This window comes from Mesocricetus auratus, unplaced genomic scaffold (assembly GCF_017639785.1).
Source record: "Mesocricetus auratus isolate SY011 unplaced genomic scaffold, BCM_Maur_2.0 Super-Scaffold_100007, whole genome shotgun sequence".
In the NCBI taxonomy this organism is placed as follows: domain Eukaryota; kingdom Metazoa; phylum Chordata; class Mammalia; order Rodentia; family Cricetidae; genus Mesocricetus; species Mesocricetus auratus.
Window position 1 is genome coordinate 88,431,627 of NW_024429191.1, and position 72,089 is coordinate 88,503,715.

A 72,089-nucleotide genomic window follows, 5' to 3' on the forward strand; every position below is an offset into this window, starting at 1 on the left:
TTGAGTCCTTTGCCCTATAAAGTGAATTGTAGGTAAGGATGGGTAATCATGAATAGTTTGTTACAAATTGCTTCTTTCCTAAGAGGCAGCTAACTGCTGAAGGACTTGGGAGGTCCTGCTGTGCTCACTACCAGGAACAGTCTTAGGTAGAGTGTCTTCCACAGAGGAAATCGCATCATAGACCGCGTACAAAGGAATTCCTGAAATCTAGGCAAACCACTTTGCATAGATCAGGCTGAGGAAGTTCATGAAGATCTAGGATCCCAGTAGGAAGAGCAAGAATACGGAAGTTTGTAATGTTGCCAAATTCCTAAGTGTTTTTAGCTCCTTCGTGGCAGAGGGAAGAGAGTTATGTTCACAAGCATATGGCCAAGGTTGATAAGATCTAATTATAAGTTTGCAGCTGCCTTGAATCTGTAAATATCCTAAAGTTGGTCAACATTATCGACACATGACAAGGGCAGTATAAATAAAGGAAATTGGCTAAAATTTGAAACAACAACATCAACAGGCCCTTTTGAAGGGAGGAAATTAGACTGAGTTTTCTAAAATGAACAGAACAACAGTGTTCTACATACATAAGAGGCTCGCACCTCATTAACAGGGTAGTGGGAATAATTTGTGTGGACTGCAAGAAAACTTGCGAATTTTCTCACCAGTATGGAACCCTTTGCATATGCACAATTCATCAGCATTATTAAAGAAGTAAAGCCATCATGATCATTGAAACAATCTTTAAACACAATTATGGACTGTGACAAACCATTTTGTTTATGAATCCTGCAAGGATCTGAAACAGGTCCTCTGCATATATGTTATAGTTGTTAGCTTGGTGTTTTTGCTGTATTTTTGGGGGGTATGGGGGGCCTCTAACAGTGGAACCAAGTGTGTCTCTGATTCTCTTTGCCTGCTCATGGAACTGTTTTCCTCCTATTGGATTGCCTTGTCCAGCCTCAGTGTGAGGACGTTGCCTTGTCCTGAATTATTTGGTTTTGTTGTGTTTGGTTGTTATCTGTTGGAAGTCTGATCTTCTCTGAAGGGGATGGAAGGGAAAAGGATCTAGGGGAGAGGGAAGTGTGGAGTGCAGGAAAGCTGTGATTGTGATGTACTGCATGAGAAAAAATGATTTTCAGTAAAGAAAGGAAGGAGAAGGAAAGAAAGGAAATATGAGATATAAAAGTGGTAGTTCCAAGCTTGGGATTATCAATTTGTCAAAAACTATCTAATCAGAATAAGAACTCTATGCCTCTTAAACCTTTGCCACTGTCAGAAATAATGGAAATGCCAATAGAATGGAGGCAAAGTATATTTTTTGTTCAAGTTTCAGTGCTTTGGATCCGTGTGATTATCCACACAATCAATGATGGTCAGGAAACAGGGTATTTAATACTTTCGGCTTCCTAGATTTTACTCTTTTTAATCCTCTGTGTCCCCGGCCTTTGGGAAGGGGATATTCACAACCAGAGGGGTCTTCCCTGATCATTAGTCCTCTCTAGAAATGCCCTCGCAGATATATCTATCAAGTCCAAAAGAATGGGAAGACAAATGGCTCACTCTGGTGTCTATTATTATACCAAAGCGCACACTGGCCTCCAGGCTCTCTCTTCTCTCCAGGCACCCACCTCTTCTCACCCTGCCCTCCAACCTAAATTTTTAGGGCTCATGGACGTCCATTCCCCTAGCTTCTCATTCATATATATTCTGTTGGGAGCATAACACGAAGGCCTTTGTGCACAGATCTTCAGAGAAACCAGGAAAGTTAGGCACACAGGATTGTCTTTCCAAATGGAAATATGAGAAAACAAACAAACAAACAAACAAACAAAAAACCTTGTTCTTCCATCCAGAAATCTGTGAATGGGAATTGGTTAATAGCCTGGTGATCTGTATCAAATGAGTGCATATCAGCAAAATTACAGTAGGATTTTGTTGAATAATGTCTTCTTCACAGGCTAGGAATTGTATTTACACCTTTGATCTGAGCTTAAACCTACCTCGAATTATCAGAGGGTGTGGCTGAGGAAGAAACGTTCTCTTTAAAGGCAGCATGACCTTGCAAGGATTATACTTCAGAGAAAACCTTTGCAAAGTCTCCATGTAAGGAGAGTCTGTTCTCATCTATAAAAAGAAGAGGACTGCTTTAAATGTCTAGAAGAGTTTAAGAGAATATGGGGTTCATCACTCACTTTTACAGTCAAATGTCCTCATTGAGGACTTCAGTCCTAGTGTTTTTTTTTCCATTCATATATTTGATGTTAACTCAAATGACTTGGTGAGTCTGTGGCATTAGTCTGCTTACTGTTTTGATCCCCACCATTAAGTCCTAGAGCTGTGTTTATCTATTTATTTATGTTTCTAAAAGCTCAATTTTCCCTAAAGTTGCAATTGTGTTCATAGTGTTGAAGTTTATTAGTCCCACACTTAGTGCAGACTGCATGGCGTGCCACTATTGTGGGCCTTCCGTTTCACATCATGAGTACAAACCCAGTGTTCATGCTAATGGCCAATTGAATAAAAAGCCTTGAAAAGATACAAGCATCCATAATAGTGGTTTTCCTCATCCCTCTAGCAAAATACTTTTCAAAAATAACTCCATGGAAGAGAAGTCCTCTGCCTCACATTTGAGAGGTTACAGTCCACCATGACAGGGAATACTGGGAAATGGAGACAGGAGCTTGCAACACTGTTTGATTTTCTGTTGGACGACCAGGAGGCAAAGTAGCTTGCTTGCAGCCAGAAACTGTTATTCCCTTCATGTTTACTTCTGGGAACCAATTTTCCCTATGCAGGTCCCAGTCTTAAAGGTGCTTTAACATCTCAACACTAGTCAGGGATCAAGTACTCGAGCATACACTCCCGTGGGAAACCCTGCACTGAGACCACAAGAGGGACTTAGGTGCTGTGAATAAAACGACAAAATTGGGGACGATTTAAAGATAGTCCTGGAGCCTAGCTTAAACCTCTGAGTCTATGAATTGACAGGGAGCCTCTAGGTATAATCAGAAGGATGTTTGATGAAAAATCTGAAGGGTCAGAGAAGACTGTCATGGTTATGGATTTACAGATAGAACAAATATAAAGGGCAATTGGAGTTATCTATAATCTGTGTCCATAGAAATTGCATGAATTGGGAGAGCTTCGGTAACTGAAAGTTAACACCATACTAACTAAGTCTGGTGGCTGCAGAAATAAAAAAAAGAGAGAGAGGCAATTCAGTGTAGCATTTGAAAGACCCTTGGTTTTATTACCCAGAATTGGGAGTGGTGGGGCTGGGGGTTGTATTTGTTAGTAAGGAAAGGAAATAAGTAAACCTCAACGTCTCCAAAGACCTTACTTTCTTCAATTTTTGTAACATATATTTTAATTGGTCTTACACACATAGATACACACTTTCCTAAACATATAAATATAACATGTTTAGTCATGTCATGTTACATATAATATATATATACATATATATGTATATATACAAATATACATATATATATGATCATCACAAACACACTCCTAATCATAAAAATATAACTTTCTTCGTCATGTTACTTGTGTGTATATGATTATATGGTTTCAGGGCTGACCATTTATTATTGAGTAACAAATTGGGGTGTTCTCCCTTGGAAAAGACTATTTATCCCACTCTCAACAGTCCTTAGTTGCCTGAAGATGAAGTGAAAACAATGTAAAATTAGAGAAATAGGAAGTTTGTTGTGAGACTGTGCCTTTTAGAAATCTCAGGAAAACAACATCCATGAAATACCAGCAACCCTGCCTAAATATCACCTAAGGAAAGATGACACCAACTGACATGTTTACATGGAAAGGGGAAAGGGCATGGATCTCTCACCTGGACAAAGAACTGTGGGCGTTCTTTTGCAAACTTGGATTTGTTCTGCATGTTCTTTATTCTCCATGAAGTAATAAAGCATAATCTCATACGTTCTAAGCCATAATTACTAACTGTGTCTCTCTTTCACAACTGTAGAAGAAAGACACTATCACATCCCTAATAGTTGCCAGTTATTTGTGTCTAATTTTCTCTTCTTTTTTTTTTTTCTGAGACAGGGTTTCTCTGTATTGTTTTTGGAGGTTGTTCTGGAACCCTCTCTGTAGACCAGGCTGGCAAGTGTATATTCATTTTGTATGTATGTCTGAATTCCAACCACTCAGAACAATGGGGTAATAGAATTAAAAACTTAAAGCCGGCCTGAGCTGCAGAATGAATCAAGGTCACGCTGTCCAAACATTAGAAATAAAATAGACAAGAGGAAGTGCCACAGATATAGAGCACAGACCTGGCATGCACAGGGCCCTAGGTTCATCTTCTAGTCCTGCAAAGAGCAAATAATAAATGAATATTTTTTAAACTCTAGATATTGTACATTAACTTTCACCAAATAAGGAATTCTATCAATTGAACACAGTAAAAAGGCAGGGAAATGTCAATATATTGTATACTACAGATTTGTAATCAGTGTTTTGTGATGAACATGTGCTTCACTCAGAAATTTATCACAGTTTAAAATGTGTTCCCTAAGCTCTTTGGAGTTACAACTTACTTGCAAATAATTCCTGGATCTTTGAGAAAATTAAATCTGTTGTTGCAGACTACTTAATAATTAGCAGCAGTTATATTATTTTGATCTACAGCCAACAATAAAATTTAGTATTAACCTCAGTTGTTAGAACACATGAAAATAAGTCAAAAGAATGCACCTGAAGTGACTAGAAAGAAAATGAGAAATATTGGAGAATGAATTCATAAATATGAAATCAGAAACTGATTGTTGATGTAACATACAAAATGATCAAAAGGAAATACACTTATTTTTAATGTTACTACACTTTTACTATTTAGGCAAAATTATAAAATTTTAGGAATATGAGTGATGATTATGGTTCTGGTAAAATTTGCTTTAAAGCATACAAGGGACTTTATATAATTTCATGATTGTGGAGTATAATTTTATAGAAAAAATATAAATTGCATAGTTGTCTCATTAAAAACAGTCAATGGTGTTAAGCTTGAGAAATGAAAAAGTAATAGACTAAGTCTGTTAAAAAGAAGTCAAGTTCCAGATAAATTTTTTCCTAAGGAAACCAGACCTGTGTTAATTTTAGCTAAGTTGTATGAATACCAAAGAAAATTAATATGCACCCTTTGCCCCATTGTATATGACTTAAAGTTCCTAGTCTCACCTCTCAAAGACATGCTTTCTCAAATGTTTAAGCTTACATACTTGAAATGTCCCCCTTCAGCTAATTGCATTTCTCTTCCACTATTTTCTTTTCTTCTTAAGCACCATGCAAGGGGTAGAAGGTGCCATGGAGACAATTAAATAAAAACGGGAACCTATTTAGGAAAGGAAACAACTTGTATCCTTGAGCCTCAGAGGCCTCATCTTTTCTTGACTATTGATTCAACATGTATTCAATAACTATTTAATTACCCTTAATGAGCACATAATGTTCTCAAGAATGAAGGTAATCCCCAAAGAAAACAGCCTTACAGAGCGCAAAAGTTCCACACACTACCAAGAATCTACTATCAGTTTCTTCAATTAAGCATCGGTAGAATACTTTGTTGTTATTGTTTTTTTTAAAGATTTATTTCAGTGTAGACGCTGAAGGATAATGATAGAGACTATGCTCTTGTTAGTAGACGCCATATGAATCACAGAGTTGGTGGAGAGAAATGGCTCAGAAAGATCGAGTTAAAAAGATTTTAGAAAAAAATGGGGGGATGCTCCAGAGGTTTCAGAAAAATGTGTTAAGGGATAACACAACATTCTGCTGCAATTAGCATTTGCAGACACAGCCAAGCAGTCATCAGCAGAGGCAGGAACCATGGTGACACTAACAATGAGGAACAATGCAGTCTTCTCCAAAGGTATGAGGCCAAACTACAAAACCCACCTGTGCTGACCAAAGGAAAAGAGTACCTGGAACTCAGTTGTCCAGCACTGTCAGGTCCTAATGATTCCCCTCTCCTACAAAGATGAAGTTCTATGAGAAGGCAGAGGGTAAAACACCACCCATTGAAACAATCTGTAGGTCTGCTGTCCCTTGAAGAAGGTTGGAGAAATGACAGGGTAAATGGTGTCTCTTAACTAGAATCCTGGAAATTTGAGATTTTATTTTCTTTGGAAATTCTGCATTTTCCTGTGTTTTCAAATGTATTTGAAGACCTTTTTGTAATCTGGCATGCATTAAGTTGGCAGAAACTTCAGAACATACTATTTCATGATTCTGTGGAAGAATGAACCTGCCCTACCATTGCTTGGCCATGCAATGCAGTTATAGAAAGTTTGTACATTTCTAAGAATTTATCCTTAACCATGTTCTTTAAATCTTCAGTACCAGACTCATTTATAGTGCCTGGAGCAAGAGATGAATTAGAGGTCCACATACCGTTTGTCAAACAAACATTACATATCATGCTAACACACTGTTAAAATAAAACCTGTTCTGTCATCTATTCGTGACAGAGATATTTTCATAATTACAAAATTGAAAGATATGCTCTATGATTTGGCTTTTAACTGACTGAAAACTGGCAAGAAACCAACACCAGTGAATCACTTGTTACTGAGCTTAGAGTTCTGTTCACTGTTGTAAGTCTGAATGAATAATGAAGTAGACTATATGTAATTTATAAACAATTGCTTATGTTGCTAATATTTATTCTTATTATTTATGTTAAAAACCAATTTGTATATATTTATAAACTTACACAAATAATATACTATATAGACATGAGTTAAAGCCTCAAAGTTGAAGAAGCTAAAGTATACAAAACTATCTTTAAATTTTAATCTACTTACTAGTTAAAATTTTAATAATGAATCATTAACTTTTTATTAGCCTAATACAAAATATATTTGAATAAAAATGATGTTTTGTAATGCTTAGTCTTCCTGCCCATCACCTGGCTCTTGTTGCTGCTTTCAGCCCCCAAATAACACATAAGACACTATACTAATTATGAAGCTGTTGACCATTTCCTAGGGTTTCTAATCGACTAGCTCTGACTTAAGGTTTCATCTTACTGAGAACGAAGACTTGTGTCCTCTTCCCAGGAATATTACATGGCAGTGACTCTCTTCAATGCATTTCCCAAAATCTTCCTAGACTCCTAGTCCCACCTATCTTGCTTCCTTATTGGCCAGCAGTGCTTTATTTACATATACACAGAAGGAGTTTCCTCAACATCTCCTCTTTTCTATCTAAACAAAACGAAAGGTTTTAACTTTAACACAGTTAAATTATATATAACAGGACAGTTATCAAGCAAGAACTATAGTTACAATATTTTGTCCATTAACATTTAGTAAGATTTTAAAAAAGTATTTTATTATTTATTCTAGCTGTGTGAGTCTTTGAAAAGTTTGAAGAATATCTATCTATCTCAAATATATGTCTGTATATCTAGACAACCTAAGTAACCTAACTGCAAGTTTTGACTATTATAGGTAACTATAATCTGAATTTAATTATACATCACATTTTTAGAAGATCAGCATAAACACAATACTTAAACAAGAGAAATATACGTATCAAAAATTGACCTTAAATTTGTATTAATAAATAAAAATCCATAACCATAGAAAGTATTTATTCTCATAGCATAATCCCCTATTACCTTTAAAAAGAGATTGGTTGTTATCATTAACCAATTATAAGCAACCCTATTTAAGTGAAAACAAAAATTTGGAAACAATATTTGGGAAATTGGGCGTTGTTCATTCCAAACTGCTTCCTGCTGATAGGGGGTGCTGTCCATACCATGTGAATCATGACAAAACTCAGAAGCCTGGCCAGGTCCTTGTTTTTGTAGTCTATAACGCTGTATCATCTCAGCAGTTTTAGATGCTTGATCACTTGGGCCACTGCTTCCAGGGGTCTTGGTTCATCAAACCACAGAAGCCTGGAAGGAATCCATAGACTTTCATTTTCTGTGGAAATACAAATAAAATCTTTTTTTCCCAAGTAACCTGTCCTTATGTTTAAATTTAGAAGTCAAAGCATTTTAAAAATACATAAATGGGATTAATTTAGCAGCATTTATAATATATATTTCAGCAGTTTTTTAGCAATTGAACAATTGAAAGACACAATAGCATACAGTATCCAGACAATCTGTGTATTTTTCATCTTGACATGGCTTTTTTACTACTTTACTTATTTTACTCCTGTTTATTCATTTATTTTCTCTGAAACAGGGTTTCTCTGTGGAAATCTGTCTGTCTCTGCCTCTAGAGGGTGGGGATTAAAGGCATGTGTGCCACCACTGCCCAGCCATTCTCTCTCTCTATTTTTTTAACCAGTTTATCTTGTTTCTTTTTCTCTCACAAGCTTACATATATTTTTAAAAACATTGTAAACCTTTAGAGGATTGTCTTTATCTGAATCTGACTTTACTGTAAACCTTTATGTTTTTCTGTCCACATGTGTGTTATCTGCTAAACAACATTGCTAATCAAAACTGCAGTTGTTTTAACTGCTGTTTTTGCAAGATGGTGGGTGTAATAACTGCTGGTTTTGCAAGATGGTGGGTGTAAGTTTACTGCCAGCACTAGCCCTGTAAGTCTCTGCTTTTCTCTAACAAAACAGAGTCCACCTGAGAAAAATGCTGTTACCAAGAAGCCGTGCATCTCTCTGTTCTTTTGTTTCTAAAATCCCTTTTACACTTTTGCCATTTTACATGGAAATTCATATTCCACTTCTGAACCATTATGTAATTTTTAGTCTTCCTGCCTGCTGTCTGGTTCCTGTTGCTACTTTCAGCCCCCAAATAATACACAAGACACTATATTAATTATTAAGTTGCTGGCCGTTTGCTATGGTTTATAGCCCATAATTACCAATATTTATTTTCATAAGGCCTTATCTTACCGAGAATGCAGGCTTGCATCCTCTTCCTGGGAAGATCACATGGTGATGCCTCTCTTCACTACATTTCCCAAAATCCTCCTGGAATCCTAGTCCCACCTATTTTGCTTCCGTATTGGTCAATAGTGCTTTATTTACATATACACAGAAGGACTTTCTCCATTAATGTTTGTTTTCTACTTTTAAGTTTAAAATTTTTCTTCTAAAATATTCAGTGATTATTTTTAGGACAGCTTCTTAGATTTTAGCTCAGGAGCTCACCACATGCCCAAGCTATACAAGAAGTCTTGGTGCTATTCCTTTTACACCCTTCAAAGTGCTGAGATTACAGTCAAAAGTCACCTTTCCCAGCTGCAAAGGTACTAGTGGTGGTTTGAAAGAAAATGGCACCCAAAGGGAGTAGCATTATTAGGAGGTGTGGCCTTGTGGGAGGAAGTGTGTCACCATGAGGGCAGGCTTTGAGGTCTCCTTTGCTCATTTGCCTCAATGTGACAGTCAGTCTACTTCCTGCTACCTTCTCTTCAAGATATAGCCAGTACCACTTCTGCAGGCACACTACAATGTTTCCCAGCATGAACCTTTGAAACTGTAAACCATCTCTTCAATTAAACGTTTTTCCTTGTAAGAGTTACCATGGTCATGGTGTCTCTTCTCAGAAACAAAGACACAAACTAAGACAGTAGTTATTCAAATTCAAAGGTAAAATTCAAGAGCTGGCGAGCTGGTTCGGATGGTAAAGTATGTGCCTTATAAACACAAAGACCTGAGTTTGAACCCCAGAGCCTACACAAAGCAGCCAGTGTGGTGTATGCTGATAATCACAACATTGGAGAGGCAAGATGTAGAGCACAAGAAGTCGTTGTGCTCACAGATAAGTGCTGGGGAAACCAGGAATGTTAAACATGCAGTGTTGTCTCTTCAAAAGCAGGGATATATATAACCTGTTTTCCACCCAGAGGGCACGGAAGGAATGTGACTTATACCCTGGTGATCTCTGCGCTCTCTGTATGGCCTGACCACATTTAGCTCCCCTAGACTATTACCATTTAGGATCTGAGATGGATGAGAGCCTGGTGACCTTGGAATTGTGGGACCAATCCTCCAGATCCTCCCCTATACACCTAAGATATCACAGTCTACACAAGCCATCTTTATGGAAAAGGTCACATGTACTTTATAAAGAGTTTTAATGTAGTCATGCCTTAAGCTTTAATGTGCACGCAGGGTTGAGTTAATTATCACAAGGACACTTTTCCAAATTGCACTATACTTAAATATTCCTAAAATTAACTGCCTGGTGTCAGACTCTTGATGTTTGATCCAGCACCAGCTACTCAGTCATGCTGGGCCAGACCTCCTTCTTGCCTCATGCGCTTTAACACTCTGATGGCTTTGGTGGTCTCGGAGATCCTGCCATACCCAGACACGCTGATGAGGGATCCTGTCTTGTGAATAAGATAGACAGTGTTCCTGTGTAATGACACCTATGAATGCCTTCTATCTCCTCATGCATGTACACACACACACACACACACACACACATACAAGAATGCACATGCATGCACACACGCCACACACACATGGATACACAGTAACACACACCCACTGACACACACACACATTAACACACAGCTATACACACACAAAAGATGAATTTAAAATAATAAACAGTAGTATAATAACAAAGGTGAAATTTTAGCATGTATTTAAAATTTAAATTTTATGAAATTTATTTTATAAAATGATTGGAAAGTAATTTATTTCATCAACTATTAGGAACTTAGAATCCAATGTCTATTATTTGAAAGTGTAAGCATGAAAATCTAAGGGTTAGGGTTGTAGTTTGGTGACAATATTTTTCTGACATATACAAGGTACTGGGCTTAGTCTCCAGCACTGAAAATAAAATGAAAAAAAATACCTTTCTGCTTTTTAAAAAAAATCTATATTTAGATATTTATAAATTCAAACTATCAGTAGCTTTCAAAATTACAAAACTGTTAGAAATATGTACAAAGTCATGAACTGAGAAATCACAATTAATGTAAACTTGGCACGACTGCTAAGAGGCAATTTTTTTTGCCAATAGCCCATTGCTCTAAGTTGTCTCTAAAGGGAGCTTGATGAGGTAACTAACACATCTGATCCTCTTAGGAAGCATCTCTGCTAAATACTTGAAATCTCCTCCTTTCTCTGAAACGTCATTGTGTCTCTGAAATATTGGATGTGGCCCAAGTCGAAAGTTCAGTGTGTGCAATTTGCTAGAGCTTTGAAGCAGTACGGAATTCAGGAGACACAGAGTTGTATCTCAGGGAAGGACCTGGAGTGTATTCTTCACTGGTAGAAGTGGTGAAGTCTCTGGAGAGCGCTGTGCCTGGAGAATGCCAGCATGTGGCTGAGGCTCCCACTCGTTCTCCACTGCATTCATTGTGCACTTGGAATCTGCTGAGTTCCCCCATGTACAAGGCTCAAGTGTGGAGTCACTTAGAGTCATTTCTCAAAAGATGAAAAGATAAGCACTCAAACACAGGTCTTTATACACATCCATCTTCATTCATATCCCCACCATGCCTCTGTGGAAGTGTCCACACCCCTTTTAGGATGTGAATGAAGATTTATCTGACAGAGCTGCCTAAAGCTTGCTGTGAATCCCGTCAGATACGTACACTATTTAAAAGATGGCAGTTATGCAATGACTTTCCATCTCCTGCCGGCTTCAAATCCAATTCAAAGAATAATGTCAAGATTCAGGGGGTCTGGGAGAGGAGAGGAGCAGATGGCTCAGCAGTTAAGAGTAATTCTTGCTCTTGCAGAAAACCTATGTTCAACGGGCAGTCCCCACATGATTGATGGCTTACAACATCTACAACTACAATCCCAGGAGGTCTAATGCCCTTTTCTGAACTCTTTGGAACTCAGGAACACACAGGCTACACATACGTACATGCAGGCCAAACATTCACACACATAATATTAAATAAGTAAATATGTTTAAAAAACGATGCAGAAGATGAATAAATAGCAGTTTGTACAGGGAACTACCCTGTAGCCTTGTGCTCCTATCTTCTAAACAAAGTTGCCAACTAAATTAATTGAGAAGACTGCATTGAAAGGCAGGGAAATGGTTAATCTATTCAAAACATCTTGTGGCTGTTACTAAAATTGCCTTCTTCAGACATGTTTAGAAGTACAAATAAAATCCTGTATCTGACAGTGTTTACCTAAGTTTCCTCTAAGGCAGTAAGTTTCCCTTTTCTCTTCTTTTTTTCCTCTCCTTTCCTTTCCTTTATTTTTCTTGCCTTTCCTTTTCCTTACTTAGTTTTTAATTGAAAAAAGAAAATAAAGCTACAAAAGTTTTATGGTCTCCATATTCGTCTCAGATAGGAGTCTTTCATATCAAAAATAAACAATTTATGTGCATGGTTTTCTTTCAAAATTATAATTGCGAGTGTTTTAGTTTTAGCTGCTCTTTTAATGTTAAGATAGGTTACACAATTTATAGTTGAACAAAAGCTCTCTATCTTTCTCATATAACTACAGAAAATATCTAGGCGAATAGCTTTGAAAAGAAAAACATAGAAAATAGATGACTTTACCATAATTTCACATACAAATAAGATAAACATGTCCTAATGTATGCAAAGATTAAAGTGAAATTGAATCGAAGTCCCACAGATATAAACTTCAAAATCACACTTGGTTTTAGAGTTTCAGTTAGGGATTTGGAGTTGACTCAAATTTTCTAATAAAATTCTACTCTTTCTCTTTTTTTCTTTTTATGAAAAAATGAAGGAAAATAAAATGAATATGATGTAAATTGCAACCTATAAATCACAAAATCTTTCTGGTGATGGCAACTCCAGTCATAAATTACAGTCATGAATGAACTTGGAACAAAAGTTCAGGGTTGTTTCATTACACAGAGTTCATGGTCAGTAGCTGTGTAAAGTTCCTCTGTTACATAATTGAACTAGAGCAGAGAAAAGAAAAGATGAGAACAAGTTTAAGGAAGTGTTTTTCTTCAGACAAATCTATCATCCTAGAAAACTGAGCATGTGCAGTAGGCGAAAATCCTTCTTGCTGATGATGTGCAGGGCTCTTTGGGAATTAACAGCTTTATACCTGTTCAATACACACCATCTGGTATATGGGAAGTAAAAGCTCTCTAGCAATAGCCAAGTAACTATGCAAATCCAAGATACTACCATTTAGAATAACTTAAATTTGATTTTTAATCTGATAACTACCACTAACTTTATGGTGCTTGTTGTATAATTTTCCTTCTATTTAACATTTCAAGTGTCCCATTTACAGTAGGTTTCAAAACTAAAAACCCACTTGTCAAATTTGCTAAACATTTCTGATTTAATCTGCTCAAATCTTTTGGAGTACATTAGGTATTTTTGCAGATCTCTAAATTTGCTACTGGAAATTTCTAATAATTATCTTTGTAATTTGTTTCCCTCTGTTCTATGCTATAAAATTCTATTACCTATCGACCAATCTATTGATTGATTTAACACCTATTTTCTATCTGTGATGGTTAGTTTTATTTCAACTTGACACAAGCTAGAGTCCTTTGGGTAGAGAGGCTCTTAGTTGAGAAATGCCTCTCCTTAAGACTGGCATGTGGGCAAGTCTGAGGTACATTTTTGGTTAGTGATTAATGTGTGAGTGCCCAGAACATTAATGGTAGATGGTTTTGGGCTGTATAAGAAGGCAGGTTGAGTAAATCGTGGTGGGGAAAGCCAGTAAGAAGTGTACCTACACGGTATCTTCTTCAGTTCCTATCTCTAGGTGTCTACCTTGAATTCTTGTCCTGATTTCCCTAAGTGATAGAATGCCAGTGTAAGTTGAAATAAATCCCATTCCTCCTCCAGTTGAGTTTGGTTGTGGTGTTTTATGACAGAAGTAGAAACCCTGACTAAGACACCATCTATTTTTTCACCTAACCACCATCTACCAATCACATATCTATCCATCTAACTCTTATCTATCTACTTTGATTTTCTCCTAGGTCTTAAATGATTGTATTCATTTTTTCCACTTTAAATAGGATCTCATATAACCCAGACTGCTCACTATGTGCTAGTCACTACCTATGGAGTTGAGAGTGACCTTCAGCTTCTAGTCCTTCTGCTGCTACCTCACAGGTGCAAATACCACCACTCTTGTCTTCCATGTGGTATTGGAAACTGAACTGAGTGCTTTGCTTACTAGGCAAGTGATCTAAAACATTTTGTAATACCCCCAGCACCTTGCCTATATATAAATACTTGGATTTTCTTCTTTGCTCTTTGAATATGACTGCTAGAGAGGCTATATAGATGAGCTGGTGATTAAGAGCACTTGTTGTTTATTCAGAGGCCTGGGATTTGCTTTCCGGTACCCACATCAGTTAGCTCACAACTATCTGCAACCCCAGGTCCAGTTCACAAACAATTTCTTCTAGCCTATGTAGGTACCTGCCCACACACACAGAGAGACACATGCAGAAACATGCCTAACTATCAATAAAAATAAAATGAATCTAATAAGAAAAGTGTCTTCTTGAGAATAGACTACAATCTTTAATTTCAGTGGTTTTATTCCTTATTTCCTTCTGCTAAATTTTATTAACATCTGCTATTATATCATAGATTTCTTTGGCAAATATGTGTGGTTATTATCTTACCTTAAGTCTTCCCTGAATGAATGCTCACTTATCCTCAACACAAATTTATGGTGGGAGGTAAGTTGTCTCATTATCATGGGTATATCATAGACAATGCAGATAATCAGTACAAACCATCACAGAACAGTGAGGTAAGAACTTTCCAATTACCCTCTTAGTAATGCTCCAGGTTCTATTCTATGAACCTTGCATGTAGCACTTGCAAACACAATTCAGAATTTAAGTTCACTACATACCATTGACCAGATGTCCCCCTTATTAATTTTTCTGTGTTCATTTGTTCAGATTTAAGGAAAAAAATGACTAACCGCAATTTTGACTCAAGTACTTGCTCAATGATAAATTTACAAGGATTGTCCAGTGACAGTGTACATATGCAGACATTTGTCAGTGTTTGTTTTTGAAACAATTCTAACTTAGCCATTAGTCCAAAGAGTCTGATGTCATTCTGGGTTAACTTCCTATGATTAGGACATCCAAATGTCATGAACAGGATGGTTGTAAGTACAGAAGTTTCTACTTCCCAGTTCCACTTTGGAGACTAGAGTCTGAAATCAATGTTTCAGGATCCCCTTTTTTGTCTCCTTGACCAGATAACCATATTCATGACCCTTCCATATTGGCTCCCTCCTATGCAGGTTTCTGTGCCCATGTTTTCTCCTTTTATAGGACACCAGTTACTTTGTACTAGTGTTCACCTCAGTGACTGCATGTTAACTTGACTATCTCTAAACAGTACATTCTGAGCTACAGTATGTTAGGATTTAAATGTGAATTTTGCTGGTGACAAAATCCAAATCACAGCACATTCTTACCCAGGATCCCTTTAAGGTGCCAAATTAACTTAACATGTATATTTTTTAAACTGACATTAAAATTTCATATTTGAATGATGTGGATTTTCTGTGAGCTCGTGTATATCATTGTTTTCCATTGACCTCTGTCAAGTCAAATGCCAATGTGTTTTTCATTCTATTTTTGAGTGAGTGGATTTGTTTGTAGACCATCTGTTGGGACCATTAGATAATCATTCTGCCCGAGTCAACAATGTATCCTTGACACAATAAAGGGAAATAATCAATAAGATAAATGTGCCACCAACTTTTTAGGAACTATTATGTTAGAGGATATTAGTCTGATCATCTTTTTGAGAAATTTGATGCCTATATACACTTGTTAGTTTAATTAGAAATAGTTATATATAAACAACCTTTACATTTTTAGCATGATGAATTCACATTCCAAAAATGTCTTTAACTAATTTCATAGACAGGACAATTTACTCCCTATTCTCTTACTTTTTCTTTAAAATCTTCCAAGAAAGAAAGTATATTCTTGGAAAAATTTGGTAAAATACTTATTTCTATAAAATTCAATCTACAGACATAAATTTTATTGTGTTTATAAAGACAAATGTTGTTTGAGATAGGGCCTCATGTAGTTACATCTTGGGATGTAGCTCAGTGTGACACTGGACATCTATCCCTCCTGATTCTATCTCATGAGTGTTGGGATTATTGGTAGGCAGTATCTTATCTGCTTTTATGTGCTGGGAACAGAACCCAGGGCTCTCTGCAGGCTAGACAATCCCTCTACCCACTGACATAGCTTGCCAGTCTTTGGAGGCACAACTTCATTAGGAAGAGTAAGTCTTGTTGGGTTATTCCTACTGTGTATGTGTAAAGAAAGCACTGTTGACCAATAGGGAAGCAAGATAGGTGAGACTAGGAGTCAAGGAGGTTTCTGGGTAATGTAGTCAAGAGTGGAGGCTTGCCATGTGATTCCTGGGAGGAAAGGGCACAAGTCTGTTGTCCTCGGAAAGATAAGTCCTTATAAAAATATATATTAGTAATTATGGGTTAATAATTAAGTCAGAGCTAACCGTTAGGAAAACATAACAAATGTCCAACAGCTTCATAATTATTATTGAGTCTCTGTGTGTTATTTGTGGTTGATGCAACTCTGTGACCAGGCTGGTGGGAAGAACGCTCGTTACAGAAAGTCTAATCTATTTGTATGCATTAATACATACACAGTCCTCAAACAGTGGATGATACCTCTCTTACTTTGTCTGCTTCCCTACTCTTTAAGCCATCACTACATGATAAATTCTCTCTCTGGTAGTTTCTCACCTAAGCAGTGTCCTTTAAAAGGATTTTTGTATAGTCATATAACATGGATCCCACAATTTTTACACAATAAATAAGAAATAATAATTAGAGTAATATAGGGAATAATTGTGCACATGGTTTTTGTGATAGAAGAACACATATTCCAGAAGTTTGCAATTTCCAAAAGCACTAAATATTATTAGAGGAAGAGGGCATTCACATGACCATGACCCTGGCCTTCCTGATCTGCTTGATGTTTATGAAAGTTCCAGACACTTGCTGCTTCATTTTCTTCAGATTCACAAACTTAAAGGACTAGAAAGTTGATTAGTAACAAAACTATAATCAAAACGTTGGCCTGATGCATCATTTTACTGACAATAGGATGAGTCCATTTAATGTTGTATCTCTCCAGGCACCCTGAGAAGTGATCCAATCCTAAAAGGTCAGCTGTAACAAAACCACATGTGGCCGGGCGGTGGTGACGCACGCCTTTAATCCCAGCACTGGGGAGGCAGAGGCAGGCGGATCTCTGTGAATTCGAGGCCAGGCTGGACAGACAGCCTCCAAAACAAAACAGAGAAACCCTGTCTCGTAAAATCCAAAAAAAAAACCACATGTGCAAAGAACCCAGACTGGATGAATTTAATGGCTCTCTCACTCTTTGTGTCTCCTTTCTTCCTTTCTCTGCAGCTCTCCTTTTCTCCTTCTCTCTCTCACACACACTTGCACACACACACACACACACACACACACACACACACACACACACAGTGTCTGAACTTGAGCTGAGATGTGAGCCAGTAAACAGCATGTCTTCATGGTGTCTTCTTCAGTTCTGTCTCCAGGTTCCTACCTCAAAACTCTAATAAATCTTTTTCCTCCTCAAGTTGGTTAGGGTCAGTGTTTTATCACAGAGATAGAAAGCAAAATATAGTAAAGTGGTAATTTACTGAACTAAAACGTAATGAAACCTACCCAATACAGAAAAGCTAAGAAACATCAGTATGCCAGTTCACTGGGTGCAACCACCACCACAAAGACTAAAGGGAAACAAGAAGACCTGCTGTTGAAATGCAGGGTAAAACTCTTTTAGGGATGCTGAGTGGAAACGTGAGTTTAAAGAGCAAAGACTTGCCTTTTACCTTGGGGTATTGAAAAGCTGACTCATGGGTTCTGGAGAGGTGATGCAGCAACTAAGATTGTTTGCTTTACAATTAGTACTGGTGTATGGGTCTCCGTACCCACACATCAAGCTGTATACATGATACCAAGTTCAGTCCTAAGTGCTGCAGAGCAATAAAAGTTGCAAGCTTACTTTTAAAACTAAGAAAAGTAAGTTCATATAATACTTCTATTATGGTGTCTATAAAATCATTTTGAAATTTATATTACACATACAACAAACATACGCAGATATAATAAAAAGAAGACCTGGCCATGGATCCCAAGCCATTCTCTAACTGGAGCCTCTCCCTGCACACACCTTCCAATGTCTGGAATTACAAATGTGTATCACTCTGGCAGACTTAAACTCTACAGATACATATGAAATGTGGAGGTTAGGATGCCCCTAATATTTCAAATATAAGTATTTTCAGCACACTAGAATTTCTGTTCTCTTTCACCAGGATGACCTGTTAAATATCAACATACCAATTTCAATATATGAGCGTAGATTCACAGTTATTTAAAATTATTTTAAAAGGCAATTAAGTAATTAGTTTTAGTAGTTTCTAGAAGCATCCAAAAGCTGTAGCTAGGCAGAGCTTGTGAGCACCCTGTCAACTTTGAAATATTAGTCTCCTTCCTTATCATGCCCTTAATTCAACTGTAACCCATCAAGCTGCTAGTTTGAACCATGTGGGCAGATGCCCATGAACACCGGAAGAGGCTCCGTTGGTATTTTATTGGCAATAACTCAAAGCTTATTAAAATCCAGATGGAGAGGGACCTGCAGCTGATTGAAGTTCATAGGCCCAAATGGGCACCATGCTATTTAATCACTTGCATTTCAGTTGTAATTCACTTCTCTTGTCTTAGTCTGTCGTTTCTCCAAAGCCTCAAATAAACTTTCAGTGAATGTGCCCCCATATCATCTTTAAACCTAAATGCTCGTTGACAAAACACTTAGGTTGATTTCTTAGGTTGATATTTTACTATTTTTTTTGTATTGGTGTTAAATGAACATTGCACCATGAAGAGGCAATTGGGTGAGTCATTTCTGAGTCTTTCTAATGTAGCTATTAAATTAAAAATGTCTGGTTTCTAATTCAATAATATGTTCCTAAACACATTAAGCTTATTATATACACATGGCATTGCCATCTCTGCAGTTTGCATCATTTATAAAAGACTCCTGCCATTACAAACCTTGGATTCATTAGCTGATACCTAGAACATATCTCCTATTAGTTAGTTAAGCCTGTGGTACTATTTGTGGTTTTAATAATATGAAATCAAGCGAATTGTAAATAAAAACAAGCCATTTGCCCCAATTGCCAGGAACTGAGACCTCATAATTCTATACATAGCTATTGGCTTGATTACCCTCAGCTGTAGTTTACTCAACTCAAAATAAAGTCTTGCTTCCTGTCTTAAGTCTTTATAATAAGACAGGGGTCTCCTTTTCTACCAATTGCTATGACATTTAAAAGGTTTAAACATTCTCTGCACTCTGAATTTTGTACTGTTCCAAATTGTCATTTGTAGTTTTCCAGCTTTGTCATGTCTTCCCAAGTTATGAAATTAAAAGGTCTTGAAGATCAAAGGCTATGAATGACCTGCACTTTGGCAGCCATATGGGGACTTGTGTTCCACATATTACAACTGTCACATATGGTTTGTTCTACTGTGATAACTCAGACTATACTGTGCTATGTTTTTTCCTGGCTCTACTACTCTCATATGGTGCCTTATCCTTAGAGCTCTCACTTGCCACCTATGTGTGTGTGTGTGTGTGTGTGTGTGTGTGTGTGTGCGCGTGCACACGCATGCATGCACATGTGCCTGCACATTTGCAAATTTGTTTTGTATAACTATACATGGTGTATTTGTGTAACCCAGAAGTATGAATATGTAGGATACATATCTCTCAGGCTTTGACAGCAATGAGGCCTTGGTAGTTTTCCTATAATGCTTCTGACACATTGGTGAACCTCCTTTTCTCTACGATGAGGACATGAGTAAATATTTTAGAAAGATAGAAATACAAGTTATCTACATTTGATCATTACATATTGTATGCATATATCAAAGTATCTTATTATACTCTATAGCTATGCATTGTGTATCTACTATCTTTTCTCAATGCTGAGTCTACAGAAAGTGAAACTTACAGTTGAATTTAAATCTAATACTCTCCATTCATTACTAAAATTATATTGACTAAGGATAATTTCTTATGTCTTTGATGACTTAAAAGAATATGGGACTTATAAAATTGCCATTTGAATGTACTTAGATGATTCACTGACTTAAATTTCTCCAGAAAAATCTACTGAGATGCCACAAGAGCAGAATGGATTTACACCAGACAAATGACACTAAGTCCTTATTGTTAAAAATGGTGCATTTTCAGATGTGGGGTTGGTGAATATCTTTTCCCATTCTCATATCCACAAACCCCACATCTGACAGAGGGCTGATTTCCAAAATATATAAAGAACTCAAGAAGCTAGTCACCAAAACACCAAATAATCCAATTAAAAAGTGGAGTCCAGAACTAAATAGAGAATTCTCAATAGAGGAATCTAAAATGGCTGAAAGACACATAAGAAAGTATTCAACACTCTTAGCCATTAGGGAAATGCAAATCAAAACAACTCTGAAATACCTTATTTTTTGTTTAGATATTTTTTATTTTTAAATTTAAATTAGAAACAAGGTTGCTTCACATGTCAATTCCAGGTCCCTCTCCGTTTCTCTCCCTCCTCCCGTGCCCTCCCCCCCAGTATCCCCTCATTTCCCCAGGGAGGGTGAGGCCCTCCATGGGGGTGTCCATAGTCTGTTATTTCATCCAGGACAGGGTCTGGACCCTCCCCCAAGAGTTCAGGGTGAGAGTGCATCCCTCATTGTTGGATGGGAGTCCAAAGTCTATTTGTACACCCGGGATAAATACTGATCTACTACCCAAGACTCAATAGATTACTTAGGCCTCCTCACTGACACCCACATTCAGGGTGTCTTGATTGGTCCCATGCTGGATTCCCAGGCATCAGTCTGGGATTCAAAAACCCTTGTCAGGTCAGCTCTTTCTGGGGGTTAAACCAGCCCAGTCTTAATCCCTTTGGTCATCAGTCCTCCCTCTCTGTCACTGGATTTCTTGAGTTTAGCTCAGTGCTCAGCTGTGGGAGTCTGCGTCGTCTTCCATCAGCCAATGAATGAAAGTTCTGTTTCCCAGATTCTCTGGCCATGGGATTATAGGCTGGCACTCCAAAGATCTATGTCTAAAATCCATATATGAGAGAGTACATGCCATGTTTCTCTTTTTGTGACTGGGTTACCTTGCTCAGGATGGTTTCTTCTAGTGCCATCATTTGCCTGAAAATTTCAGGATTCCATTGTCTGAAATACCTTCTTGACCCTGTCAGAATGGCAAAAATCAAAAACAACAACGACAGTTTATGCTGGAGATGACGTGTATAAAGGGGAACACTCCTCCACTGCTGGTGAAAGCTCAAACTTGTACAGTCACTTTGGAAATCAGTATGGCAGTTCCTCAGGAAAATGGGAATCAGTCTAACACAAGATCCAGCATTTCCACTCATGCATATACCCAAAATATGCACATCCATACAACAAGGACATCTGTTCAACCATGTTCATAGCAGAATTATCTCTACTAACCAGTACCTGGAAGCAACCTAGATGCCCCTCAACTGAAGAATGGATGGAGAAAATGTGGCACATTTACATAATGGAGTACTACTCAGCGGAAAAAAACCAATGGATTCTTGAAATTTGAAGGCAAATGGATGGAACTAGACCATCCTGAGTGAGGTAACACAGCCACAAAAAGACAAACATGGTATGTACTCACTCATATATGGATTTTAGACTTAGAGCAAAGGATTACTAGCCTATAATTCATACCTCCAGATAAGATAGGAAACAAGGAGAACTCTAAGAGAGACAAACATGGTCCCCTGGAGAAGGGGAAAGGGACAAGATCTCTTGAGCAAATTAGGAGCATTGGGGGAGAGGAGAGGGAGTTAGGAGAAAGATAAGGGAGAAGAGGAGGGGAGAGGATGATATGATAAAGCAGGAAGATTGAGTCAGGGGAAGAATAGAGGAGAGCAAGAAAAGAGATACCATAATAGAGGGAGCCATTATATTATAGGTTTAAAGAGAAAACTGGCACTAGGGAAGTGTCCAGAAATATACAAGAATGACCCCAACTAAGATTCTAAGCAATAGTGAAGAGGCTGTCTGAAATGCCCTTTCCCTATAATGTGATTGATGTGCCATCCTAGAGCCCTCATTTAGCAGCCGATGGAAGCAGAAGCAGGCACCCACAGCTAAGCACTGAGCCGAATTCCTGGAATCCAGTTGTAGAGAGAGGGAGGAAAAACTTTGCGTCAAGACCAGGCTGAGGCAACCCACAGAAAGAGCTGACCTGAACAAGGACCCTAGACTAATAGCTGGGAAATGAGCATACAACTATACCAGACCCTTGAACATGGATGTCAGTTTTGAGGTTTGATTAATCTATAGGGCCTCTAGTAATTGATTCGAATGAACTTGGGGAGCTCACTCCACATAGAGGGATAATCTCTCAGCCTAGACATGCAGGGGAGGGCCTAGGCCCTGCTCTAAGGGAAAGGACAGACTTTGAAGATCCCATATGGAAAGCCTCACCCTTCCCAGGGAGCAGAAAGAAGATGGGATAGGGCTTTGGTTGGGGGCAGGGGAGGAGGAGAGGGAACTTGGATTGACATGTAAAACAACCTTGTTTCTAATTTAAATAAAAAATAAAAATAAATGGTGCATATTAAGTGCTCTGAAAAATAAATGAAAGCACATAAGAAAAACAAGGGATACTATGAGATAGACATGCAAGCTTTATCTATGTATAGTTTTCCCATAAGGAATCATAGAAAGTGAGAGAGGATGACTTGGGATCATGGACTGACATATGCCCCATTTTGTCTTGAGCTATGAACCAAGGACATTTAATTATGATTCAGGTACATTCTTTCCCCTGCTTTGATCTGAACCTTGACTTTCTAGAACCTACTATGTTAAGTTGCAATTATGATTCCATCTGCCTTGTCCCTTTGTGGAAACTAGTTTTGTGTCACCTAAGAGAGACACTGTGAGAAATAATACTGATTTCAATGCAGAACAGAACACTGATAACATAGATAACCATGAAAAACAATTATGTGGCTTTATGAATTAGTAAAAGATAAGCATTCTTTCCCACAATGTTTTATTTATATTTATTTACTAGAGAAACCAGAACTTTGAGCTGCATGTTTTTCCATAGTCCTGATTTTGTTGAATGTGTTTCCATGGTGAAGGTGAATATGTTTACCTATATTTCCTGAATACAATGGGCTGGTTTCAGTCAATAGTTTGAAATTATGGTTGGCTAACTTGGGGAAGACTAGTTCATCAAAGGTATGATTATCCAACAGAGCAGGAGGCTCACATCCTCATCCAGCTTCGTAAAATATCTCAGCAGAAGCTCTCTGAAGATTATAAAGTTAAAAGCATTTTCTGGGATCCTTTGAATGTTTAGCCATCCTGTCATGAATTAAATGTAAAACACCCCTATAGGCACATGAGTTTGAGCATTTGGTCCCCAGTTAATGGCATCCCTTTTGTTGTTTTGCAGCTTTTAGTAAGTAAGGATGTGCCAGAGGAAGTGGACCATTAGGGGTAGGGTATGAGGGCTGTGGATGAGTCCTACTTGTCACCCAACTTCTCTGCTTCCTGACCTGCAAGCCCCCACCACCTTAGGTAAAAACTTAGATTCCATTTGTTTTCTATCACAATGGTCAGTGTCCCCCAAAACTGTGGGCACTCCATCTCTTAAATTGTTTTTGTCAGATACTCTGTTAGAGGGATAAGAAATGTAATATATTTAGTCACAGACAAAATCATTATTTTTTCTGTATTTTCTTTTTTTTTGAGGTCACTGATGCAATTATTATTACAGGCATTTACTGGAGAACATGTGCTTACTTTTTTATTGTTACTCACCCAGGGGTGACATTGTTGAATCATGAGAACCCCTTAAGTTTAGCATTCCTAAATACTACCTAGCAGTCAATCTGATCATACTATTTATTGTCCCAAAGCTAGTGTATGAAGATCAGGAGTTATTCTATACCTTGCCAATAAATTTTGTTATTGTTATTGTTTTGTTGTTGTTGTTTCATTAGATAACATGCATGGTTAGTTTCTCATTTGTGATACTTAATTTTCATATCCATTATGCGAAATGAAGTTAAACTCTTCTTACATGGGCTTAATAGTTAATGTCTTCTTTTGTCAATCATTGTTCTGGAGTGCTACCTATATTTGTTTTGAATTTTCTCTTTTTTAATTGCTTTTTAGAAAATTTTAAAATATTTATTTGCTTGCATTTGATTTATTTTTATTTATGTGTGTGTTATTGATCTTCGTTTATATATGTATATCAGTTTATGCTTATGCCACATGCACGCCAGTGCCTGCAGAGGCCAGAAAAGAATGTCTGATATGTGTAAGCTAGAGTTCAAGAGGTTGTGAGCCTACTAAGTCTGGATCCTCAGCAACAGCAGTTAGTAAGTACTCTTACTACTGAGTCATTGTTCCAGGCCCAACTTTAAAGAATTTTTATGAACATAAATCACATCTTAATTGGTTTACTATCACAAATTATACCCTACATATACTTCCTAGAGCTCAGGAGAAATGACATCCATTTAAACATAATACAAAATCCAGATCTCAGTAGTCAATACTCAACATTATATAAAGTCCATACCTCACCAGCTAATTTCCCTATAAAATTAAATTGGATATCATTTTATTATAAAAATGATTACTATTAAGACTAGCCTTAGCCAAAGGTTTGACTTCTACAGATGGTAACTGCCTTCCACAGGGTGTGTGAGTGGCAGTTGCAGCATGGGATCTGTTTGCAGAGAAGGGTTGCAGATCTGGCTGGTGTCAGACACTGACTGCAGCCTTGATGAGTTAATGAGCTCCATTTCGTAGCACTAATTGCAACCACACCAGATGTAGTGAACACACAGCACATAGTACAATGCAGCATATTCATGAAGAATCCCGTAGCTGAGCACCACAGGAGACTTCCATTAGAAATACTGGTGTGGGGGAAGGAGTTTTGTTTTGTTTCTCAACGTAGGCAAAGACACAGCCAGACTATTGCAACTGTGTCATTTTCATGAGTTGAAATTTAAAATTAACCTCCACTGCAAGAAGTCTTCCATGCTTCTGTAAATTGCACACTATATAGGACAAGTGTGGGGGATGGGGTGGCGGTAATTAGAGTCTTCATATTGTGTCCTTGGTTAACAGAACAGTTACACAAAATAATACCGCTAGATGTTAGCAGCTGTTAAACACCTGTGTGTAGAGTACTCATGAACTTATCAACTTTATTTATGATTATACATGTTGAATTATAGATTCACTAAGACACTCATCCATGCCTTCAGAGATGGATGGCAGTTTTGGCTGCCCTGAGTGGTGGGTTTTAACCCGAAGTTCCCCTTTTCCTTCGCCCTTAAAGCTATCTTTCTGAGTTCGGTTGCTATACCTAGTGATGTCTCTCTAGCGACACAACCTTCCTTCCTCCCGTGCACAGGCAGATTTAGTTCTCAGCCACAAGGCCTGATATGCCACATTTTCCCTTGTGTGCTAAATCTCTGAAAAATTTACCTCATAGCAAAGACTCCCTCATCCCTGCAGTCAGTATGATTGAGAAAAATAACTCCCATGGATCCCTGAAGGCAGGCAGCTGGGATGTTTCTGCAGCTTTCATCTCTAGAGTCTTTGGAACTCAATATTTCCTGCAGCAACATTATACAACACTGGCTGTCCTCACCTTTTGAATATTCTAAGCCTTGAAAGTGTTTCTTCTCACTATATCTTTTTTTCTGCGGAGTTGGATTATGTCTTTGAATCCATTTGGTCCTGTGCCTAGCATACTAACTCCCTTCTCCTGAAACTGTTTATTTTCTTTAGAGGAGCTCTTGGTAAGAAGCAGAGAGTAGTCATACCATTAACCATTAAATAGATATTATCATGTAATATATATATATATATATATATGCACAGAAAATATGAGGAAGGGAGAGAGAGCAGGAGGGAGAAGAGAGGAAAGAGATTCAGAGTGCCAAATGAAAGAAAAAAGGAAACTATCAAAGTTTTGTCTTTTTATAGGGATACTGTAATTCATAGAAGCAGAAGGGTGCACTAGCTCATTAATATAGAGAGAGTACTTGGTTGAAAGGGGAAAACTGAACAATTAATGGCAATGGAAGTGCAAGAAGTGAACAACTTAACGTGTATAAGAGATATAAGTAAAAGGAGAAGCACATGGATGGAGCACTAAGGGATTCCACGTGCAGATGAGGGCCACTTGGATAAGAGGTTTTCATGTGACCAGTTGTGAAGCAGAATCTGAGGTCATCCATCACCATGACCCAAAGAGGAAAGATTGAGAGACACAGTTGGCTAATTTGAGAGGCCATTTCAATTTAGAGGATGAGCTAAGCAGAGAAACCCAAGTAGAATTTATAATGAATTGCAACAGAAAATTATAGGCTGCATGCCGAGCATGTGGATATTATGGAAGTTGTGACTAATGTTTGATTGAGTTTTAATTAATTTTATTATGCTGATAGATTTTAATATCTTGTCTACAAACCTGTCATCTTTCAAGGCTGACTTACATCTATTTGGTGCTAAGAGATCTATTAGGAGATATCTTAAATGTCAGATGCCATGCCAATAGAACTAATTATCTTTGGGAGAAAGTAACCAAACTCAGTGATGTAAGTCAGTAGCTGTACAAATTGTCTAAAGGAATAATGAAGGAGACTTTTCTCTGGCTTAAAATCTTCCTGGCTCTTTCTTTCTCACCTAAATTTAATTTCAGATGGAGACGATCTGCTCTTTACAGCAGGGATCTGATTCATGGTTTTGTTCTAACCTGAGTCTTTATTTCTTTTGCTGTGGTGTTGAAATGGTGATTATCAGTCAGATCCTGAGCAACCTACCATCATGCTCTGAAAAATGATTTCGCAAAAGCAATAGAGAGAAACATCCAGGAGGAACTGAGAATGACTTTCCTGCTGCTTTTCTCATCTTCCCTAGAAGTGGTCTCTGTGAATAAAGAGTTGGAAACAAACAACACTTTCCATATTGAAAGGCAGTGTTTCCTCATGAACCTACAACATACAAAGCTGTGTGAGCTCTGGATTGCCACTATGAGCAATGCTTCCTCAGAGGTCAAGAAGGAGAAGTTGGGGGAAGGAACAGAATTATGTCTTGTTCATCAACAGGTGAAGCCTAAAAATTTCACTGGAAAAAGTCATGGAAGAAGTAACAGCTGCAGGGCTGCTTGGGGAAAGCAGCAGAGCAGTGTTCCATCTGGTGTCTGTTTCAGCAGCAGTTTTCTTCCCCCTTTGTAAATAGGGTTTGAGCTGAAAGCCAACTTTATTTAGAAAATGTTATGTCCCAAGCTACTAAAGACTTTGCAAGCTGCCCACAGACTCTCTTCTTTTCCTTACTCATAAGCCTCTACCTGCTCCTCATCTGACACTCAGTAGTAAAATAGAACATCCATAGTCATCAAATTCAGTCCAGTGCAAGGTGAGAGCACCAGACAACATGTGGGCTCTCTTGGCTTAATTAATAAGCACAGTCAGAGATTAGTGGACTTGAAGGAAAACGTACATCTACATCTGAGGTCAGCGTATTGAGAAGAACATCTAATTCTGAGGTAATATATTGTGCCATGATCATAGATATTCGATGAACTATATGGTTTGTGAGACAAAGGCATTTAACTAGTTACTACTTTTTCAAAAGAAGCAACAAAGAACAAGTGTATAAGAGTAGTAGGACAGAGCCAAGAGTTAGAGTAACATTCCTGAAAAACATTTTAGAACTTAATCTAATATGAATTTTATAGTGTTGAGTATTACATGATCCTTTCAAGGAAGATGTCCTGCATAAGAAGAAGTTGGTTCTGTCATGGGATGTATAGAAATCAGATGTAAGCTTGCTGGAGTGGAGGGGATACCATGTAACAAACTCACCAAGAATTAAACATGAACCTAGTTAAAGAATCTGGACCTACCTTAATACCGATACTGTCCTATAGTTCTCAGAACCAATGAGAGGTAAAACTAAAGAAAATCAAATCAAACTCATTTTCTCAGATCAGTCAGTAGAAGTAGAATTTGCTTTTTGATTTCTTCTTCACCACAATTTTCCACACAAAGTAAGGGAAGAATTTATTTTAGTTCCTGGTTTCAGGGAGTCCAGTCCATAATTGGATAGTTTCATTTCTTTGGGCCTGTGGTCATAGAGTAATAGGGATGTGCAATCATGCAGTGAGCTCTGGTTACCTCATGGAAGACAGGAAAGGACTCAAAACTTGGTACAACCTTGTTCTGTCATCCAACATTATCTGCCTCCTGCAGCTACTTTCAATTTCGTCACCTTTGTACCACCTTCCAAAGTAGTGCAACAAGCTGAGCACCAAGTGTTCCTGTGTGAAGCCATGGGAAACTATTCATATTCAAGTCATAACACCACACTCAAAGACCTTCAACTGCCCAAATCTATCTCACAATAAAACAACAATTTCCATAATATCTAAGGATCTCCAAAATCTTAGTGGTGCTGACACTGTTAAAAACTTCAAAATAACGTCTGCCTCTGATACTCAAGGCAAACTCTTAGATACAAGCCAGGATATGAAACACTTCTCATTCCCATGCATAATGAAACATTAATATTTCCATCATATAAGGATGCGGCAAAGGTGACAGCTGGGATGAAATCAAGATGGGCATCTTTCAGGGAAGATACTAAATCCTGTAACTCCACATCTGGCATGCAGGATACACAGTACTATGATGTAAGTTTCAACAGCCTTGGAGAGCCCTGTTCTGATAACCTTGAATTTTACAGCTTACAAAGGGCCTCATATAGGTAGCTTCTTAGTTCCCAAACATTTTTCTCCACCAATATTTTACATTGTTAGCATGATCAGCCCTTTCTATCAAAGGCTCTCTATTGCAGCTTAGGCTTCAACTTTACAGTTTTAAGCATCAAAGTTCTGAGGCGTCCTGCGGGGATCCTGGCCCTCTCACATGTCAGCTGGCCTCTCAGTATTCCTTTTGCAGTATGACTGGAAGACTCCCAGAAGCCACACTGTTGCACCTGAGAAATGTGCAAAGCAAGCATGATGTGAATGATGTCACAGCATATTGTCAGCTTGATCAGCAGTCAGGTCCCTTTGGATCGTGGCTGTGGTAGCCTCCAAGATCCTGGAATTCTGGGTACAAAAAAGCATTTCTTAAGTCATGTAGCCCTATGTAAGCAAGATCCCCTTGTAGTCCTCTCTTCTCCCGAGAAATTCTTTAATATAACATTTGTAATTTCACATCCTTGAAGTTGTGCTGGGTGGAGTCTCACCATTTCCCAGGAGGTCTGCTAGGCCTTTTCCTATTACACAATACAAATGCAGCTGATTTTCACACACAAAAAGAATGACATTAAAAATCCCTATGTTATGTGAGGTAAGTCACACTCAGAAAGCTCTGTGTGAAATTGTTTTAGAATAAAAAAATGAAAGGAATTTAAAAAGCTGTGCCTTCCTTTTAGCACACTGCCACCTCAAGAAGCCTTATTTCCTTAATCCCTACTGTACACAGGCTTTTCTGACCAAAAAGATGAATCTGCAAACCATTCCAGTCGCCGCTGGCTCCACGTCTCGCTGAAAACCTTGCTGAAAATAGGTAGCAGAAACTGTGTTAAGGCCTCCACAGGACTTCCTCAAGACAGAGGAAGTCCCAGAATTAACATGGGAAGTGGACACATGCCCACATTCCTATCCAAGAAGCTGTGTCCAAATGACAACCACTCACCAAGGAAAAGTTAGTTTTCTCTGATGGAGTCTCATTGGGTATGCAAACCACATAAGGCCACACCCCATAGCCAGCAGTTGATGACCAATGCAAAACAAACACAGCAGTATTTCTGTCTCATAATGCTTTGTTTGGTCAATTGTGGTACTTTTTTGGTCTTTTGCATATGGCCTTATATTATGAAGAAGGTGTAAGGGAGGGAAAACCATGGTAAGAATATATTGTATGAAAAAATGTTTTCAATTTATGAAAAAGGAAGAAATCATCGTTGCCAGGTTAATTAGTTCATTATTTTTACAATAAGCCTGCCACACAGGATGACGATCTGAAAAGTGGGTGGACAAAAATCTTTGCTAGAATGTAACCCAAATGGTTTCTACTATGTTCCAACTGGTTCTTTCTCAGACTGAATATCTGGACAACAGGGCTGTGTGGAGGAGGAAGCTGATCATGCTATGATGGATGGGAAGCAGAAAGAAAGGAAGAGAGCAGGCAGTAAGTATATCCTTCAAAAGCAGGAAACCCTCCCCGCCCGCAGTGAGACACTGTCTCCCAGAGGCCTCACCTCTTTAAGTTTTCATTCCCTCCCAAATGACAACACTTATCTAGGGAGTAGCTCAAATTCCTTTTGTTTTCAGAAGTGAGGAATTTATTCTGCTTAGCTGCAGGTTCGTTTTCTTTCTTTGGTATTTTCAAAAGCAGGATATCAAAATTCTGGTTGAATTATTGGCTGCACACATGTTGAATTACTATTGGCCACAAAATACAAATGAAGATGCAATAGGCTGTGATGTAGAACAAAGATTAGTAAGAGATAAAATTCTGCACAAAGATAGGACTGTGAAATGTATTCATTTGTCCAGAAAGTAACTTCAATAAAATCAATAGTGTGTTTTAAAAGGGAAGGTTGATTTGCCGTCACTCTGAAGAGGATTATCCCACCCAAAGGAGACTAGAAAGGGACTTCCCACTTTCACTATGAACCACTGACAAATTTGTGCATTCAGCAGGTCAACTTTCAAGTCACCTCAGTTGAGATGGTCAAGCTAAGCTGTCACACACATTGAGTCACTGGTAACAAAATAAATTTATTATTCTTGACTGCTTCTCAATCTAAGGATTACCTTTCTCCCTTGCCTGTGATGGTAATGCTGAGTTAGTCAAAGAGTGGACTAGAATAGAGAAGATTAAAAAGTGAAAGGCTATGTGTTTTAAAAAATTGATGGCATTTGCTCTTTGATAATTTCATACATGTACTTTGGTATTTTGTTTAGTATCAATACCCACCATTTTTTACATCTCTCATTTTCTGTCATCCCTCCACCTCTCTACAAGCCCCTTTCACACACTCATGCCTTTTTGTTTCATGTCTCACTGACTTTAGCAGGATGGTCTGTGTGAACATGGATTAGTAACTGGTCCATCGAAGCCTTATGGTCTCCTCCACTAGATACATAACTGAAGACAGTGACTGACCCTCCCACAAGAACCCATCAATAGCCAATAGTTTAACATGGAAAGGCAAGATCTCCTTAGCCCCATCTCCATTCATGAGTGAGTACTGGCAGTCTCAGTCTTGTTCAGGCCAACTGCAAGCAAAGCAGCTGCTGTGATATCATGTTTGCAGTGGCTGTGTCATGCCCCGAAGATAGCATTTTCCATCTCTTCTCCCTGTGTCCTGCCTCTGACATTCTTTCCACTCCCTCTTCTACAATGTTCCTTGAGTGTTAATGGGGGTGGGTGGGTGGTGCAAATGTCCTGTTTAGGGCTCAGCACTCAACCTTCACTTATTGTGAACAATGTTCAATACTTAGGAATACTCCAGAAAGTTATTTAGTGAAGGTAGGTGCCATATAATCATTCATTTTAGAGGATTCCATTTTTGGAAGAATAGCATGGTTACATTTCTTTTCTCAGAAAAATTTGATGAGTTTGTCATGCTTATTATGACAACTGCTATTCTCTGTTAAAATAAAAAACGCTGAAATAATTAGAGACTAGCAGTGCTTCCTAAGATTTCTGGACATGCCTTTGGAGTGGAGTGTACATTGTCTAAGTATCACTCATAGATTTGTTAAGACGAGTGTTCTTTGCTCACATGTGGTGCTGGTGGGTCTGAGATTTTGTTTCTCAGGAGCTCCCAGGGGATACTGGTGATGCTTCTCCAAGGATCACATTAAAGACCCTCTCCAGAGAAAGCATAAATCATCACACTTTCTTCTCCACTGTTTGGAGTAGACATAGAAACAAGGAAGTCATTCAGTTTAATGAAGGAATTTTGTGCATAGTAGGTAAGAAAGGTATTGGAGAGTTTTGTAGAACACCCAGAGAAGAGCTACTAAGGAAGCTCAAGTATAGTTTGGGTTAATAACGATGTCTAAGCTTTTCTTTGGAATGTACAAAGGAAATACCCATTGCTCACATACTGTGTTCAGGTAACTGTCCACACACACACACACACACACACACACACACACACACAAACCTTTTACAGTCTCCAGTTTGGGATCTGGCTATGACCAGAAGAAGCCAAAGACACACATGTACCAGAGTAAGAAGTCAAAGGATGTATGAAATGCAAACTCAGATATAATTTCTGACCCATACTGAGATTTCCCCTGTGTCAGTCACTCAAAGTGATGTGCAAACCTCAACATTATCATTGCCATTGAATTTGCAAACAAGCAAAGAAAAACCCTTCAGTCATTGAGAGATGGTGATAATCAGCTGGGACTCCAGCCTCCTGGTTCTGGACCACAAAGTCTAGAGACCATATTCAATCACACGGGAGCAGGGACATCTATTTCCTTTTTAACCTTGGATAAAGAAAAACATCAATTTTCTTCCCTCCACTTTCCTTAGAACTTCTTCAGAAATTGGGTTGGACAGGAGTCATTAGAGCCCCTAAGAGCTACCTTCTATTCCACATCCTCTCACCTTGTGTAAATTTTTTTTTTGTTTTCCTTCTCTATGTTTGTAGTCACACCTCCAAAATGTATTAACACACCTGCTTTCTGTTAGGAAACCTATTGCTGCTAATGAATCACAGCTTCCTGAGGTGACACAAAGAAAAGAGATCACAGAAGGATTAGAGGTCCTGTTATAAGGAGATTCCTCGTTAAAATATTCTACTTACCACCCAACTTAATAGATTAAGTCTTAGATGTTTGAATGGTAGCTGGCACCATAAACTTTGCCTTCATTAGAGCCCTATTCTGATTGATAACTTCTAAATAAATGCATATGTTTACTAATAAGTGTTTTTATTTTTTGAAATATATGGAAATGGCATTTTAAGCATTTCCTATTATAACTTTACTGTCACCCCCCCAATCGACATTGTGCTTATGAGATTTATATGCTCATGTAGCTGGGTTTGCTCATCTTCTTATCACAGAATAATGAGACATTAGGTTGACCATAAATAAATTCATTGTGTCGTCTGTTTTTTGTTAGTTGATATGGGGTTTGGTCCCAAGTTGCTTTGCTATTGTTATCACAGAAGCCATGACTCCCTTAATCTATTTCCTTTCTCCTGGCCATGTCATATCCTCTTTCTCATCACTTTAATCCAATAGTTCCCATCCGTGGTGACATATTAGAATCACCTGGGGGAATTTTGCACTCCTCGATGCCCTTATTGTATTCTAAACCCAATATATCAGAATTTCTGCAGACCAGATTCAGTTATTAGTATTATGCAACTCTTCCCAGATGCTGCCCTTGGAGACAGAAGTTTTATAACATTGCTTTATTTCTACCTCATTTAAAAGGAAAAATGCTCTCTGGGCTCAAACTACATTTATATAATTTCTCAGAACAATGTCCTCAAAAATGACAAGCTAAAAATGTTCCACCACATACCTGGAAATCTATCCTCATTAGCTGATTTTAGTTTCAGCTACATGAATTGCATGTCGATCTATCTACTCATGTTTAATGTGCCCCATGGTGACATCATTGTTTAATAAGCCTGTGAGCATCAGCTTCCTGAGGAAGAAGTGTTATTGATTCATGGGACTCTGTGTAACTTTGCGAATCATATATCTGGTTTGCATGGAGCCCAGAGGTTAAAGCCTCAAGTTAAAACACATCTTTCATCAATTCAAATCAGAAGGCACAAATATGTGTAGTAATTCGCTTTCAAGTTATTAATTATTCAATTTAGTGTCGTATGTTTTACTCAGAGTATTTGAAACCACAGACATAGCACCATTTTGAGAAGCTATGTTCTTTTGGCCAGTCGCCATCTCTTAAAAGAAAGCTCCTGGGAGAGGACCAGTCAAAAGGGTGCATGGTGACTCAGCTCCAAGGAAAACAGAACAAACTGATTTAATGTCAGTAGTTTGTTATGTAAACCACAGCCCAATATCCAAGATGACAATTATCCAATGTGATCTATGATGTGGAGCTATGCTTCTCACTCTCCCAGTGGGAAAGCATTAGATAAAGGACTATTATTCATTCTTTATGGAGCTCAATAACAAGGCAGGTAATTTGGGCAGTTAAGCACCCAATACTTTGCAAGAACAGTGTACAACAGCATATGTTTGCTAGCTACACAACTTCCCTGTAGAAAACGGCTTCAAAATATTTATTTTCTTTGTCAGCCACACTAAGTATATTTGCAAATGAATGCTAGCCTAGGAACTAGTAATTATTTTTCAAGAATGTCTTTCATCTCTGTCTATTCCATAGTTTTCTTTTGACTAACAATCCACTTTTTAAAAATCAATTTGTATACTTTCTGTTTTCATTAATGAAAGTTGGAGAGGAATAACTTGCTTCTAAGAATAATTGAGACTTAAATCAAATGTATTCACTTGACTTATGAGAGTTCACAGAACTTTTAGGACATAATACTCATTCTAAGAGCTAGTTTGGGCAAAGCATTGCACGAAATTCATATATTTTGTTGTTTGAAGAAAATCATAATCTGACTTCTCTTCTTGGACAAGTGACTGATTTTGAGCCTCACTTCTCTCAGCTATGGGACTTCCCAGGGACCACATAAATGATGCATATTAACCTATTGAAAATTCGCAACCATAATGGTGTGTCCCACTTGCCATTTTCCTCTACAGGGACATTTGTGCTGCCAGAAATTTAGATAAGCCTACTTTAAAGATACATTTTATCAACATAAAAACACCTGCTTTCATATGGGTGAATATAGAACTAACTGTAAACCATTATAGCCTAGTTAATTTTAATGTAAGAATAACACAGGTCAGGTAAGCTGAGTTCTTTTTCTTGATTGCTGGTTTTCTCAAGATGAAATCAAATAACAATTTGATTGTGAACAGCCTGCCAGTGATATTATTGGATACTCTAGATTTTCTTCAAATATGTCTAAATGGACCAGAAGACTCAGCCTATATATTCTCTTTACTGTAGTTAAAAAGAAAGAAAAATAATTGACTGTGAGGTCATTCCTTGTGAGGCAAAGGCAGGTTAGATGTCAGCCTGTTCCATGCAGTGATAATCTGTGTCACAGAGACAAACATACAGGTAACTGGAACAATATCTGCTTAGTATGTCAAAAGCCTTGGTTGCATTATATCTGTAGATCAAGTTTCTGTCCCATCTAGTCCCCACAGCTAATTAGCCCCAAATAAATACACAGAGACTTATAGCAATTATAAACTGTTTGACTGATGGCTCAGGCTTCTTACTGACTAGTTCTCTCTTAATTATTAACCCATAACTATAAATCTATGTATTTCTACATGACCTTATCTTTCAGAGAATGCCTGGCACATCCTATCTTCCTTCTAGTTGCAAGGTATCTCTCTGGCCACTTCTCTCTGTCTCCTCTCTCCAGATGTCTCCTTGTCTCCTAGCCTTGCCTATGCCTCCTGCCTGGCTACTAGGCAATCAGTGTTTTATTCATCAATCACTGAGAGAAACACATATACAGAAGGACGTCTCCCATCATATATCTATTTGTCTGTCTGCCTATCATTTGTTTATCTATAATCTATCTATGTATCTATGTATCATCTATATATGTAACATCTGTCTATCCATCTATCAATTGTTTATTGATCATCTGTATATCTATCATCTATCAATTATCTCTTATCCATATATCTATCTGTCTATCTGTCTCTGTATATACCTTTTTCTGTCTATCATCTATCTACCAATCTATGTATCTATCATCTTCTCTGTATAATCTATCTGTCTTTCTGTCTGTCTATCTATCTATACATCTATCAATAATATGTTTATCCATCTAGTTATTATCTATCTTCCATCTGTCTATCTCTCTATTTTCTATCTATCAATTATATATTGCATCTAGATGTATTTCTATATATGAGTTTATATTGGATATTATGCACTAGGTAAACTGTTTACATATTTTAATTATGCATGAGATAGCTATTTAAATGTATCACATTTAAAATTGTTTGTAGTTTTTTAATGTATATACAAGATTCCAAGATTAAAAATATAGCAAAAGGAGGTAAAATAAAAGCATTTCAGTAAAGAAGAAAGAGGACAATCCCTTTTATCTATTTATTTTTTCTGCATTGGAGAATGTAGATGGTTAGAATCATTGGTAAAGAAGCATGAAGAATATTCTAGTATCTTGAACAATCATTGATTGATAAACAATAAGATGAAAGGAGATGATAAGCATATTTTTATTTGTATGGTCTGCAATCAAAAATTCTAATACTGAATAAAAAATCTCCCTGCAACATAAAAACAAGACTGCAAATCATGTGTGCCTTAGGGAATCTTCTATGAACACAAAGCATCCAACATTAAGGAATACCTTATGTCAACTTAGTAGTATTTTACTTACCACATCTATTCCATGTGACCTGAATTCTAATGGGAACACAATTAAAGAGTGAAATGTATTGTTAGGCTTTGCTTCGTATTTTTGAGGTTAGCCATTATTAAATTGTTCTCACTGATGGACTTTAATGGTAGAAAATATACAATAAATGAAGTAACTCAAATTACTGTTTTATTGCCTGTGGCCATCTGGCTCAATTGGAAAGGAAAATACACAAAAGTCTGTAAGGTTGCAGGATTAAAAAGGATACAGGCAACAATTTTGTTCTATTCCTGTAAGTTCCCCTTCCTAGGCAGATCTCCTCCAGTGAGATCTGTTTCAAGAGCAACTGTACTGTCGGATCAACAACTCCACATCCACACACCCTAAATTAGATTTCTCCTCTGATATTTCACCACTATTGTAACCTGTTTATGTATGAAATCATTAGTAGAGTGTTATGTACTGTTTCTCAGATTGAATGAACTCACTCCATAAAGTAGGAAAGCCAGCAGGCTCTTTTAATTTGCTCCCTTGATAAGCCTAACACACCTAAGGAAGCACAGAATTATTTCACAAAATAAAATGGGAAACGGAGACCAAATATGTACACTTTGATCCTGGCACCTGTACATGTGGGTCTTCTCCCAGCGCGCTAAACCCATGATTCACAGAAAGGCTATTTTCTCTTCCCTTTCCCTTGCCCTGTTATTTCTTCTTTACCTTTTCTATTTATTGGTGACTGCTAATGATTAAAATAATTTTAACAATAAAAATCACATGATATGTTTCAGACTCCACTCTGAGGTTACTAAGTTAGATGATCCTGGTATAGACATTATGAAGTAGGTGATGCTATTATCATTTTTGACAGAAGAGGAAGGTGAGCTTCAGAAACTATCTGAGAAGCTTAGTATTAAGCTGGCAGCTGATATCAGAGTTAAGATTTGTACAAAAACAACTTAATTAGTTCCAGGATGTATGCTCCTAATTTTTTTATCTAGAGATAAATAGATTGAACTATAAGCAGAAAATGTGCTTCTTTATTTTATATGGGATATTTTTGTCATTTTTAAAAACATGAGTCCATTACTAACTCTAGAGTGTACAGATATAAAAATCTATGCAATATAATTGTAACTATCATTTACTAGGCTTGGTTTAGGTAGATTAACTTAAATGCTACCTTCACTACTGGCATGAATGACACCACTGCTAACAAAACTTGAAAATATAGCCTTTCTTCAGAGAAGAGGTTAATCAGCTTCACTCCATGTTTGCCCTAAAGTCTATTGAAAATGTTCACGCTTATTACAAATGTAAAACTAAGCTTTTCTGGATTTTCAGAATTTCTTAGGCAGTGGATCCAATTAGATGAAAATTAATGTAATTCTTCTAATTATGGGTTGTAGGAATTTATGTTTGGAAAATCACTTCCAAAATCCAGAGTGCCCAGTAAATATCAGAAGGTGCAAACAAACAGTGATCTTGAATGATTAACTAGAGTATTTTCATATGTAAGTGGCTTATTATTTTTGTCATACAGTGATATTTTTCAAATGTGAGGTCAGCAGTATACGATGCATGTGGTTAGGGAAAAGGAGTTAGAATTCTAACCTTATCTATGCAATGGGGTCAAGATGGCTATTTCAGACAGCATCCTTCTTTTTCACCAGAATTAATAGTGCCATGTCAATTCAACATTGATTTCTGTACCAATGATTGTGGACTTAGAGTCAGTGACAAACAACATACTATCAAGAAGACACTCCTTCAGAGCCCACATAATCATTCAGGACATTCAGTTTACACACCCTTAGCTTCTGCCAGCCGTGAAAATTACTATGATCCTAACTTTAATGGTGAGAATAAAAAGGTACCTTGTAGAATATTTTTTCAGTTCATGCTTAGATGATTCAGGGCAATTGTTAACCTTCCATCTTGGTAATCCAATGTCCCCTGAAATATTATATGCCACAGTAATTATCCTTAGGAGTAGAAAATTTTATACAAAAGCAAACCCACAGCAGATCATGTTCTTTCAATTATGACTGGGATGCTACACTGTAATAGCACTCAGTGGTTTGTGTATTATTCACGATGAAGCAGGTGCTCCATGCTAGACAGTCCCTCCCTATTATTCCTAACACATGTAACTGAAATCAACCCCACAGTGTCTATTCTTTGATGGAGATCCACTTTTTTTCCATAACGCTTTGGAAGAGAATAAAAATAGGCGTATCATGTAACAGAACATCGGACTCTTTTAGCACAGCCTTGAATTGTCTCTGCACCTTTGTATATTCCAGATGTATTCCCTGGGCAGTATTTCCTCTTGAGTCTAATTAGATCCCGTTACAAACAGGAAGCAGCAAGGCTGTGACCTCAGAATATTCCACCAAAGGCCTCCTCAATTAGTGGAAGGTGTTAGTGTTATTTGGGAATGAACACTGGGTCCCTATGAGTCCTCTCCAGAACAAAGATAAGGGATATATTTTCCTCCATCTTAAAGATGACAGTCATTATACTGTTTTCATATAACTACTTAAAGGGTTTTTTTGTAGTTTGTTTTGTTTTGAGTAATAAATGCATTCCACTGGCCTTTGAGGAAATTGATGGGAAACACACGCGCACGTACACACACACACACACACACACACACACACACACACACGTGCGCGCATGCACACACATATATATCTTGAATGACAAACTCATAGGTAACAATTGGCATGGAAACAATTCCAATGATACCATGTCGGATGTAGACAAAGAGTGTCAGAAAGTGTGAGCATCCTTGGCATATTCAAGGAGGATTTCTCAATTCTAAACTGAAGATATCTTCATGCAATTTGAAACATACTTATGCATATAAACAAATGAGAAGCAATTAGAGACTCCAAGATTATCCCAAATAAAAAAACTCCTTTTTAGAATCCTGTTTAATACTATAGCTTCAAGTCTACACAATGAAAATGTTTTATTGAAATAAACCTGATTTAATCAGAATGAGTGTTATTCATTTTTTTATTTTTTAATTTCTTCTATGTTTAGCATTTATTTTCTATGTGTCTTTCCATCCACCATGTGGACCTCAGGAATCAAACTCAGATGACCAGGTTTGCTGACACAAGTACCTTTTCCATCTGACCCATTTTGTCAGACATAGTGATGTTTTGTTAAAACATTTTTTAAAGTTACAGGTAATGAATTTACATGCGGGATACACGCATGCTACACCCAAGGAAGGACAACATGTGTGAATTGTCTATTTCTTTATATCATGTATGTTTTGAGGATTGAATTTAGTACAAATGCTGGTACATGCTGATTCATCTCACTATCCCTGTTATCAATTCTCATATTTTCTTGGATGTGAGGACATATTTTGATACAACTATGGAAATATTTTTGCATTATTGAGCATATAAGTTATATAAACTTCAAGAAATTGAGCCCTAAATAATATTCATTATGTGAACTTAAATCAAAAGAGTCATCTAGATATTAATAAAATATATTTTAATATATTCAAAATTTAATTTTTAACAAAGGACTAATGGCCTTAGAACAAGGTATATCTTTTCTTCTCCCCTTGAAGGGACATGCCCTTTCCAACTCATTATAATATAATGATCCAAATATGAATCTAACTGGAGTTGGTTACTGTAGGTTCTGATGAATTTGAGGTATGGCTCACCAATATTGCTGAAAATTAACAAACATAGCAAACCCTTTAAATGTCAGCCTGTTCTTTATGTACTGAAATGTCATGGTTCTTGGAAAGACGATGATAGGAATCTTCTGTTGGAGAATCAGTTTAATATCCATACCCTTGCTCAGTCATTTCTCCTCTGATTTAATGACTTATTGTTCTAGTTTGACTTATGTTGCTGTAGAAACATCATCACCCAAAGAGGATTTATTATATTTTATTAACATTTTATTAATTAGACTTTTTCATTTATTTTACATACCAACCATTCCTTCCCCTCCTCTCCTCCTGTCACATGCTCCATGCCTCCTCTCTTTCCCCTTAACATCGTCCCTCCACTGCTAGGAACCCCATAAACAGACCAACCTATAAATCTGTCACACACACACACATGGCATAAGTTGGTCCTATGCAGGCTACCTAGAAGATGTGCTCAGGTCAGCTGTCTCTGTGAGTTCCTGTGTCATGATCCCCACATCCTCCCTCTCTCCAGCAGGACTCCCAGAGTAGAACCAGTACTTAGCTGTGGGTCTCTGTTTCTGCTTCCATCAGTTACTGGATGAAGGGTCTCTGATGACAATTAGGATAGTCACTAATATTATTATAGAAGAATGCCAGTTCAGGCACCCTCTATATTATTGCTAAGTATCTTAACTGGGTTCATCCTTGTGGATTCCTGAGAGTTTCCCTGGCACCAGGTTTCTCCCTAGCCTTGAAAATGCCTCTCCCATAGAGATATCTCTTTCCTTATTCTCCTGCTCAGTCCTGCTCACAACCCACCCAACCCAATCCCTCAGGTTCCCATTCCTCCCAATAGCAGATGAAGTTGTAAAGACAGTCCAGGGACAATGTTGAATTGAAGAGGCTGGTGTAGAAAACTGGAAATCATAGGGATGATGTAGGTGCTTTGGAAGTTCCCCAGAGCTTCAGATACCCAGTGACCCACATGAAGATGAGACAAGTAGTCACTGATGGAGAAGTCAGATAGGAAGGAGTGAATGAGGAAAAGGCAGAGAAATTAGAGGGAGGAGCCTTTTTCTGTAGTCACAGCAACAGAAAAGGAGTGTGAAAAGCATAGACCAGTATGCATATTCTTACAAACATCTTTTCCTCATTGTTTTCCTAAGTCAGAGAAAGATAGAAGACAGATTCTTACCACCTGACCTTTCCATCATCAGAACTGTTTTTCAGACTTCTCAGTAGTCCTGACCCAAAGAATATAAAGGTTGAGGGTTAATCATCAGAGCTATATGTCTACAGTCATCACTGTTAAGATTCAGTCTACTTTGGAGGACTTATTTTAAACTCTGGAAGTGTAAAATGAGTTAGTTGGGTTCAGAATCTATGAAACAAAACTTTCTCATTTTGAAAACATAGAGTAAGCCATGTTCATCTTATGTGGGTAAGAGTAGTTACAAACAAGAACTAATAATGTTACAGAATTCATATGAATGACTCATGAAAATTACTTACTGATAACTTATTAAATACATTTTGTGTTAGATTTAAACTCTGAAAATCAATGCTATATTTAAAACATGGATATTCACTTAACACACACGATTTGATTGGATTCCTTAATATAGTTTTGAAACAAAAGCAATGTGTTACTTTTTACTGATAAGACTGACCTTGAACTTACAGCAGCTCTTCTGTTTCAATCTCTGAAATGGTAGGATTACAGGTATGAGTCACCACTTCCAGCTCATTTTCTGAAATGTATTATATAAACTCTCCATTCTCAGTCATCTGCAAAGCCCATCTTTTGAAGAATATGATGACACCCTATTTTGAGCAAGGTAGTTATTTTGCAACAGCTACAGAAGGATCTACAATCAACAACATGGGGGTAAAATAAGGACAGATGCTTGGTTCTGAGCAGTCTTGTTCTTTGTGGCTGCAGTAGTCTGGCAATGACTATTTACAAGAGGACAAAACAAGAGGGAACCATAGTCCCTCAACTCTCAGTAATGAACGTCAACACAGCTATAGCAAACACCTTTCAACATTGTAATCACTAAATAGCAAAAGTGAGTTAGATTTCCAAACCACTAGAACATTACAGTAACTCATTCATTTAGAGCACTATCTAACTAAAATTTGGGAGGCCAGCATGATCCTTGAAAGTCTAGAAAAGTTTCTTTTTCCATCTAATTTGTCATGCTAGCCTGAGGTAATAGGAGAGGCTACAGTAAGGAGAAAGAGAGAGCATCAGATGTTAAGAATTCTTATGGATGTCTAGAGGGTGGGGAAGTTGAAGAAAATAACATAACTCACAAACTAACCTGGGGAAAAATCACATGGGTTTTCTTTCTTGGTATAAAACATGTACAAAGTCAGTAGCTGAAGGAAGTTATAGGCAATGTTTTAAAGAGGAAACCAGAAAAAAATGGTCAGAGGAAAGGAAACTTGACTTGTTAAAGGATTTATGAACATTTGATGTTGAGATAACATTAGGAAACCCTAGCCTTACTGGCTCCTCTAGTCTTCCCCTCTGGTTAGGAATAATAAAAAAATGTTTCATAATATCTAACCCCAAGGGTTCGCGGTGAGATTGATAGGAATTACAAAAAAATACAAATAAAAACAAAATGCTTTTCCCAGGCTTGTTTCCAGGGAATTGAAGTAATTGGTTGGTTAAAGAGAAAGCAAAACAATTAAGAGAAAGTTGTGTGTATGTGCATTTCCATTTCAAAATTCCTGAGGAAACTTCAGTATCACATAAATATCATTTGCAATGGACACTGCTTTGTGAGACTCAAGAACTAGACTTCCTTCTTTCATCCTTTACCTTTAAACAAAAATAGGCTAAATAAAAATGTTTCTCTGGTTCAAGAGATGACTTAGTACAAAGAGGCACATGTCACACTTGTTATGTAGCCTGACAACCTGAGCTAGATTCCTGGCAACCATACAGGATAAAATTCCTAATTACCACAGGTTGCCTGTCCTTTGACCTCCAATCTCTCTCTCTCTCTCTCTCTCTCTCTCTCTCTCTCTCTCTCTCTCTCTCTCTCTCTCTCTCTCTCTCTCTCTCTCTGCCTGCTGCTATCAAATAGAGATGCAACACTCTCACCTACTGCTGTAACAAAATGCTAGCCAGTTTCTGGCCATGACAACCATGGACTAAACCTCTAAAACTGTGATCAAGGCCCCCAAAGTGTTCTCTTGGCCATAGTGTCTTTTACAGCACTAGAGCTATAGCTAAAACAGAAGGTAAGGAAAGGCAAGAAGAAACAAATGACACCAGGCTTCTTTCAGACTGTCTCATGGAATGCATCTTTCAGAAAGTGATGCTGTAGCCAAGATCTAATCAAGAGCTTCATGGAAGAAGCACTACACATGTTAATTAAATACAAGTAAATTAACCAATTAGTGTTTTTTTATCTATTGCACCAAAAATGATAGTCATATACTTTTCTCATCTATGGGTGTGACTAGAAGCCAGTTAAGAGAGAAGGGGTCTATTTTTGTGCTTGGTTTGTGGCTGTATGTGCTCACAGGATGGAAGGTGTGGAAGCAGGAGGAGCTGCTAATTGTGCTTGTATGAGAATGAGCTGCTTACTGGGGTCTCAACAGAACTGAAAGCAGAGAAAGCAGTATGCCAGGACTTAGCCAGCTCCCCTTCTTTCCCAGTTATACTCTGTGCCGCCCACATTCAGAGCAGGTCTTTTCCTCTTATTTAATCCTCTCTGGAAATATCCTCAGACAGGAATCAGTAGGAGTGCCTCACTGGTGCCCTAGGCATTTCTTGATCCATCAAGCTGGCAATCAAAACTAACCATAACCCTTAGCAAAAAAAAAGTTTTTGTGAAGAATGAGGATCCAGAATTTTGAGGAAAGTGTTTCTACAGTCAAGTGCTCTATCCCTGAGCTATAGCCCCAAGGAGAGACTATTTATAGACATCAATTAATGACTTAAACTGTCAGTCTTCTGTAAGATAAACTCACATCTCTAGAATATTGCCAGAAAACTTGGGAGAATAGACGCTCAAATATATACATGCAATTTTATGACATTCATTTAGCATTGGTATTTTTGTTTTTCCTTTCAATTTTTGATATTATTAACGTATTTAAAATACTTACATTAGTATTGAAACAACCAAATATTAAGTGATCAAGAGGACTTTAGGTAAATAGTGATGTATACTCATGGTTTATCTGACACAGATGTACCTATTCAAAATATTATTTCTGTAATATTTATTCAGTTTTGATACATATACGCATTGCATGCATGCTTTGTGCTCACTGGACATTTTATTGACGTATGAGAGGCCATATATACATTTGTGAGCTTGAGTAGATAGTACATCTCATTTCAGTGCTTGCTCCTGAGAAACCGTGATCTTCATAAGACCACTAGAAACTCAAATTAAAGAGATGGAGACAGGCTAGATTGATTTTTGTCTCTGCAAAAGTCAAACATCAGCCTACACAGAAGGCAAAGGTGACTGGAGACCTGATTTATTGCGAAACAGTGGTTTGTGTACTTCAAATCACATTCTTCTGCCCTCTGAACTCCTTATTGTCTGAGTTCTCCAGGGAAGTGTAATCTTTCTTGCATGTATATTATAGCCCCGAACCCAAATTCCCCATCCACCATGATCCTCTTCTGTTTTCTGATAGTTGGTTTAAGTGCCATAATTGATTGCCCATAATTCTGCAATCCTAACATTAAATAAAATGCTTGCAGACAAGTGGACTCCAGCTGCTAGAGAAGACAGGCTTAGTGCATCCGATATCTGAGCTGTAGTCATGAGCTTTAAACACATCTCATACTGAAAATGGACCAGAGTGATTTTAGTTTTACACTATTAAAGAACATAGTCTTTCTATTCTAGGTTAATTTCTGAAAACACATTTTATAGGCTTCCTTTAAAGACAGAAAACAGTGATATGGTTGTCAGATGCCAGTTTGGGGTTTTGTTTTATTTTCTTCTTTATAAATAATCTACGAAGTTATGGAAAATGTCATTTCAGGGGATTATCTCACCATGAAGTGAGTGTTGGGTTGTTGCCGTTTTGTGAGGTTCTGCTCAGTAGCCTACATTTGTGAAGTACTATCTTAGCTTTTGATGGATTTCAAGTGGAATGTGTACCACAGGGCAAACTCAGGAAGCAAAGAAACATTTTTAGAAGGAGAAATTAACTAAAACCGCAGTATTTGCTCAATCAAGCAAAACTTAATTTTTTGATGTCCACAATGGATTTGGAGAAATGGGATGTTGACCTAGATCTTCTAGACTCAAGTACTAGACTGTTCTCTGAACTTGGAGTAGAGAAAAGATTTCTAAGAGGGACCTGTCTTACGACTTCTATCTTTCTATTACTTTCCTTTTTTTCTTTTTTCTTTTGGAAAGACCCAGTCCCTGTGGTTGATTTTAGTAAAAACCAATCATGTATCCAGTTCTGAGCAGAGCACGGTTGTCACAAACGCACAGTTTGAAGCTTTTCAAATTCCCTACTGTTTCAGCACTCAGAGGTATAGCATCTTTTTGTTTGTTTTTCATTCCTTTACATTTTTTATTGAAAATCTATTTTCTCTCATACAATACATCCTATCCAGTTTCCCCTCATTCTACTCCTCTTAGCCACCCCCATATGCCCTCTCCCCTATATCCACTCCCTCTCCATTTCTCCAGGGGATCATTAAAACATGTTGATGGAGGTAGACTTTGCCATATTTTAATATATTGCAAATACTTTATAACATCTTATGAAAAAACCCTCTCCTTATAGTTCTTATAAAAATTATATGCTTCACCTCATTCTGTAGTTAGAAATACCTTTTATCTCCAGGTGCTACAGAGAAGAGGATGAAGAGCTAGAACTAACCTATCACACAGAACTTCCATTTTGGATGCAGTTATGCTAGGAAATTCTGCCATTCGTAGATCCAAAAATCTCCAGTTTTCCCACCACTTCCTCTTTCCTCTTTCCACCCCCGTGACTCACTTTCTGACCCTTTTTAAAAATCTTGTTAGGTCCTTTCTTTATCAACTCTCCCAGTTTTACTTTGTCCCACATACAGCCCATTCGTCCAAGTGTGTCCTGTAAGCCGCATTCAGGACAATAGCTTCTCATGCCACTTTCAAAGTGTTGCCAGTAAATACCTTTGACAGCTGAACTTTCTGCTATCATCACACAAGAGAGCGAACAGAGTTCAGAGGTGTGGGTGGTAGGGTGGTAGGGGAGAACACTGTTTGCGACTGCTGAAAATATCCAGTAAGTATTGTTTGCAAGACCATTGACACACTGCTGAAATGACTAAATGGAAAAATGTGTCCTGGAAACTACTAGAGAAAGCATGTAGGTATTATAGTAAAATGTTTTCCAGTCTCTGATAGAGCACACGTTGCTAAACACATCTGCTACTGGACTTGCTCATTTATTTGTCCCTTTCCTCTAAAGTCTACCCAATGCGCACACACTTTAACATTCTCTATTTTGCATCCTTCTGTTCTCCATTGACAAAAACCTCTAGGGTCCTCCTTAAGGTTAATGGTGAGGGGCCACACCACTTGCCACCTTGATTCTCAGAGACACATGTCCCAGTGAGAGTGTTGTTTTTATGAAATATTTGTAGAAATAATAAACTTTGTCTTAAGGCTAAAACACCTCCCTGACCCTTTGGTTTTAGTTTTACTTGTTTGTTGGTTTGATTTTTCATCTAACCATTCTACTTAGCTACAGTATTGAGAGGCATTTCCTACTTTGATCCCCAGTGCCAACTTATCTACAAGACACAGTAGGTATAGTACCCAGGACCACAATGTGAATGGGCTTTGGATAAGATTTATTCTCAATATATTTTAAAACTAGAAGATAAATGGAAAAAAGTAATTGAGATCTGAGAATGAATGCAGTTTAGGATATCCATATGGTTGCGCCAACAAAAATGTTAAATATAATCATAAATCCTAGTAGTTTCCCAGCAAAGGATGAGGAGACTAAGGCTCAGTGAATGAACTCTCTGTGTCTGTCTGGTGAAGTACTGAATTGCTCGTGGGGCTTTGTATACAAGTGGGTCATGTATCCGGGACCAGAAATAAACACACAGGCAAAAATTCGCAGGTGTTTATAGTAAATAGCCTTTGATGAATAAGGGTGAATTTTGAAACTCTATGAAGGAGCCAACAATATTTATGACAGGAAGTAACAGCTATTTTTTTCACAGACTTTCTTTTATATATTTGGCAATAATTTTCATTCAATTCCAACAAACCCTAAATTAGGCCCTTGGGAACCTGAGAAAAGGGAAATCTACGTAAAACAAAAAGAACAATGTGTGTGGAACAAGGCAGATTCTCTACTGTGAGAAAACCAGGATCGTTCAAAACAAGGCACATGGGTGGCTAGCAAAGGAGCTTTACATTTACACAAAATTTAAAACCAAAAGTGACTCCTTCATGAATGAAAATCATGTTGTATTGATGAATGAGATGCATGCTATATCGATGGGACTGTTGAAAAATTAAACAAAATTTCTAGAGAAAGAATGTTAAGCTGGGAAGACAAAATTTCTCTTTCACAGGTATGGTCAAATGCTAATTAAAACAGAAAGGAGGGCCTGGACCCTCCCCCCAGATGATATGGTGGACTTTGATAATCCCCTGTGGAGGATCTCATTATCCCTGGGGAGTGGGTGGTGGGTGGGTTGGGACATTGGTGGGAAGCATGTGAGGGTGGGAGGGCAAGGGAATGGGGGGATGGATATGTAAAAAAGAGTGTTTCTAAAAATAAAAAAATATCTGTGAAAACAAAAGTAAAAGATGTGTCCCTGGAATTCAGTAGTAGTGCACTTGCCTAGCATATGTAAGGCTCTGGTTTAGAATCCCATCATTGAAGAACCAAAATATAAAACATAAAATATGTTCCATGATGTTCTACTGGGTAGTTTTTTTTTGGGGGGGGTTAACTTGACACAGGCTAGAGTCATCAGAGGAATGAAGCTGAGTTGAGGAAATGTCTCCTTGAGATCCAGCTATAAAGCATTTGTTTTTCATTTAGTGATCAATGGGGGAGGAGGGCCCAGCCCATGGTTGGTAGTTCTGTCCCTGGGCTGCCAGTCCTGGTTTCTCTAAGAAGGTGAGTTGAGCAAGCCAGGGGAAACAAGACAGTAAGCAGCTCCCATTCATGGACTCTGCATCAGATCCTGCCTCCAGGTTCCTGCCCTGTTTTTGAGTTTCTGTCCTGACTTCCTTCAGTAATGAACAGGAGTGCTGAGGTGTAAGCCTAACAAATACCTTCCTTGACAATTTGCTCTATGGTCATGGCAATTTATTGCAGCAGTAGAAACCCTAACTAAGATAGTTATGTATTTGGATTTTTAAATTTTTAGCCATGCACTAAGAATGGGAAATTACACTCAATAAGCATAGTCAGGTGGATCTCTATGAATAGGCCAGCATTGTCTACATAGTGAGTTCCAGGCCAGCCAGGACTATGTAGAAACACACTGTCTCAAACAAACAAACAAACAAACAAACAAGAATGGGCAATTAGATTTCTTTAAGTAGAATCCCAGTATAACAAATGCTTAATGATGAAGATCCTAATAAAATAGTAACAGATTTTAAACATTCATTGTTAACAAAATTAATACAAGAAAATGTAAAAAAATAAATGCAGACATAAAATGTAATGAAGTGCTTGCCAAACTCTAGTACCAGTGCATATTATCATCTCTAAAAATCAATATATATTATTTAAGATATTTATCTATTTTATGTTTAGTAGTATCTGTATGTATGGCTTTGTACCATGTGGTTGCCTGATATACATGGAAGACAGAAAAGCACATCAGATCCCCTGAAACTGGAGTTACAGACAGTTGTGAGCAACTATGGAAGTGCATGGAGTCAAACTTTGGTTCTCTGCAAGAGTAGCCAGTGCTCTTAGCCACTGAGTCATCTCTCTTGTCTCATAGATAAGAATTCTATTCCTAGAACGTTTGTGGGTGCTGGGGTGTGAATTTTGTGTATGTCAGAATGGTGCTCACAATACAGTCAGATGCCAATGGATGTGTTTAACTCAGAGTAAATCGTAGAAACAATTCCCTGTCATTGATACTTACACAAACTCGGGAAGTAAAGAGAGGAAACAAATAAGCAAGAGACACTGAGGAATTTCTTCTGCACACATGAAATTTCCATTCCAGATCAGATTTCTTTATGTTAGGCTATCTTCCTATCCAAGTTCTTGTGGTATTCAGTTAATATCAAGTTTACAGCTGGTTCTCATTTTTTGTTTGTTTGTTTGTTTTTTAACTGGCACCTTACATTATAAATCCATAAAAAGCTTCAACTGCAAAGCATAGATGTATCCAGAAAGCTGTTATTTAGCTTCAGGCTTAACGATGCTCTTTGAGGACATTTGAACATAACATTGGCAAAACAAATCTTTGAAAATGTTAGTTAAATAGTATGCTGTCCGGTTGGTGCTGTGCTTTGCTTTCCTGAAAAAAAAAAAGGCAAAAGTTAAATTTGACCCATCCCTTAGCTTTTTACCTAAAGGCCAAGAAAATAGCTTATATTATGCTTAAAATAAAAATTAGACATCAGTAGAAAGATGTTTTTTAAACTCAAAGAAAATACTTTCGAATAGCAAAATCACCACCTGTTACATGAAACAGCAACTCTGAATAAACTATCAGAATTTTAAAAACAGTAGTTTTAAAAAGAAAAACATAACGGTGCCATGCTCTTCCATCATAGTGTGGCTTTGTATAATTTCAGCATTTTCAAAATTTAGACAGCATTTCTTATGAGTCTCGGGCTAATATTCCAAACTTCCCACTTTTCAGGTAGCAAACACAAGAAGGTATATATCTGTATGTTGGATTCACATTATTGTCTTTCTATGTCTACCATGTTTTCTGATGGTCATTATCTCTAACTTCAATGGTATTGGTTGAACTTGAATTATCCACATGCTTAGAAACTGCACTTATCAACTTAATAATATTTTGCTTGCTTGCTATACCACAGCCTCTATTATTTCCATAATGATTTCTCGCTCACATCAATTTCCCGGTAATGCGTCATCTCTAATCAACATCCAGCTAAGGAAAGCACAACTGCTATGACCCCAAGCGTCTTCTTCAGAAAGAGGAACAATAATATTAAACACATTACATAAAGTAGGAAATGAAGCAATAAACATTTTTGGGTGGGTGGGGGTGGAGAAAGAATAAAAGAAGAGCATTGGCATAGATAATGTTCCCTTAGTATGCACAATCTTAGCCCTAAGGAGGTAGAGGCAGGAGGACTAAAAGTTCAAAGCCAGTCAGGGCTGGAAGACCCTATCTCAAAAACATGTGTGTGTGTGTGTGTGTGTGTGTGTGTTTGTGTGTGTGTGTGTGAGTGTGTGTGTGTATGTGTGTGTGAGAGAGAAAAGAGATGAACAATGGTAATAAATAAAATAGATTATAACAATATTCTGATGTTATATCAGTTGCTCAGTTGCCTTTCAAGTCATAGGCTGCCAAACCTCAAAGTTTCTTTCAAAGGATGCTTAAAAGGGGAATTGGTAAGGGACTACATTATCCAATTTAATTAAAAAAATCAGGGCCCTCAAGCTGATTTTAGATACTGTTGTTACTTCTCAAGCTAAAAAGCTATATTTTACTTTGCTCAGATTTTGGCAATGCCTTCTTCAGAAACACTGAATATTATAATTCTTTTATTTGAACCATAATTAATATTCATTATTTATGCATATCTAATGTGACACCCATAAGATTTTAATTGTCTCTGATGTGACATGCTTTAGTCCTTACAACATAACAAGTATGCAAATTCAACATTTTTCCTAGCTATTCCTCACTGTGAAATTAGAATTATCCTGCAGAATTCATTTGAAAACAAATTTAAGCCTCTGGAGCACTGAAATAAATTACATAAACTCAATAAAGTCAGAAGTCTAAACAGAAAATAGGTAAAACAATTTAAAAGCAGGATATCTCTGAGACCATATCCTACGGTTCATGGAAACTCTCTAAGGTACAAAAATAAAGCAAGCCAATAGTATTATAGAAAATGTGATATCCAAATAGAATTGTTTATAAATAGAATGGTTTTCAAAGTTTCCATGAGGCATCAGCTGTTCTTTAACCCCTTGAATGCTGAGACTTTCCACCTCACTAGTTAAATTAAGCATAGGAAAACATTACCTCTGCATTATCTTTTGAGGTGGCTGATGATCTCATTTTACATTGTGTATTATATCTTCAGTTTAAACAGCCTCAGACACATGCATAAAAACAACGCACTGAGACAAACCACCACCAAAGTGAATAAGAAATGGTTCTTTGAATTGTAGGCTGTCAAAATAATTGCATTCAAATAAGAGAGGGCAGCACATTTGATTTTCAGGGCATTTCCTTGATAAACTTGTACTGCCTTAGTTCACCAGAGCAGTTCAGTGATTACACTAAAATGTGTTCCAGTAAATGATCAGTTCGGCCATCACCCATGAGTGACACAACTCATTTGTGAGTTATTCCAACAGTCGGGGATGCTTTACCTGATGGCTTGAATTTATTACTCATCTAGCACAGAGAATACTGTTTCATTAAAAGCAAATTTCAAAAATATTGAAATTATAAAGTCTACTTTGAGCAGAATATTAAAAGCAATAAAAATATGGTAAGATACAAAATTCATTGTTCTTCTAAAACTACTATGATTATTGTATAAACAAATTTCGTATTTTCCCTGTATAAGAGTTATCCAAACACTGAGAAACATCTGAAGGTCGACTGAGACACCTTTGCAGCTATGGTTACCTAAGGTATCCATAGACTAGAGCCAGGCTTTAGCACCTTGAAGGCCAGGAAAGGATTGCCCTGAGTTCAAGATCTGCCAGGATTGAAGAATGAAACCTTGTCTCACAAAACAAACAGAATAAAATGCTTTATCAAAATGTATAAATGCTGTGTTTTTTTCTTCATCCAATTTTTAGTAATCTGTAAGATTAAATTAATTTGAAGTACCCTATAAACTTGTAGACCATATTATATTCACTTGTTCCTTGTAAACAATTTGTTGACTGATGGGTGCTGGGGAAGGGAGAGTTAGATTTCCTCATGAATATTTTCTTAGAGCGGCTCATATTTTCCATTGGATGATACTATACCCATGTCATAAAAGCAGCACTAAATGGACTCAGAGGAGGAAGAAGAAGATGAGGAGGAGCAAAAGGAGAAGGAAGAGGAGGAGGAGGATGAGCAGCAGCAGCTCTTGGAATTGGGAAGGCAAGGTAGTAGGCAGTTGAAGAGGACCTGGGGTGAGTGGGAGAGTGAATTAAAAACTCCCAAACAAAAAAGAATATATAAAATGACAACCAGAGATGTTCAAAATCTCTGTGTTTTCTGCCAATTCAAAAAGGTTTTTTTTTATTTTAAAAGTACCCTTAAAATAAGGATTTTATAAAATGCATGTTACACATCAAAAACCCAGACTTGGGTTTAGTAAGTTGTGAGTTCATATCACCCAACTCCAAACTTCAGCTATAGCTGCTTGAAATCACTATGAATGACTTTCCCCATCATTTGTAAAATGGTTTCAATGGCTGTCCATATAAGACGCTACCAATGTTATAGTAACAGTCAACTCCATAAATGGGGAATGTTCTTTGAGACTAGATCCTCTCCCTATTCTGCTGCAACAAGATTACAAACTTCACAAAGTTTGCAGAAAGTGGAGTAAGAGATAGAGAGATGGCTCAGAGGTATACGACTCTTACTGCTCTTGAAGAAGACCCAGTTTCAGATCCCAGCAATCATATAAATACATAGGACTACCTGTAACTCTAGTTCAGGTGATATGGTGACCTCTTCTGGCATTCATGCATCTATGGACACCATGCATGCACACAGTGTACATACATATATAAATTTGACAAAGCACATACTAGCCAGGAACTCTCTGTATCCAGTTTTCTCTGTACTATGCTAGGCTTTAATGAGGGTTCCGGAGATTTGAACCCAGGTCCTCATGCTTGCAAAGGGAGCTCTTCTATGAGCTCATCCATCTTCCCAGCCCCAATTCTCACTTATCTTCTGATAATCGCTGCAACCCTTTAAAAATTGTCCCTGCTTGCTTCCACCTACATACTAGGTAAACTGATAATCTCTTAAAAGTATTTGGATTTTCTCAGACATCTGTTTTTCCTATAATCATTATAATTATCTTTGCTGAGCATATTTGGATATGACCTTGACTTTGGGAAAGCAGACTTCAACATGTTCATAGAGAAAAAATAAATATTATCCCATGGCAGAGAGATTCTTTGAAAAAAATAGACATGATTTTGATATTTGAATCACAAGCAGTCTGATGAGAATGAATTAGCAACAGAAGGATTAGCCATCATGTTTTCTAGATAAGTCCAAAAGAATTTTTAGAAAATATGCAGACACACAGTGATCCCATACATGAAAAAAGGGAAGAATTTGAAAGGTGAGAGGTAGGATCTAGTTAGATAAAAGTTCTGAAAGAATAAAAAAATCATTTTAAGGGAGTAATGATACTTTCAAGGCAGCAGTGCATGTGGATTTATTTTCTAACTTAAAAAAATGTATGTGTGTGTGGTGAGGCCAGAGGAGGTTGTTTGGTGTCTTGCTTCACCATGTCTCAGTGAAGAACAGTAAGTAGAACAGAAGGCTCAAAGATTTTGACATCATGTGATGGGAGGAGTCAGTAATTGCTGGTCAGTTCCACAAGTTAGGGGTGTCATATGATATTTATTTAGGGAGAAGCCACATACATGAGACGCCGAAAACCCAAGGTCAGTGCTTCACTGCTCTCTGAGACCCAACCAGAACCCAAAAAGAGAACTTCTCCTTCGCAAGCCTTCAGTCCCAGCACTTAGGAGACAGAGTCAAGCAGATCTCTCTGATTTCAAGGCCAGCCTGGTGTACAGAGGGAGATCAAAGGTAGCCAAAGTACACAGAGAAACCCTGTATCAAAAAGGTAAAAAGTAAAATTAAAAATATAGACTAATAAAAAAGCCATGTAAAGATGGAAAATACACAGAGAGTCTGGATACTATATGTTATTGTGTTGTCTTTCAGTTGTTCAATTGCTAAGGAAGGAGCAATAACGGCTAAAATACACTTGATCATACATGCTGCTGAATGAATGCAACATATATTTTAAAGATGCTTTGACTTCTAAATTTAAATATAAGGACAGGTTACTTGGGAAAAGAGTTTTTGCTTGTGTTTCCACAGAAAATGAAAAGCTATAGATTCCTACCATACTTATATGGTTTGATGAAGTAAGACCCCCTGAAGCAGTGGCCCAGGTGATCCAACATCCCAAAACAGCTGAGATTATGGAGTTACAGACCACTACAGCTAGGATTTCTGGATCTTCTTAGTATCCCCAAGACAGTGCCTATAACAGCAGGAGGTGTTTAGAAAGAACAATGCGCACATTCTGAAATATTGTTTATAAATGTTTGTTTTCATTTATACAGGGTTGGTTATAAATAGTAATGATCCCAGTCAATCTCTCTCTAAAGGGAAAAAAGGAAATATGATAGAGAAATGAATACTTTGTATTGGTATAGATTTTCATTTATTAATACAAATTTAAGATCAACTTTGTGATACATATTGTGTTTAGATATTGTGTTTATACAGTTCTTTTAAAAATGTAATGTATAATTAAGTACAGATTATAGATAGTTAACTATAATAGTCAGAACTTATAGTTAGGTTAATTAGGTTTTCTGGATGTGCAGAGATGTATTTGAGATAGATAAATATTCTTCAAACCTTTCAAAGAAATACGGAATATATGGCATTTTAATGGTTTAAGGGTTTTTCATGATAGTGAGACACAGCTCTTCCTGGTACACCAATTATGTCTGAGAGAAAAATGGGCATCGAAGAAACTCGTTGTGGAATTTGCTTTCAATATGGCAAGCCTAGCCATTTGAGCAAGAAACTGTACTTGTCTTGATTGACTGCATGATGTATGAACTGGACATGCAGAATCTACAGGAAAGTGAGTGCTGAAACAAGATGGGACATTGCTACAGGGTTCTAGCTTCATGGAAGAGTCTGCCAGACATTCTGCAGGACACAGAGAAAGGTGACTGACAAACTGCAAATGAAGGTAGGCAGTTTAAATTTCCTGCTTTACTGAGAAGTCTGCCAGAAACACTGTGGCCTATGATCTGAAGATGGATGCTCAAATTTACAGAAGAACTTCGTATGACTATCCAAGCAGTGATATATCTCTGTCAATTCTAGTGTTTATATATTATCCCTCTGAGGTCTTTGATGGAGTCAATGACAGATATTTATAGTTATGGTTTTCCTTAGTTATGATAAAAGATAAGTTACATATAAGACTTTAGACTCAACAAAGATAAGATAGATGACAGAATATTTTCTTTAGACCTGACTAAATGTTAATGGACTAAATATTGTAATTATAGTTCTTAATTTATAACTGTTTTGTTATAAATCATTTTACTATGTTAAAGTTAAAACTTTTCTTTTTATTTATACTGTAAAGAGGAGATGATGTGGATGTCATCTGTACATATGTTTCTCTTATTGGTTGATGAATAAAGCACTGTGGCCAATGAGGCAGGATGATAAGTGGGATTCGGAGACAAGGAGGATTCTGGGAAGTGTAGGCAGAGGGGAGTCGTCATGTGATTCCTGGGTGCAGAGGACTCTACTCAGACATTCTCAGTGGTAAAAAAAATGGAATCTTGAAATTTGCAGGCAAATGGATGGAATTAGAAGAAACCATCCTGAGTGAGGTAACCCAGTCACAGAAAGAAAAACATGGTGTGTACTCACTCATATATGGATATTAGACATAGAGAAAAGGATTACCTGCCCTACAATCCACATCTCCAGAGAAACTAAGAAACAAGGAGGACACTAAGAGAGACATACATGGTCCCCCGGAGAAGGGGAAAGGGACAAGATCTCCTGAGAAATTGGGAGCATGCGGAGAGGTGAGAAGGAGTTAAGAGAAAGAGAAGGGGAGAAAAGGAGGGGGAGGAAGTCATGAGGGACCAGGAAGATTGAATTGGGGAAGAATAGAGGAGAGCAAGAAAAGAGATACCTTAACAGAGGGAGCCATTATAGGTTTAAAGAGAATTCTGGCCCTAGGGAAATGTCCACAGATATACTAGGATGACCCCAACTAAGAATCTAAGCAATAGTGGAGAGGCTATCTTAAATGCCCTTCCCCTATAATGAGACTGATGACTACCTCATATGCCACCTTAGACCCTTCATCCAGCAGCTGATGGAAACAGAAGCAGAGACCCACAGATAAGCAATGAGTCGAGCTCCTGTAATTCAGTTGTAGAGAGGGGAGAATGATGAGCAATGGGGTCATGAACATGCTGGGGAAACACACAGAAACAACTGACCTGAACAAGGGAGAGCTCATGGGCTCCAGACTGACAACTGGGAGACCAGCGTAGAATAGGACCAGGTCCCTGCATGTGGGTGTCAGTTAGGAGGCCTGGGCAGTCTATGGGGCCCTTGGTAAAGGAACAGCATTTATACCTAGTGTAAGAATGGACACTGGGAGCCCATTCCCCATAGAGGGATACTCTTTCAGCCTAGACACATGGGGGAGGGCCTAGGCTTTGCCCCAATTGATGATCCCCCATGGAAGGCCTCACCCTTTCTATGGAGCATGAGGGATGGGATGAGGGTCACTGGGGAGCATGAGAGAATGGGAGGGAGAGGGAACTGGGATTGATATATATATAATAAGATTGTTTCTAATTTAAATAAAAAAGGAAAAATTTTAATTGATATAAAATAAGTCATTTTAAAGTGAATAATTCAACGGCATTTGGTAACTTACAATATTGTGCAAGTACTACTTTTTTGTTATCATAGGAGAAAACCAGTCACCTATCAAGCAGTTAGCTACCATTTTCCTTTTTTCCATTCTTGGAAATAAACAAATTTCTTTTATCTATGTGAATTTATCTATCCTGAATATTTCATGAAAATAAAATCATAATAGATGTGAAAAAAGACCATGTAGAAATATATAGATTAGTAGTTATGGTTTAATAATTGAGACAGACCTAGACAATAAGATTCTCTAGTCAACTGCCAAAATTTCATAATTAATATAGTGTCCAAGTGTTTATTTGGGGGATCTGAGGATGCTGTGGAACTGGGTAGGAAGCTCTGTAATAACCCACAGATTTGTTCTTGTAGGGAGAGTGAAAGACAGATGCAAGTTATATATGAAGAAAAAAGAAAACACAGACATTGGGTTTAGTAAGTTGTGACTTCAGGTCACCCAGCTCCAGACTTCAGCCATATCTGCTTGAAAGCACGGTGAATGGCTTTCCTCATCATTTGTAAAATGGTGTAAAATAGTGTGATGTGGAAACAACAGCCTGGTGTGATGATGCATACCAGTAAGCTCAGCATTTGGGAATCCTAGCCCAATGTAGGGTCAGGGGTTCCAGGTCATCCCTGACTACATTTAGGAGCCTACATGAGAACCAAAGAACCATGCATGAGAACTTTCCTCAAAAATTTCTTTTTAGAAATGTACAAAATAGCACAAAAGGTAGAAAACACTACAGGTGAGCAGACTTGGAAAGGATTAAATGATCACTATCATGGGCTTTAGGAAATTAAGCTTCAGTTTTCAACATTTAAATATATATTTTAAAAATTAACCTCATAGTGGCTCATTGGTATAGGGGTGTGATTCTTTCATTGGGTGCAAGAAGTCCCAGGTTGAAATCCCAGATGAGCACAGCTTTTTTTTTCTCTTTTAGTAAATTTAATAAAAAGAAACAACATCATGCAGTGGCTAAAAGAATTGAATGTGTCAATTAAATGTAGAAGTGCCTAGGATGATAAAATTAAATATTATACAACTGTTACCATTTCAAAAATAATGAAAAGCAACACAAGAAAAAATAGCAAGGGAAAACATCCAAATCTGACAGCTACTTATTTTAAAAATAACAGTTTTTTATTGTCCTTATTTCAAGAAACATGGTGTAGTTTATTGACTAAATATTTTGTAGTCAGAATGTAATTCTTGTGCTGGCTTTGAACAGGTTTACTAAAACTGTCTTTTATGTTTATTTATTTATATGTTTTGAACAGAGGAGGTGCCTGTGCCAATGTGAACATATAGAGGTCACAGAAAAAGTTGTAGCTTGAAGATTCTATCATATTTGTCCCAGAGACGGAACCCAGGTTGTGAGGTTATACCCGTGGAAACACAGCACTGATCTTTGGACCAATTTCTGATCTTTCTGGTCTTCAGGTTTCTTAAACATCACTGAAAATTATAGTGTTAGTACTCTTTAGGGTTCTGGATGTGTTGGAGCATCAAACTCAGAGAGGGAGTGTCTGATACAGTGAAGAAACATCAGCTATTCTCTGCTGTTCAACGAACAAATGAGCAAATGAAAAAAATAATGAGCACATGCATACATACATAAATACACATATACACATGCATATATATTGTAGGAAGGACAATTTCATCTCAATATTAAGATATAGTTTTTAAAAATGGAGCAATTCATTGATAAAGCAACTCAAATTAAGAAACAGGGATTTCTGAGTCACCAAGAAGTCCTGGACTTACTCCTGTTTAGCATTAGGGGGGAGATTCTTCCATTAGGAAGGAAGTTGAACACAGTGAGCCTGTCTGTTCCTTCCAACATTAAGATGAAATTGTGGAAATTCCATATATGGACTGTTCTATTTTGTACCCAATAGATTTTTCCCCATTGTGGATTAAGTGGGTATAATTCTCCATTATTTAAGAGGTGAGTCAAAGGATTTGGGATTTAACTCAGTGGTAGAACACTTGTCCAGCAAAATCAAGGTTGTGAGTTCAGCAGCCAGGTTAAAAAGAAAAAGGCAAAAATCACAAAAAGGCTTGAGCTAATACCAAATGAGCATTGAAAACACAGCAGCCCAAGCAGCTCATTGCATATTGTAGAAAAGCAAGCTAGGGCAACAGGCAACTTTAAAGAAGACCATTGCCAAGAGTGTTCTCAAGAAGCCAGATGCTCCTGGAAAATGCATTACACTTCCCAGCTTGGCATGCAGGTCTAGTGATTGCTGTCTGGGGAAGGAGCTGGGTTTATGAGTAGCCATAAATAACTATGACACTGACAGCTTGAAAATGATCAATGCCTTCACTATGATTCAAATCCCAAACAGGAACGAGCCCCCTTTCCTGATCAAAGGTGAGAGAGGTTTACCTACTTTTGGAATGGCCTCCCCCTTAAGAAACACCTTAAAACTCTATTATTCTGTCAAGTCTTGCACAAAATTCTTCACACTAAATCTTGAGTTGGTGATATTGCTGAATGCTGGAGGAGGAAGTGGTGAGGTTCCATGGAACAAGCCCACCCAGAAGCCGATGGTGTATGTAATACAACTACTTCTACATAGCCTGATGTGAGACATGTGATCCTCCAAGAACAATGCCACACACATGTGAAACATGTTTAGAAACCTTTTCCACATGCAGCCTTTAAAACTCTGGTTGAATTTTACTGCTCTAAGGATCTATCTTCTCTTCCATGAGGAATGCCCTCTTTTTTGTCTTTACTCATTGAATAGTTTTTCTTTTCTATGTCTACTACTTTATAGGTGGTATTCTTTTAAGTTTCACTTAGTGAGGGTTTGTGTGTGTGTGTGTGTGTGTGTGTGTGTGTGTGATTGTGCTTGTGCTTGCAAATGTGGAACAACCTCAGGGTTGTTCCTCAGGTGCCATCCAAATTATTAATATTATTATTATTACTGCTATTGTTATTATTATCACCAGTACTATTACTGATAGGCCACATCCAAATTGGCTAGGCTAGCTGGCCAGCAATCTCTAAGGATCATTCTCTCTCTACTTCCTTAGGCCTGGAATTTCAAGTGTTGGCCACCAGACCCTGTTTTTTTTATATGGCTTCTGGGGGATCAAACTCAGGTCCCTTGCTTACAAAGCCAGCCATTCACCAGTTCAGTCATCTCTCTGGGCCCTCAGATACTTATCTCTGTATTTAGTACTCAGAAACAAACGAGAGTCTGTCTCTAGCCTTTTAAAGATGTGTAAAACAATACTAATCTCAAGGTTTTAAATCTTAATAACCACACGATTACCATGAATTTGATCCACATCTCCAAAAATGTTTGCTAAAGTGAATACAAAGGCCCATGTATGTTTTAAGGTAATTCACATGGCAGCATGATAACGTTTGCCTTAGTCATCTCAGGGCAGACGCCAACACAAAGTTCAAATAAATCTTTTTACTCCTCGGGCTCAATTTATACCAATAAACACTGTTGCTACTACCATCTATACAGCCTAGCATTTCCTATTCTTACACGATCATGCTAAGATAATTTAAATGGCTATGATGATGATGATGATGATGTGCGAACTCTAGCTGGAGAGATGACTCCACAGTTAACAGCATTTGTTACTCTGACAGAGGAACCGAATTTTATTTCAAGCACCTACATGGCAGCTCACAACCAGTATCAATGGAATTCAGTGCCTTTTTCTGGTGTCTATGGGTAGGCATGCCTGCATATGGTAAACATGTACACTTATTCAGGCACACACATACAAATTAGATAAATAAATACTTAGAAATCTTGTGTCAGCTCTTCCAACATGTCTTTATTTTAATCCATCAGTAATTTTTTGGAAAAAGCAAACAAGGAATGATTAAAATAACTCTTTTGGACAATTGAGACTGGTTTTTAACAAGGTGTGTAATCAGGTTCTTTATAGGATGCTTAAGAATGGCTCATATTGCTTGGCCCACTTTCAGAAATAATGCTTCTGTGTATTGAATACCAGTATTAAGCCATCTCATTCTCTGTAACTGTATCTTTTCACATAATTCTGAAGATCATATATCTAGGCTTAGGGACCATTTCTCAAGATAAAATTAAAACCACATAGTATGCTACTAAAAATTCTGATATTTGAGGTAAAGGTGACAGATATATTATAAATGTGCTTACAACAGAAACATGAGAACCTAATTTTAATCCCTGAACTCATGTAAAAAAATTGCCAGGCATAGTGTCATATGCTTGTATTCCTAGCGCTAGGGATGTAGAGACAGGAGGTTGCAGGGAACCCCAGCTAGACAGCCTCTCCTAACTGGTAAGCTCCAACTCTGTGAGGAAAATTGTCTTTGAAAACAAGATGTTTTCAAAGTGGAGTAGGAATACCCACCCAAATTGACCCGTAGGTTATACACACACACATGCACTTGTATATGCAGAGACATGTACACATGTGCCCACATGCATGCCTCCAGATAAAATGTGAGGTCTTTAAGTTAAGATTCGCACTTGCTTTTGTACTGAATAGCTATGATACTTTGCAATTGAGTGACTCAACACACATCCTTCACCCACGATTTCTGATTCCTACTCTGCTTAAGTTTCTGCCCTGACTTCCCCTGGAAGTGATCATATAAATTTTCTCCTCCCTTACATCTTTTTATGGTCATGATGTACATCACAGCAACAGAAAATCAAACCAGACATTATTAAATTTTGAAATCTTCCCTACAATGATGGGAGAATTTACAAGAGGCAAATACAGAAAGTCCTTGTTTGCTAATTAAATATCGGTCAATAACTATTTAGAAAACAAAGTACAAGCAATTCTAACTGGGAAGAAAATTTAATTATCTCAAAGGGAACACAAAGTTAAAAACTCACAAATTAATTTTCTTCAGCTACTATAATAAGTTACCACAAAATATAAATGGTTCAAATAGCAATAGCAGCAAAATGTCATGGCTCACAGTTACGCAGTTCCAAAGTCTCACTAGGATAAAATCAAAGTGGCATCAGGAGCCTGATTCTCCAGAGTACCAATGGAATGATTGATACCCTTGACTATCCAGGCTCTAGAGGTGGTCTATATTCCTTGACTCAAGGAAAGCAGTGCCTGTCAAGAGCTTCCCATAGGGAGTCATCCCTTCAGGTATCTCTTCTTCGGGTCTTGTTATCAAAGTAAGTTGTCTCAGAGAATCCAACAGATTCTATGCTAAGATCTGCTGACTAATCACATTCTTTTTTGTTTGTTTTTTGGTTTTTGCTCTGGAACTCACCATTAAGATTTCATTGATGGGATTCAGAGATTACAGTGTAGGAATCTTTGCAAGCCAATACTTTTATCTACTATATTCTCTTTATTGGAAAGCCATGGAACTCTCTCTTTTTTCTCAATGCACTTTACCTTGAATTTGTGTCAAAAGCAGTATTCCCAGTTCCCACCATTTATATATCTAACCTCCTATCCTTGAGAGCTTCAGCACAGACCAGCTAGAAGAACTCACCTTGTGATAAGAATCTTGACGGAGCACTTGGATTTTGCAAAGGGTGTTAGACACTATCCATGGTGGCAATGGAAATGACACGGAGGCAAATTGTTAAGGGTGTGGTAAAGGAAGCAGCAGGAAAATCAAAGGTGGAGGCTTCTGGCTGGCTTTTAGGACCATGTGACACAAGCTAGAGTCATCCTAGAGAACCTCAAATGAGAAGTGTTTCCTTAACACCTGGCTATTAATGATTGATGAGGGAGGGCCCAGCCCATTAGAGGTGGTGCCATCCCTGGACTGGTGGTTCTGGGTTTTATTGAAAAAAGCAGACTGAGCAAGCCATGAGGAGCAAGCCCATAAGCAGCACTCCTCCATAACTTCAACATAAACTCCTGCCTCCAGGACCCTGCCCAGCTTGAGTTCCTGTCCTGACTTCGTTCAAAGATGGGCTGCAATGTGGGAGTGTAAGCCACATAAACCCTTTCCTCCTCAAGCTGCATTCAGTCATGGTATTTCATCACAGCAATAGTAATATGCAAGACAGGTGGGTTCATACATTAATGTTGACATTCACAGAGGTGTGGTATCAAAAAAGATCACCTAATGGCCTTATTCTCATGGTGGCCCATGATTCATCCTCCTTCACATAGTTCCTGTTTTTCTTGCCAGTGTTCATTATTAACTATTTTGCTGCTTGGTTTTGTAATATCCAACTTGTTTATGCTATTGTGATTTTGTTCCTCTCTTCACATTAACCACATAAAAATTATGGGTAAGGCCTGTCAGGTAAATTTAGTTTTCCAAGGTTTTCTATTAGTAACACAGTCAGGGTTATAAATTAGGGGAACCTGCATATGGACAAACATAATTCCTTAGGTGCAAGATTTATTTTTTGAAACAGGTTTCTCTGTGTATCCAGTCTGTTCATGGGACTTGGTCTGTTGACCAGCCTGGCCTTGAATTCAGAGGTCTCCCAGCTTCTCCTTCTTGAATGCTACTGGAATTGGAGGTGTGAGCCACCACGGGCTGGCTTGGATGCAAGATTTAAAGAAATACTGAGGAAAAGTATTAAGGCTGTAGGCAGACAATCAATGGCATGAAGATACTCTGAGGAGGAACTGAGGAAGGTTTGCATCTCAGTGCCAGAGACAGATAACATTGTGGGGGCTTTGTAGTGAATCAGGGTTCTCAGTCTGAGTTAGGCTTCCTTCTTATTGCTCCTTAAGTAAAGAGTTGCTCACAGGGTGAACTTGTAGCCAGACTCTCTGATTTGCTAGCAGGAAGCATGGAATGAGGTAAGGTTGTATGACAGACCTTTCCTAGGGAGTCTCCTCTTCCCAGAAAGGAATTTACAGAAGACAGAATTCACTGTTGCACCAGTGAATTTTTCTTACATTTAATAACAGGACTATGAGAGAAGGGTTACTCATAGGGGCAGGTATGATTCAAACAAGCAAAAAAGCTATCCCAACACGAGTGATGATGAATGACAACTCAGGAAAGTTACATACTTGGTGCTCTCTTAGATTAGTAAGGACCAATCTCACTTCTGAGCAGCTCTGCTGGTCTGAGGTCCCTCCCCCAGTATGGATTTCCTGCTTCTACAGAGCCAGAGAGGGGCTACTGAGAATCTTGCAAGTATTCACTTTCCCAGACATGTGCTGTTTTGTTTACCTCCTGAGTCTCATAAGCCCTCTCCCTCCTGGAGAGAAGGTTTCAATGTTGAGGAAATTGCCATAGAACAGGTAGGAAGCAGGATATGTCCCCACCAATATCTCTTTGATGTAAACTCAATTCCCTATGTGAGAAATCCTGGCACCTGGAAATCTGTTAGCTACAGTTTTATAGACAATACTTCCAGTAGGATGCCTGTTGGACTCTGCAGAGGAGGAGGGATGTGGAAAGTTGTGTGGCCTAAACAATAGTAGAGTCTGAATTTTCACATGGCAAGAATAGAATGTGAGTATAACGCCACAGGTAAATCAGTAAAACCTAAGAGAACTGATATTTGATGGAATTTCCATGGAAATCGCTCCATGAGGAGGTGAGGATAGTCAACATGGATGTCAGTACTAACTCTGAGTTTTAAACTCAGTCAGTATTGATTATTAAGGAGATAAATTCAGACTTCAGATATAAAAGAAGGATCTTAGGGTTGAAAGATGATGTCTGTGTTAGTCACCTTGGTGCCACTATGTCCAAAAACCTGACTGTAACAGCTTCAAGGAGTTAGGGTTCCTTTGGTTCATGTTTTTGGAGTGACTTCAATCCACCATAGTGGGGAAGACATAACAAAATTCATAGTGGCAAGAGCATGTTGTGATATCTTGTTCATCATGAATAAGTAAGAACCAGGGATAGGTATAGCTATCAAAGGCCCATTGCAATCTATTACAGTAAATCATATCCAGTCTCCTGAGGGTCACACAGTCTTTGAAACAGTTCCATGAGCAGACAACATTCAAAACATGACTCTGTGAGGGTGTTTCAAAATCAAAGCATTTATTGTGGTTCTTTTCTTGGGGAGACATAAGCAATGAGCACTCACGGCAGATCAGGCATCAACAATAGACCAAAGAACCATTGCATCCAAGTCCAGCTTAATGGGTTGATGTATTTATTAAGCTTATTTCTAGGACCACTAACAATGCCTCATGGGAAAGTCCTACCTTAGCACGGGTGATGAGCTTCTATAAGTCGCAAAGATGGAATGCTCCAATTAAATTTTTGTTTCCTATGTAAATACTACAGCATCTCCTGAGATCATGGGTAGCTAATGCAAGGTTACATGAAGCTTGAATAGGGTTGCATAGGAGAGAGAGGATGACTCTAATCCTTGTTAAGGTTCTCATGATTCTTCTATGACTCCTATGAAAGCATGTCAATTGGCCCAGTCATGTGAGTGTCTCATACAGGTAATCACAGAGATTTTGATTTCAAGACAATTAATGGTGACGTTATGATTGAAGGATAGTTTCAAATGACTCCATTAGAGTTGCATTTCCATGCTCGTCATAGTCAAATGAGTCATAAGAGAAACACTGCATCTGGCAGTACAGTGAACAGAAGTCAGTTACTTGACAATTATGGGAAAATAGTTTAAGGCCACAACATTGCTGTAGGATCATCAGAGATACAATGATTTCAGAAGCTCAGAAGACAGCACTGTTTTGATAGTCCTTAATAAGGGTTTAGGAAGGGGGAAGTTTGCAAACATAAGGGGCTTCCTTATAGTCAAATATTCATCTTGATTAGATAGCAATAAACAGATTCTAGTCAAGGGGGTGATTGTAAAAAAAGAAACTCTGGTTGTGCTTTGGATAATGTTTTGAAATTATTCAAGATGAACTCCAACAGAGCTATCATTGACATAGAGTTTGATATGAGAATGACCCCTAATGACTTTGTCTATTCCCTATGTTAAATCTTTCCCTCAAGAAGACAGTGAAAATGGGATAAAACTTCTCAGTAGACAAGAGTAAAACATCTACATCTATACTTCATCATCTACAGGGAACACATATCCATTTTGGTCTTGGTCCTTGATTTTCCTTGCAATTAAGACAACCAAAAGACCTTGATAAATATTAGGAACACACACACACAGGATTAAACAGTAACAACAACGCAAAATATATTGATCTTGGAGGTCACATTGAAAAGAAAGCTTAGATAACTATGTACCAGGGAAACTATTAATTTTGTCACAAATTAGTTTAATTACTACTCCACCACATATCAATTGACAGCAATCTGAGCCCTGGAATAGCTTCATACATAACAGCATGGCAACAGAGGGCAGATGGAGCATCTTAGACTGAAGTATCAAGATCATATTTAGGCTGCCATGCTGGTGAGAATTCATGGGCATGACTTCTGATATTTCTCAAAAAAATTTAAATATAATATTAGATAAATATATATCCTGGAAAATAGACCTTTGCAATTCTCTTTCCTGGTCATGTTGAAATTCTCAACCTGTGTAGTGCTATTTTTCGACTCCGTGGGATTCTCAGCCTTTTTTGGCATGGGTTTTCCCGGGTTGTGTTTTCAGGATACGCTGAAGGACACAAACAATTACATTCAAGCAGAAAGGACAGGATCCTCATTTAAGTTCCCATTAGGTTCAATGCACCTCAATTATGTTTCTTGTTCTACTGTTGTTTGTTATTGCCCTTCCTGTATTTGTTCCCAGACACCTTAAAACTATGAGTCAGGGTGATTTTTTAGGTGTTGGGAAGGTTGCTAAGAGGAAAGAGAGTCAGTAATAGGGCACAGAGAATTTCTTCTTGTTTCCTGTGCTAAATTTATTGCATTTGAATTGGATCCAAGGTCTTAGACTTTAAAGCTGTTGTTTCTGTCTTCATTTGTATATTCAGTTGCTCAATGAAGATGAAGAATCTCCCAGAGATGATCAGGGAACATTAACTTCATGGTAGTACACAATTTCGGGATCAAAGATCCTCATTCTATACAACCTGTATGTCCTATCATTTATGCTTTAATGATTCCTAGAATGTGGATCTGTTCTGTGTTCACACAGGGAAGAAATGACCCATATACTTTTTGTTTTCAAGGAATGTTTATGATTCTCACTCTCTTTCTTAGTGCCATATTTTGTGTGTATGCATGTGTGCATGCGTGTGTGTGTGTAACTCCTTTATAATGTATCATCTTGTTTATAATATATTAGACAGTCACAGGCCTGAAGATAATGGAATTTTGTACGAGAGGATGTTTAGTCTATATTTGTGCTCTCAACCAGTAGCAGCAATTTTATTTTCTTGAAAAGGTCATATAGTAAATATTTTCAGCTTTACAGTCCATATGTTTCTTTTCAAAATATTGAATTATATTGCAAGAAAAGCTACAGATTTCCTGCTTCCCCATTTCCTCCTATCCCCTCCTCTTCTCCTCTTCTCCTTCTCCCAGATCCCTCTCCCTTTCCTCCATGCTCCCAATCCACTTGGGATATCCTGTCCTCTTTCCCTTCTCCAGGGGACCATGTATGTCCCTGCTAGGGTCCTCACTGTTTCCCAGTTTCTCTGGTGGTGTGGCTCGTAGGCTGGCAATGCCCTGTTTAAAATCCATATATGAGTGATGACATATCATTTTTGTCTTTTTGTGACTGGGTTACCTCACTCAGGATCGTTTCTTCTAGGGCCATCCATTTGTCTGAGAATTTCAAGATTCCATTGTCTTTTTCCTCTGAATAGTACTTCAGAGTGAGGCATTATAGGTTTGAGGAGAGTTCTGGCACTAAGGAAATTTCCAGAGATCTACAAGGATGACACCAAATGCCAATCAAAGCAATAGTGGAGAGACTACCTTAAATGCCCTTCCCCTTTAATGATATCGATAACTACCTTATATGCCACCCTAGACCCTTCATTCAGTGGCTGATGGAAGCAGAGGCAGACACCCACAGCTAAACAATGAACTTAACTGAAGTCCTGGAACCCAGTTGCAGAGAGGGAGGAGTGATGGGCAAGGGGGTCAAGACTGGGCTGGTGAATCCCACAGAAGCAGCTAATCTGTACAAGTGCGAGCTCATGGACCCCACATGAATGGCTGACAGGCTAGCAATGGGACTGGAATGTGGATGTCAGTGGATCACTAACCCTGGCGTACAAATGGACTCTGAGAGCCCATTCCAGGAAGAGGGATATGCTCTTGGTTGGACACATGGGGAAGGTTCTAGACCCTGACAGGGATGATTTGAGAGACGTTGGGGATTCCCCCATGGAGTGCCTCCCCCTCCCTGGGGAGTGTAGGTAAGATGGGATGGTGGACTGGTGGAGGGTTGGGGGAGGAGGGGAAGAAGAGGGAGCTGGGATTGACACATGAAGCAGGCTTGCTTCTAATTTAAATTTTAAAAATTAAAAGCTACAGACATGAGACAAGGGGATAGGTATATATATATATATATATATATATATATATGTTTGAATAAAGCATACTTTCTTTTTCATTATAATGGGTTGTTGGTTAGTTTAGGATCACAGAGTAACATTTCTCCAGGATGAGCTAAACTCTTTTACTCAAGGAACACCTACCTGTATAGGTTGGCATGAATACAGATATATAGATATTGATATGTATATGTGTCATTATAAATATAAAATTATACATTTATACACATGTAAAGACTGAGACTTTTTTTTTGGTTTTTCGAGACAGGGATTCTCTGTATTGTTTTGGAGGCTATTGGTCCAGCCCAGCCTCGAACTCACAGAGATCTACCTGCCTCTGCCTCCCGAGTGCTGGGATTAAAGGCGTGTGCCACCACTGCCCGGCGACTGAGACTTTTTTAATTTGAGTCTTCTTAAGCAGATACTAAAATGGTGCAGACAATAACAGATTGTTTGAAGCTACTGGAGCCATCCCCTAATAATAGACATTTACTGAACACCAATAATAAAGCCCAGAATGCTGGCTTCAGACTCAATATCTTTCTTTCAGCAGAACAGGCCAGATTGTAACCTGGGGGGAAAACACAGCCAGGGTGTGACCCACATGCTCTAAGAAAGACTCATGGTATTGGGGTATATTCCCCTGGTTGTGGATGATTTTAAACCATGCCTATGTGTTAGTAAGATGGATAGAGAAGATGTACATCACAGGACTTTGGTGTTTGAGGCCACTGAGGGATCCATGCTTGCCTATGTTCTGAAGATGAGTTAGATTGTGTAAAATGTCTGTGTTGAAAGTTCACCATCTTCTGGAAACAGAACCAAGTATGAAATTCTATGATATGAAAGCATTGCATACTTTGTGAACATGTAATAAACACCTCCTGAGCTCTGCTTCTTCAGATGTAAAGGGGAAATCTGGAAAATACTCTTAATTGCCTTATGTACAATGCATGTAATGACAGCTTAATCAAAATCTTCTTCTAGTGAGAGAAAGGAAACGCAAGGATGATGGTCCATCTGATAATCCCAGAATCCAGCAGGTAGCAGCAAGAAGATCAAGTTTGATGCTACCCTGAGCTAAATAAGAATATCCTATATCGTGCATATCTCTCTATGGTACCTCAGTGAAGGGGAATGGGACAGGATCTTCTGAGGGGAATGGGGGCAGGGGGGAAGTTGAGAGGGATCTGGGAGAAAGAGAGTGGTTGAAGAGGAGTGGAAGAGGAGGACATCGGGGAGCAAGAAGATTGAGTGAGAGGAAGAATAGAGGAGAGCAGGGTGAGAGATATGATAGAGGGAGCCACTATAGGTTTGAGGAGAGTTCTGGCACTAGGGAGATTTCCAGAGATCTACAAGGATGACACCAACTGGCAATATAACCAATAGTGGAGAGGCTACCTTAAATGCCATTCCTTGATAATGTGACTGATGACTACCTTGTATGCTGTCCTACAGCCTCCATCCAGCAGCTGATGGAAGCAGAGGCAGACACCCATAGCTAAACACTGAACTGAACTTCTGGAAACCATTGCAGAGTGGGAGGAGCGGTGAGCAAAGGAGTCAGGACCAGATTGGTGAAACCCACAGAAACAGCTGACCTGAACAAGGGGGAGCTCATGGACCCCAGACAGATAGCTGAGAGGCCAGCAGGGTACTGATCCAGACCCCCTGAACGTGGGTGTCAGTGAGAAGGTCTTGGCTTTCTTTGGGGTCTCAGGCAATAGATCAGTATTTATCCCTGGCATCCAAATGGATTTTGGGAGTCCATACCACATGGAAGGATGCTTTCTCAGCCTGGACAAATGGAGGAGGGCCTAGCCCTGCCTCGGGACTATATGACAGACTTTGGAGATCCCCTATGAAGGGCCTCAATCTCCCTGGAGAGTGGATATGGGATTGGGTGGGGCATTGGGGGGTTGGGGGAGAGACTGGAGTGAGAGGGAGCTGGGATTGACATGTGAAGCAAGCTTGTTTCTAATTTAAATAAAAAAGAACTTAGAAGTTAAAAAAAAGAATATGCTATATCTAAAACAACAACAAAGATGGAGAATTTGGAATGACGATGTGGATTAGTGAAAGAGTGATCATATGTGTGAGACCATGGGCTCATGGGAAGAAAAGAGCATAAAAAATGAGTAGGAAAGGAAAGGATGGAGAGAATGGGAGGGAAGCTGGTGAATGACTGAGGTAGAGGAAAAAGGCAAGAGGAAGAGAGAAAAGCAAGGAGGGAGAGAGGGAGGAAAAGAGGAAGAGGAAAAGATGGGAAAAAATGGAGCCCAGGAAAGGAAGGGAAGAGAGAAAATAGAGATGAAGAGAAAGGAGACAGAAGAGGGAGGGAAGGCTAGTAGTAGAGGGGAGAGCAAGAAGAGGAGGGCAGGAGCATAAGGGGGAATTGGAGGGGGGGGAATGAAGAGGGAATAGGAGACTAGCGGAAAGGGGGGAGGACCACTTAAGCCTCTCCATTGAAAGTTTAATAATCAGGCATAAGCATCACCTGGAAATATGTTAGCAAGGTTCATTCTAGAGCTCTCTAAATGTAATTTGTATTAAGAAAGACTGAGCAGATCGTACATGTGCTTATAAAATTTTAAGAAGATATTGCTTGAATAATCCACAATTCGAGCTATCTGAAAACTTTTTCTGAGTTCAGTGAAATTGATAATTAATGAACAAACAAAAGATGGAATGCATGACTAAGCAATTATTTGGAGAAATGCTTTTTCAAATACTGATTCTATGAGTTATGAACAAATAAAGTCACTTTTATGAAATAAGCCTTGCAAAATCTATAGATAAACTATGGGCACTTATACAAATGTGTGGCAATATAACACGGTCATCTTCTGGCACTTTAATGTGTGAATCTTGCTGAGAAATCACGCAAAAGATTCCCACGTGTGTGTGTACATTTATTTATATGCAACCTAAACTTCTTTGTCTCTTGTGCTGAGATGCATGGCAAAGTATTCTCTCAGGACATTGGTTGGCTAATGCAAAAGTTATTGTGTATAAGAACATTTCCAACCATTGTTCTTTAGTGTGAATTGAATTGTTTTTCAGTGACCACCTTCTCTTACACACGCACATACACACACACACACACACACAATGAATGCACACGTTCCAATAAATTCACATGACTGTTAATCTCTCCTTTCTTATGCTGTACACAGCAAAAAGACTTCACCTTAGATTCTAACTGGATTATCCTAGTTTAATAGTGTAGTTTGGCATTTTTAATTCATGGAGATGAAAAGTACATATTGTTCAGTTCAGAAACACCGTGATTTTGGAAAGCAAAATGTTTCTTACTAAAGTGAAGGCACACAGGCTGGTTTTAGACAAAGATTTACTAAGATGTATAGATAAAATTGCGTTAAGTTTTGTTTTAAAATTACATCATCATGTCATGTAGAACCATGCAGTTGGGGTATATAGAGTGAATGGAAAAGACCATTATTTATCCATCCATAAAGAAGTAGGACCTTACCTTAAGGGATAAGTCACATTCATAGGTTTTATGCAGTTTT